We start from the raw sequence: 70785 nt of genomic DNA, 5'->3' as shown, positions 1-70785 counted from the left end.
CTGGTTAGCACACCTTCATTTAAAGGAGAAGTAGGATAGAAGTGGGCTGGAAGTGTGAGATGGGGACCAGATTGGGGAGGCCTTGAGTTCTAGAGTCTGCACATTTTCCCACAGGTAGCAGAGTGTCAGTGAAAGTTGTGGAACGAGATGGCAATGTGTACAACACGTGGTTGGGAGATGACTAGGGGCACCTCTCTGAGAAATAACATCTAATACAAGCTGAACACTGCAGGCCCAGCTGACATGTTTTCTTCAGTCGTCAGAGCTATTCTGCAAAGTGAATATTGTCCCTGTCAGAACAGGCTCAGAGAGCATGGGTCTCGCTGAAGGCCACGCTACTGGTAAATTGTGGAACTAAGATTTAAAACAGGTGTCTGATGTGGGAGCTGGCATTCTTCCTTCCACCACAGGCAGTGGCCATGAAGAAGCAGTTGCTGCAGCCAGAAATGTAGAAACCCTGCCTGCCATGGCAAGGGAGGGCACTGGCCTGGCACATGGGTTTCTCCTGTCTTTCCGGGGACATTGGCACAACCAGGGCATCCTCTGGGCTTACGTGTCCCTCTCCCCTCCCCATCCCTGCTGCTATGTGCGTGACCTTGGAAAAACCACCTTATCTTCTCTTTAGATGGCTAAAGACTTGGCAAAGGAATGAATTAACAGGGCACAGGATGTACACACCCTACGCAGAGTGGCAATTTCAGAGACGAGGTGTTCGGCTGTCACCCTCAAATGTGTCATTTCAACATTTTTCTACTCACTTCCTTCTTACCTACTTAAAACCATTATTGTTGCCAAAAGCAGGGATGGGACAGGTACACTCAAGGGGAAGAATTTGGAAGAGGAAATTTGAAGGGGCTCATGATGTTTTCTGAACTCAGAATGTAACTTGATTCTGAATATACAAAGAATATCACTTTAGAAGTTATCAAAGGAATGGAATTGGGGTTAGTGATTGTTTCAGGGTACAAGTGCAAAGTCACGTCTCCATTGTTTCTCAGATCTTAACGTGCACATGAAACACTGGAGGATCTTTTTGTAATAAAGCTTCTAGTTCAGCAGGTCTGGGGTGGAGCCCGGGAATCTGCATTTCTCACAAGCTCCCAGTTGCTGCTGGTCCCAAATCCACACTTTGAGTTGCAAGGAGCCAGATTTCTTTGCTGTTTTTTAAATTTTATATATATATATATATATATATATATATATATATATATATATAGAGAGAGAGAGAGAGAGAGAGAGAGAGAGAGAGAGAGTCTCAGTCTGTCACCCAGGCTGGAGTGCAGTGGTGCTATCTCAGCTCACTGCAACATCCACCTTCTGGGCTCAAGCGATTCTCCTGCCTCAGCCTCCCGAGTAGCTGGGATTACAGGCACCTGCCACCATGCCTGGCTAATTTTGTATTTTTAGTAAAGACAGGGTTTCGCCATATTGGCCAGGCTGGTCTCACACTCATGACGTCAGGTGATCCACCCACTTCGGCCTCCCGAAGTGCCTGGATTACAGGTATGAGCCACCGCACTTGGCTGAGCCAGACTTCTTTAAGGACAAATCTCTATAAAATGGTGGCAGAAGGTCTTGCTTGGTGTGGAGTAAATGTGAAGGAGTAAATAAAAGGCATTTGTACAAATGATGCACTTCAGTATTAATTGTTTAGCTCAACAGATATTCGGTGAGGATTCCCCAAATGCTTGGTGCATATGACAGAGGAAAAGGGACCTGTTCTTGCAAATGGCTCCAACTTTCAGAGAGTGGAATGAAAAGAACCAAAATGTTCTGCAACTAAGCAACCGAGTAAACTGGGTGCAGAGAGGAGATAAGCTGGGGCTGACGCCTCAGCAGGAATCTCTGGAATTCCTCTCGCCTGGTGACCTCAGTCACAGGGCTGCGGAGCCACGACCCCTTGGGTGGGCTCCGGGTGGGTCTCAGCCAGGATGAAGGGAGCAGAGCAGACAAACACTCCACTCCCTTCTCCCCAAGGGAGCCAGGCTTTTGCATCCCCAGGCAGCTTCCCAGGGTGAGTGGCCAACGCCTTGAGGTCCCCACCCTGTACCACCCCAGGTTCCAGGGTCCAACTCTGGGAAATCGTGGCATTCTCTGAACCCTTCCTGCTGGTGGGGTGAGGAGGGGGGTGGTTCCTGGCAATAGGATGAGGGAGGAAAAGCGTCCTGGGTCTCAGGCTCCGTTGGAGGCTGCACTGTGGAGAGAGCAGGGGTCCAGCTCCTGGAGGATCTGGGTTGGACCGGACTCTGCCACTTAGGGAAAGCAGTGAACGTTGAGCTAGTGTTGCTGTTGCAAAATGGGATGTGTAACACCCACCTCATCAAATTTCGTGAGAATGAATGAGATCATTAATCGTTTATGTAAACTATCTGGAACAGCGATGAAACCCAGAGGCTCCGTTAGTTCCTATTCTCCCTGCCCTGAGGATAAGGACCAAAGCCCTTGGCGTGGCTCACAGTGCCTCTCAGAGCTGGCCCCGCCTCCCTGTCTAGCCTAATCTCTGGCTTTCACCTCCCCCGACTCCTGCCACACTGATGGGCTGAGACTGCCATGGCCGCCACGATGCCATGCTGCAGGGCTTGGGTTCCCACCTATGCCCCCCTTTCCAGCAGTGCCCCTCGCCCCAGCCTGCTTGGCAAATACCTACTTCCCTTATTCAGGTCTGCACAGCAATGCCTGTCCTACAAAGCCTGTCCCATTCTAACCCCCTGCTCAATAAAAGTGACCAGTCCCTCCTTTGAGCTGCTTCTGTCCTGTGTGTCTCCTCTCTAGTGTAAGGTGGCAAACAACAGCCTACGGACTAAATCCAAATCACCACCCGATTTTGTAAATAACCTCTCACTCTGTCACCCAGGCTGGAATGCAGTGGCACGATCTCAGCTAACTGTAACCTCCGCCTCCCGGGTTTAAGTGATTCTCCTCCCTCAGCCTCCTGCATAGCTGGGATTACAGGCACGCGACAGCACTCCTGGCTAATTTTTGCATTTTTAGTAGAGATGGGGTTTCACCATGTTGGCCAGGCTGGTCTCCAACTTCTGACCTCAAGTGATCCACCTGCTTCAGCCTCCCAAAATGCTGGGATTACAGGCATGAGCCACTGTGTCTGGCCTAGAAATAACATTTTATTAGAACACAGCCACACTTATTGCATAGGGTCCCTGGCTGTTTTCACACTGCAAGGGCACAATTGTGTAGTTACGACAGAGACCATGCGGCCTGTAAAGCCTACACTATTCACCACCCGGCCCTTCCCAGAAAAGTGTTTTTACCCGCCAGCTTTAGTACTTCCCTGTCTCCTTTCCCTGGACTTCTGAGACATTTGTTCTGAGGGCCAAGAACAAATGTCACTAGCTTCTGCAGCACGCTACCTGGCCTAGCAGAACCCAGCACTGAGGAGGAGAAGGCTGAGCACATAATCAAATGCGTGTTTTCATCTTTGTCCTTCTCATTCCTAGGGGAGTGAGGGCCCCTCCTGTGCCTTGAATTAGAGGCATAGGTTCTGTTTGATGGAAGTGAGGCTTCCTGGGTCCTAATAAGTAGACCAGAGTGAAACTGTGATGTGAAGCAGCCTCTCTGGATCAGGAAAAGCTCCTTCAGGAGAGATTCCCCTCCTGGCACAGTGCTCCTGAGGACAGCTTCCAGGACGTCCCAGAACCAGAGAGAAGACTCTGGGGATAGGAGAACAGCAGGGAAACCTGGCAGAAGTTCTGTCCGAGGAAGTGTTATACAGTCAGATTTTATAAATGTCAGATCTTGACAAACGATCAAATCAGTTTCTTAGGAAGTGATGATGACATTAAACTGGCTGAGACTTTTTTTTTTTTTTTTTTTTTGTAGGGACGGGATCACCCTATGTTGCCCAGGCTGGCCTCAAACTCCTGAGCTCAAGCAATTCTCCTGCCTCACTCTCTCAAAGTGCTGGGATTACAGGAGTGAGCCACTGCGCCTCTCCCTACCCTTTTTCTTCAAGAGACATGGTCTTGTTCTGTCGCCCAGGCTGGAGTGCAGTGGAGCAATCATAGCTCAATGCGGCCTCAATCTTCCAGGCTCAAGCAATCCTACCTCAGCTTCCTGAGTAGCTGAGACTACAGGTGTATGCCACCATGCCTGGCTAATTTTTAAATTTTTTTTTTTTTTTAGAGATGGGGTCTTGCTATGTTGCCCAAGCTGGTCTGAAACTCCTAGCTTCAAGCAATCCTCCCACCTTGGCCTCCCAAAGCTCTGGGATTGTAGCCGGGAGTCACCACACCTGGCCTGTTTTTAAAATTATAGTCAGGTCAAGGGAACCCGTGGTGGTGAAATGTTTGAAACTTTGACAACAGGAGTGCCAGTGGTCACTGCTGGTTACAGCAAGAGGCAAGACCCCAGAGGCCTCCCCTGCATGCTGGATAATCTTGTTGGGGGCACAAGAGAGCCACACAGAATCACAGAGACATGCGTTTGCTAATGGCAGTCACTCTCAGGAACACAGCCTCTCCCAGGGACCTGAAACCACCAGGAAATAAGAATGCAGGTTCCTGGGTTCCCAAAATGTTCTCTGCAGTGGGCGTGCCAGCACACACCAACAGGGGAGCCATAGTCCTTTGATGTCTTCTGTCACAACTGAGGAAGTTTGGACCATCCACTGAAACACATTCTCCTTTCAGCTTGAGAGGGTAGGTGACTTAATATATCAATAAGCACTTGAGTTTGACTTTTTGTCCAACTCCTGGCTGCTGGATAGGAGCACTTCAGATGTATTTTTGTTTATTCCTTTACCTTGAATGGTTTATAGGAATTTGGCATTCGGGCACCGATTCCTTTTTAGGGGAGGCAGGAGTGCTTCAGGGAAATGGTGCCGTTCAGCCATTGGGTGCTTTGCTCCCTGCACTGTTGACCCCCTAAGCCCCCAGTGCTTCCACTAGCACAGCTGGAGGACCCCAGGGCGGCCTGAACAACATCCCATGCAGCTGGGCTCCCAGGCAGAGCTGCAGAGGTAGCTGCATTCCTTCCCACCTTCTCTGCTCCCGATCCTCCTTTCTGGTCTGTGCAGTTTACAAAGTTACTTATTAGGGAATAATAATTTAATGTATGCTTGATTATAGAAATGTTGCACAAAATCTCCTTTGATCCTCTAAACCCCCTTTAGGGTAGATAGTGTCAGGTGCATTCCCATTTTATTTAATTTTGTTTTATTTATTTATTTAAGAGACAGGGTCTTGCTCTGTCACCCAGCCTGGAGTGCAGTCACATGCACATGGCTTACTGCAGCCTCGACCTCCTGGACTCAAGCAAACAATCCTCCCACCTCACCCTCAGCCTCTCGAGTCACTGTTAGCACAGGCAGACACCAAGCCAGGCTAATTTTCTAAAATGTTTTGTAGAAATGAGATCTCACTGTGTTGCTCAGGCTGGTCTCAAACTCCTGAGCTCAAGTGATCCCTCTGCTTCAGCCTCTCAAAGTGCTGGGGTCATAGGCAGGAGCCACTGTGCCCCGCTCACATTCCCATTTTACAGATGAGGAAACTCGGTCCAAGATGCGGAGTGGCTTGCTCAGTGGCTCACGGCAGATGGTCTCGGGTGTGGTTTGACCTCTGGATCATGTTGATGTTAATGCGGAATGCCAGGGCCTTTGGGTAGATGTGTTCCACGTGTGGGCCTGTTCCCCCACTGGCCTCCTCCAGCCTCGTTCAGCTGGAAAATGGCTTCCCCTCCTGGCCCTGTGGCACAGCCAGGACAGCTCTGCCCTTCCGGTGCACAACCTCCTGCTGCTCCGACATCCTAGTGGCTGAGCGCAGGCCAGGAGGCCGCCAACATCTGCAGGGACAACTTAAAGACTCTGGCCAGGCAATGCCTTTGGCATCTGTGGGGATGGAAAATGGGCCACCTGTCCTGGACCCACAAGGTGGAGGCTGCTGTGAGGGCAAAGTGCCACCGCAGCTGCAGCTTCCCGGATTGGCACCTGCCCTCTGGCCAGGAGGCTGCAGCCACTGAGACCAATGGTTCCTGTGCTCAGCTGGGGGCTCCTAACTGGGAGATGGGCACAGAAGGCCCCAGAGGAGACGTGGGGCAGTTGTGGGACTCAGGAAGGGGTCTCTGTTCCCATAATGAGTGAGCAAGCAGGAGGAAATATCATGCAAAGTCTCAGGAATGTTCTGCGGAGACAGGAGCCCCACTTGCCCCCTCTGCCTTGGGGACCAGCCGCAGCATCTGCAGGGGTGGCCTGAGCTCCAGGAAGCCACAGGACATGCAACTGCCACCGCAATCCCTCCTGGCCAGCACGCTGTCATCGGTGTTTCTCCTCTGGTGTGGGCTCTGCGTGCAGCGCAGCAGACAAAACATCAACAAACTCCGTCCTCACTTGAGCTGCCTTCTGGGAGGCTGACAGGTGGCCCAAAGGCATGGAGTGTCTCTGCGCATGGCGCCCTGGCTGGAACCCAGATTCCACTGTGGTTGGCCTTGTTGGTTTCCCTTATGTACCGATGAGCAAACCTGTGGCCATAGGCAAGTCACCTGACCTCTCTGGGCTTTGGTTTCCTGTTCTGTGCATTGGGTATGACACCATCTCTGTCTGTTTCTCAGGATATGACGCTTGTGAAGAGCAGATGTGGTGGTGTGCATGAAGGAGTTTTGTGAAAGGCGATGCACTTACAAAGTTGGTCCTTAGGCCCACCTGGGGTCTGCAAGGCAGGCTCTTGGGGAATTCTCTTGCTTCTCCTTGTTCGATTCTCCTTCCTCTCTCCCTCTTCTCTCCAAATCCTTACCATCCCTGAGGTATCGTGGTGGTGGTATGATGACTTGGAGGGCCACGCCATGCAGAATCAGGAATCACTGTCACCTTCCTTGATGACTCAGAATACTTTCATTTCCCCACCGCTGCTTCCTTCTCTGCTCCATGTTAGAGTGACCCCCCTGGCTTATCTGTGGTTTCACTTTCCACAGGGTAACTACCCGTGGTATAGCACTCACTGCAGCCTTGACCTCCTGGGCTGCAGAGATCGTCTTACCTCAGCCTCCCAAGTAGCTGGACCACAGGCGCAAACCATCATGCCTGGCTAATTTTCTGTATTTTTTTGTAAAGATGAGGTCGGTCTCACTATGTTGCCCAGGCTGATCTTGAACTCCTGGCTTCAAGCGATCCCTCACCTTGACCTCCCAGAGTGCTGGGATTACAGGTGTGAGCCACACCGTGCCCAGTTCAGAAGTATAATAAGTTGAGAAAGAGGTATATATAGAGAGACCACAGTCACATAACTTTTATTATAGTACCTTGATATGATTGTTCTATTTTACTATTGGTTGTTGTTGTTAATCTGTTGCCGTGCCTAATTTATACATTAACCATGTTTTTTTTTTGTTTTTGTTTTTTGTTTTTTTTTGAGACACGGTCTCGGTCTGTCGCCCAGGCTGGAGTGCAATGGCACGATCTCGGCTCACTTCAGTCTTCGCCTCTTGGATTCAAGTTATTCTCATGCCTCAGTCTTCTGAGTAGCTGGGACTACAGGCACACGCCACCACACCCGGCTAAGTTTTTTATTTTTAGTAGAGACAGGGTTTCACCATGTTGCCCAGGCTGATCTCGAACTCCTGACCTCAAGTGATCCACTTGCCTTGGCCTCCAAAAGTGCTGGGATTACAGGCATGAGCCACCGCGCCCAGCCACATTAACCTTGATCCTAAGTATGGATGTATAGGGAAGAGCATTGTATATATAGTGCTTGGTACTACTCATGGATTCAGGCATCCACTGGGATCTTGGAACACATCCTTGTGGTTAAGGGGGACAGCTGTGTGTGATGGCCCTCCCAGCTCCCTGCCTCCTGCTCCTGGAGTCTCCACAGCTCCTCAGCGCCACTCCTCCCTATCTTTCAGCCCTTTGCCCTCTGTCAGCCTAGACTCGATGACCCATCGTGAACCATTACCACCGTGCCCATTGACATGCTGGAAACTCTTTCCTTCTTATTCTAAACCCAAATCCCTGTCAACACTCTCTACTGGGGAAGCACACCTACTGCTTTGGTTTCTAATATGATTTCAGAGCAATTGCCTTGCAAACCTTCAGCAACAACCTCTCCTGTGCTGTTAACCCTTTGAGGGAGTGTGCATTTTTAAAAAGTTGGCATTGGGCACAGTGGCTCAAGCCTGTATCCCAGCACTTTGGGAGGTCAAGGCGGGTGGATCACCTAAGGTCAGGAGTTCAAGACCAGCATGGCCAATATGGTGAAACCCCATATCTACTAAAAACACAAAAATTAGCTGGGCATGGTAGTGGGCACCTGTAATCCCAGCTACTCAGGAGGGTGAGGCAGGAGAATCGTTTGAACTCGGGAGGCGGAGGTTGCAGTGAGCCGAGATCACATCGTTGCACTCCAGCCAGGGTGACAGAGCAAGACTCTGTCTCAAAAAAAAAAAAAAAGTTGGCATCAATGTGTTTTTCCATCTGATTTATGTCTTCACATTATAGCATACTTTCTGCATGAACCCACACATATCAGATGGTAACTTTGGAATGGGTGGGTCTGTGCCATTGTCCCGGCACAGCTGTGAGAGTGGTGACAGGCAGGTCAGCAGGTGCGTACAGAGAGGCTTTCTTCTACATTGGAGTTCAGGTCGGATGATTCGGGTCCATAGTGTTCATTCAGGGCTCTGTGTTCTGGTGGCTTCCGTTGATTTCTAATAAAAGCTGCAGACTGAGCCAGTCCTGCACACACAGGGAGATAGGACAACGGACATTTGGAATGTGATTAAGCCCATCAATCCAATCGGTGACTAAAATCAGACAGGAAGCCGTGTGCCCCTAGATAAAGACAGGCTGGGGGGAAAATGATCTCAAGTTCATTTCGATTGGCGCAAACTCCTCACAGAGGAAAAAATGTACAGTTAGAATGAAGCAAAAGAACAGCTCTATAAAATATGTGTCACTTCCCCTGGCGAGGAGGAGAGAGGAGCTACGGAAAGCTGCACCAAAGCTGTATTCACTGGACAAAAATGCTTGACTCAGGAAGGAGGCCGGGGCGGCGAGTCCTGTGATGCCATGGCGGGAGGTGGGTCCCACGTAAACAGTGGTGTTCCTGTCACCCCGAGCACATGCAGTCTCCCGTGGGTGACCAGAACTGATGCAAGAGCCTCTGCTGCGGAAGTCACCATGCTCTCCTGGTACGCGCCTGCCCCCAGGTCTGAGTGATCTCATTACTGAGCTGAGTAGGGCTTTGGCCACTCTCCCAAAGGAGCCCACCCCAGACGCAGCCATGGCCTGGGACTCTGGAGTCACCCTGGGGTCAGAAGGAATTGAGTTATCCATATTCACTTGGTTTTGGTTATTTTCCATGTTATTTGTTTGTTTATTTATTTATTTTTTAGTTTTAGAGACAGGCTTTCACTCTGTCTCCCAGGCTGGAGTGCAGTGATGCGATCACAGCTCACTGCAACCTCAACTTTTCAGGCTCAAGGGATCCTTCCACCTCGGCCTCCTAAGTAGCTGGAACTACAGGCATGTGCCACCACACCTAATTTTTGAATTATTTGTAGAGGTGGGGTCTCGCCATGTTGCCCAAGCTGGTCTCAAACTTCGAGGCTCAAGGAATCCTCCCACCTTGGCCTCCCAAAGTGCTGGGATTACAGGAGTGAGCCACCTCGCCTGACCTGGTGTTGTTATTCTAAAACAAGAAAAGAAATGACCAGAAAGGCTGAAAGGAAACAAGCACCATCCTCCATAGGAGGCTGCAAAGGTTGGTGGCACCAGGTCCAGAAGAAGAAGGACCCATAGAGCAGAAACCAGAACTCCAGCACCAGCCAGGTGGCATTTGGAAGTGCCTCAGCACAGCCACTTTGCAGAGTTTGCACATTTAAAATAGGGAGTAGGCTGGGCACAGTTGCTCATGCCTGTAATCTCAGCACTTTAGGAGGCTGAGGCAGGCAGATAACTTGAGTTCAGGAGTTCGAGACCAGCCTGGCCGACATGGTGAAACCCTGTCTCTATCCAAAAAAAAAAAAAAAAAATTAGCCAGGCATGGCTAAGTAGTGCCTGTAGTCCCAGCTACTCAGGAGGATGAGGTGAGAGAATCACTTGAACCGGGGAGGTGGAGGTTGCAGTGAGCCAAGATCATGCCACTGCACTTCAGCCTGGGCAACAGAGTGAGACCCTGTCTCAAAAAAATTAATTAATTAAGTTAAATAAAGAGTAGCTCAATTTTACCAAACAGATTGACCATAGACACCCTTAAAATTATAAGACTGTGATAAAATTCCTATATTCGTTAGTTATGATATACTTGGATATGTAAATAAGCAGATGGCAGTGAATGTTCTCACAGACCAAATATTTCTGCAAATAAAATTAAATTCTTATGTATAATATGCATACATAAATATAGATATGATTTTATAATATCAGAAATGATAATATTTTTCATTTGCAAGTACTTTCTTTTTTTTATTTTTAGAGTTTGGGGTCTTGCTCTGTTGCCCAGGCTGTACTGCAGTGGCATGATCATAGCTCACTGCAGCCCTGGGATCCTGGGCTAAAGTGGTCTGCCTGCCTCAGCCTCCTAAATGGCTTCTTCTTTTTTTTTTTTTTTGAGACGGAGTTTCGCTCTTGTTGCCCAGCCTGGAGTGCAATGGCATGATCTCAGCTCACAGTAACCTCCACCTCCCAGATTCAAGCCCTGAATGACTTTTAAAAAATATTTTCTCAGAGTCAGGGTCTTGCTCTGTTGCCCAGACTGGTCTCAAACTTCTGGACTCAAGCGAACCCTCCTGTCTTGGCCTCCCAAAGTGCTTGGATTATAGATGTTAACCACTGCATCTTGTCAATATTTTTTAAATTAATAGACATTCCTTAGAGCAGTTTCAGGTTTACAGAAAAATAGAACAGGAAGCACAGAGTTCCCATATTATTATCCCTTCTCTTCCCTCCGCAGTTTCCCCTGTTATTATCTTGTACTTAGTGCAGTGATATTGTTTTTTGTTTAAACTACTATTGTTTTTCAGTTTTTAGACAGTCAAAACAAAGTTGTAGACCTATCATTATCTTGTATGGGAATTTTAAAAATGTATTTTACTCGGCTAATGTATTAGTCCTTTCTCATGCTGCTGTAAAGAAATACCCGAGACTGGGTAATTTATAAAGAAAAGAGGTTTAATGGACTCAGTTCCCCATGGCTGGCAGACCATCAGGAAACGTACAATCATGGAGGAAGGCACCTCTTCACAGGGCGGCAGAAGAGAGAATGAGCACAAGCAGGGGAAATGCCAGACAATAATAAAACCACTAGAACTCGTGAGACTCACTCATTATCACTAGAACAGCTTGGGGAAAACCGCCCCCATGATCCAATTACCTCCACCTGGTCCTGCCCTTGACACGTAGGGATTATGGGGATTACAGTTAAAGGTGAGATTTGGGTGGGGACACAGAGCCAAACCATATCAGCTAAATAGTAAAAAAAGAATTACTGCTCTGAGAGAATTCTCCAATTCTTAACTTTGTAGCCTTGGTTCTTTTTCGTGCGTGTGACCTATGTTGCTTAGGAGACAGTTGGAGAAAATTTCAGTCAGGGGCTCTTTAAAGTTCCTTTCTTCATCTTTGAGAAAAGAGTATGAGGCTTTCCCTTGCAAAGTTCTTTCCTTCTGAGGATGGATATAGCTAAAGAACAAAGCTACAAAAAATGTTTATAAAACAGTTTACTAAGTCACCAATAGCATGTCCCAAAGCGTTTTCCTTCCCATGGTATCCTGTTTGAGTCAAATAATAATCCTGTGAGTTTACTTCTCTTATCTGAAACGCAAGGAACCTATAGCTTAGCAAAGGCAAATGGACTTGCCCAGAGTCGCACAACTGACCTCAGAGGAGAGAAAGGAAACTTTTTGACTTCCAGGCGCAGACTCATTCCAGTAGCCTGCATAGTCACCAGCTCGGGGTAGGGTTTGGGGAGGGGGGGTTGTTTATTTGAAAATTGATAGCTGGGATGTGGGATGTGTTAGGAGGCTCAAAAGTGGTAGATTTAGGAGCAGAGAAAGTTCTGTGTTGAAGAATCAGCAAGCCAACCTAAGAAACTCAACTCACCCCACAAAAGGATTGATTGAAAATGAGATGTGTTCAAAAATAATTTGAATAAACTCGTGGATACTCCATCATAAGGAATAAGGAAAATTCCTATTCTTCTGACATGCTTCCATGAACAACCAGGCCCTTCCAGGGCCAGAGAGAGAGTGTTGGGCTGGTCACCCAGTGTGGAGCCAGTACGTCTACTTTTATGAAAGCCATTTAGAAGCATCACTAAAGGAACTGAAAAACAATTCACCAATAATGACAGTACTCCAACATCTAATTTTCTCTTCTAATCTCTATCCATACATCTATGTAGTGTTTACATTATTATTATTTTTTGAGATGGAGTCTCACTTTTGTTGCACAATCTTGGCTCACTGCAACCTCCACCTCCCAGGTTCAAGTGATTCTCTTGCCTCAGCTTCCCGAGTAGCTGGGATTACAGGTGCCCGCCACCACGACTGGCTAATTTTTGTATTTTTAGTAGAAATGGGGTTTCACCACGTTGGCCAGGCTTGTCTCGAACTCCTGACCTCAAGTGATCTGCCTGCCCCAGCCTCCCAAAGGGCTGGGATTATGGGCGTGACACACAATGCTTGACCTACATTATTTATATCACAGCTCATGTACAAATTTATTTTCTTCTTCTTTTGGGCAAGGCAATTTTATGACTGATTTTGATATGTCAGTATAATTATGTTACCAGTCATCCCAATGGTTACACAATATTGCACTATTCTAACATGTCCTAGTCTACCAGGCCCCTATTTTTTGACATCTAAGTTATTTTCAGTTTTTAGATAGTCAAAACAATGTTGAATACCTATCATTATCTTGTATGGGGATTTAAAAATGCATGTCAGCAGGCTAAATATTCAAAAAATTACTGCTCCAAGAGAATAATCCAATTTTTAACTTAATATTTTGGAACAATCTCAAACTTACCAAAGAGTTGCAAGAATAAAGATCTCTTGCTACAGTTTGGTGAACAGCTCTTAACAAGAATAAGATTTGTAAGAGTTCTTCCCATGCCTTCAGCTTGTCCTGTTTTATGTTTCTCGTTGTTTGTGTGGAATTCACACAACTGGTGCTCTTACCACCGTGGGAGTCTAGTCTAGATCAGTGGTCTTCAGCCTTTTTTGCACCAGGGACCAGTTTTGTAGAAGATAGTTTTTCCACGGACGGGGGAGGGGAGATAGTTTCCGGATGATTCAAGAGGATTACATTTATTGTGCACTTTATTTCTATTATTATTACATTGTAAAATATAATGAAATAATGGTATGACTCAGCATAATGTAGAATTAGTGGGAGCCCTGAGCTTGTTTTCTTACAACTAGACGGTCCCATCTGGGGGTGATAGAAGACAGTGACAGATAGATCATCAGGCATTAGATTCTTCTAAGAAGTGCACAACCTAGATCCCTCGCATGTGCAGTTCACAGTAGGGTTTGCACTCCTATGAGGCTCTAGTGCCATGCTGATCTCACCGGAGGCGCAGCCTAGGCAGTAATGCGAGCGATGGGGAGCGGCTGTAAACACAGATGACGCTTCACTGGCTCTCCGGCCACTCACCTGCTGTGCAGCCTGGTTCCTTACAGGCAATGGACAGATACCAGTCCACGGCCCGGGGGTCAGGGATTCCTGGTCTAGATAGAGACCCAGACAAGGCGTGCACAATAACACCGATTTCAGATCCATCATGACATTTACCCCATCCCCTGGAAAACCAGATGACTACCAAAATTAAATGTTAGTTTAGACACAAAATGTCTGTCTTCTGGTCCAAAACCACCTTGTCATAAGTTTCTTGCTCACTTTTCCTTTCTCTGAGTTTCCAGAGACATCACATCATTTCTTACCCAGCTGAGCAGAGTCTCAACATGGCTCTCTTTCGAATGCCCATCCTGCCACCTGCCCCAGTGAGAAGGGTCCGAGCAGCCCCCATTCTCTGCCCCTGCCACCTCCATGACTCATGCATTCCACGGAGGAGGCGCCCGCTGCAGAAACAGCCAGGCTGGGAAAAGCTCTGCAACGATTCCCCATCCAGTTTCCCTGTGCCCACTTTGTATCTGTGTTATCTAGGCCTGGATTTATTTCTCTGTTTTGAAAACGAAGGACTTTGACAAAATGTTCCCAGGATGTGAGGTCACCAAGATTTATTTCCCTTTTTTCTATTCTTTTCTTTTCCTCGAAGTGATCCCTTGACTAAAATCAAGCCTCCCACTGTCACCTTATCAGCCTGCCCACTCCTACTTCTGCATTCTCAGGCTTCCCCAGAATCTGTCCAAGAGAAACCGATCTCAATTCAGAAGGAACACAGATATCCCAGTTTCTAGGGCTGTAGGGTATTACTGGGTCTTAATCATTCGGGTATATTTCAGCAAAGCTCAGGGCCCCGGCTAATGATCTGCAAACCCTCTCCTCTCAGTCTCCTATTGTTTAGCCCCTATTTATAAGTGAATGCATGTGGTTGTTCACTTTCTGTTCCTGAGTTATTTCAGTTAGGATAATGGCCTCCAGTTTCATCCATGTTGCTCCAAAAGACAGACTTTATTGTTTTTCATGGCTTTGTCATATTCCTTGGTGTATATGTGCATTTTCTTTATCCAGTCCTCCATTGATGGACACTTAGGTTGATTCTGTGCCTTTGCTATTGTGAATTGTGCTGTTATGAATTGTGTGTGATAAACACATGAGTGCAGATGTCTTTTTGATGTAATGAATTCTTTTTTTTTTTTTTTTTTTAAATAGATACTCAGTAGTGGGATTGCTGGGTCAAATGGATGTCCTATTTTTAGTTACTTGGGAAATCTCCATGTTGTTTTCCATAGAGGTTCGGGTTCCGGTATTTAAGTGCAACCATTCAGTGGAAAACCATCCTCTCAAGAGTTCAAATGGGAGTCCTCCTGACCAGCACTCCCTGCTGAACCACAATGTCCCACCCCCCAAAAAGCCTCCCTCCTCACCCTCTTAGACCACCTCATCATCTTAGACCACCTCACCATCTTAGACCACCTCACCATCTTAGACCACCTCACCATCTTAGACCACATTGCAGCAAAGCAGCCCATGCCCACCAGACAGACCCACAGTTGCTGCAGCTCATGGGAGGTCTACCTCCCAAGCTCAGCAGGTGACCCACCCCCAGTGCCCCTTTTCTACAATGACCATCAGCAGGGCTGCAGCTTGATAAAAATGTGGAAAAGCAGTTTGAAAGCAATGTGAAAAGCAGTTAGGTGCCTTTCAACTTCAAACTCAGCACTCATGGTTTGACACATATGAGTATATTTAGGATCAGAATGTATGAAATCTGGCCTCTCCTGGATAGTCGGTCATCCCGCAATTTCCTCTGCCAAACTTCTCTTCCCTCCCTGCATTCTTTCTTTCACCTCTCTCTAATTTTTAAAAGGTCTGGTCTCAGCCAGACATGAACCAATGATGATAGATGCTCCTGCTGAGCCCCATGATGTGCCAGGGACCTGACATGCATGGCTTCTCTCTGATCCTCACGTGACCTGCAGATGCAAAAGCCAGAGCTCAGCATAGTTGAAAACCTTGACTGAGGTCATACCCCAGTTACTGGCACAGCCAGATTTAAACCTAAGACTTTCCCCTACACCACAGGGCTTTTATTTATCAGTCATCTGAAAAGGTGTCAGCAAGGGAAATGGCTTGTCTATTTCCAGGGGCATTTTACAAGCAAACACTGAAAGGCTTCTGTGGGCTTAAGGGCTAATGGCTTTGATAGAATTTCAGGCATGTTGGCCCCAAGGCCCTGTGTATATTCCCTGGGCCCACTCGAGGGGATGCTAGAGTCAGAAACTCCCCAGAGGCCACCTACTGCAGCCCTGCACTTTACAGGGAAGAGAAAGATTCTCCCTAAAATTACAGAGCTGGGCCTGAGATGCCTACTGGAGCAAATCCCCATGGGGGCACCTCCCACCGCAGGTGAGCCAGAGGCTAGTCCTGCCTTCTCAGTGGCTACCCCCCTAAGCTCCCGCCACCACACAAAGTGTTCCAATCCTGGTGCATCCTCCAGTCCTTTTAACCTCTCATGTCCTGAGAGGCCAGAGCTACAGCCACAGATTCCAGAAGACACCGCACTCCCAGCCCCAGCCTGGTGCCTTTAGAATTATAAACACTTCTTGTCATCACAGGGTCCTGAAAGTCCCTTTTAAGTCTTGGACACTAAGACTCTAAAGGAAGATGAATCTTAAGATTCCGTCCCACTTCCAAATTCCTGCGATTCGATGACATCAGGGCTGTGAATAATCAGCCTGGCCCGAAGCCAGGATGGGCTGTGCTGCTTCCACCGTGAACTTCCTCCCCCTGCTTTATAAAAACAGGCCCGCCCCAGCTCCCTCATGGCTCTGTCCACTGAGCATCCTCCCGCCACACAGAAACCCGCCCAGCCAGGGCCACCGACCCCACCCCCTGCCTGGAAACTTAAAGGAGGCTGGAGCTGTTCAGGGAGCTCAGAGCTGAGATCCTACAGGAGTCCAGGGCTGGAGAGAAAACCTCTGCGAGGAAAGGCAAGGAGCAAGCCGCGGTAGGTCAGGTTTCTGTGTTGGGGTCTGTCTCCTCTTCTGTCTCTTAAAAGTCTTTCCAGCAAGCTGAGCCAGTGAAGGAATGCTTTAACCAACGGACCAACTTTGTAATTCAGGCAACTAGAGGACCCGCTAGAATCCGCTCCAGAGGGGAGATGTCTGTTTGCGTTTGCATGTGATTGGGATAGGCTGGAGTGTTTTGGAGGTGAGAGGGAGTCAGGGGAAGGGAGACTAGGGAGTTTGCATTCATTGGAGAAGCCTCTGCTGGCAGAGTAAGGGGGAAGGTGAAAAGAACGATACAGAAATGCCCCAAATAGGCTGTGGGAGCACCTCAAGACGAGCAGGCAATAAAAGGAAAATCGACTGCCTTGGGACACGTGGCTGTGACAGCTGGGAGGACCCTCTGGGGTCCCCCAGTTTCCTCTCTCCCCCGATGAACCCCCAGGAAGGAACTGAGGCTGTGGATGGAGCAGAGGGGCCTTACTTCCAGAGCACTATTCGCTAGGTGCTGGGAGAGGGAAGCAGGTGGCTTTCGCGCCCCACATTACCCCGTGGGGTAGAGAAATGCCCCTGATCTCCTCCCTAGGTGCCACCCCCACAAGTCTCCACAGGTCAGTTTGGCCCTCTGGCTTTTCGCCCAGGGTGCATCAGTCAAGCGTGCAGTCCTCCTTAAAGGACATTTTAATTACAGGGGGAAAAACTAACATCAATGTCTTTTATTCCTAAAGCACTCTGCAGGAAGCTTGTGGGGTTCTCTAGATTTTCACTGTTATTATCTTTATTTTCTTAACCTCACAGGGAGGGAGAGAGGAAGGGAGGGAGGGAAGAGGAAAACATGCCTAGGTCCCAGGTAACTAATGACAAACTCAAGCTCAAAGAAGTGTGGTAACAAGGATGCATTTGGCGGCCAATTGGGAATAATATGGTGGTCTCCTGTAGCTGCTTGATGACAGAAAAAATGTCGTGTGTGTGTGTATGTGTGTGCATTGCAATCCCAGGAAGCGGTCCTGCAAATACCATTGTCAGGTGGAGTTCCCTCAAAGGTGACTTCCTAGCAGTACTTGCTGTGGCAAGAACACTCATTCTGGGATCTAGAATCAATCCACGACGGTCAGCTTGAGCTGCTGGGTGCGTGCTTCCTGTGCAGGCAGAGTCGGACTCCAGCACTGGCAGGGACACCGTGAGTATTGAGATATGAATAGCTCCATCCTGCCCACCCATTTATTCCACCTAAAATGTTCTCAAAGACACCAGCCTCCAAGCTCTGGATCAAATGATAAAGCCCAAGATCAAAATCTCAGGAGCAAATGAAAGCTGCCCTGTCTCCAAAGTGCTCCTTCTCTGCCCAACTCCCCAAGACCAGCTCGGTTTATTTCACGATGGCTTGCATCAGATTCTCCCAGTGTGTGTGGCTCCCCCTGCTTCATCACAGACCTGGGACAGTCCAGGCAGCCAGGGAGTAGCTGGGAATAGCAGTTCCCCTTTGTTGGTTTTTGAGTTCACTGAGGCTTTGATTTCCCCCAGGGCCTGACATTGCCGAGCAGAGTCAGTGGCCAGTAGATTTCAAAGGATTTCAACAAACAGCCCAGGCATTCCTTTATCAACCCAAAAGTAACTGAGACAGGTCTGTCAATTTAGAAAGTTTATTTTGCCAGTGTTAAGAACACACTTGTGACACAGCCTCCGGAGGTCCTGAGGACATGTGTCCAAGGTGGCCAAGGTGCGGCTTGGTTTCATACATTTCAGGGAGACATGAGACATCAATCAATGCGTGTAAAGTGTGTACCGGTTCGGTCTGGAAAGGCAGGACAACTGGAAGTAGGAGCTTCCAGGTCATAGGTAGAGAAGAGAAGATGTCATTCTTCTGCGTCTTTGTCAGCCTTTCACTGAATACACAATTTACATGTGAGCGGGGGCAGAGGAAGAGTCACTTATGCCTTAGTTGGCTCAGTGAATCTACTTTTTTTTTTCCGAGACGGAGTTTCACTCTTGTTGCCCAGGCTAGAGTGCAATGGCGTAATCCCGGCTAGTGCAACCTCCACTTCCCACGTTTAAGTGATTCTCCTGCCTCAGCCTCCTGAGTAGCTGGGATTACAGGCGCCTGCCACCACACCTGGCTAATTTTTGTATTTTTAGTAGAGACAGGGTTTCACCATGTTGGCCAGACTGGTCTTGAACTCCTGACCTCAGGTGATCCACCCACCTCGGCCTCCTGAAGTGCTGGGATTACAGGCATGAGCCACCATGCCTGGCCTGAATCTTCATTTTTACAAAAACAATAGGGCAGAGGAAGCAATCAGATATGTATTTGTCTCAGGTGAGCAGAGGGATGACTTTGAGTTCTGTCCTTTGTCCTGCACCCATTTGCATTGCCAAGGTGAAGTTCAGCAGAACTGTTTTAGGGTACAGATCTTGAAGTCCACAAGGAGTTTCCTTGTGGGTAAATTGTGAGGGAGGTATGTAGCTTTTTATCTTTGTAGCTGTCTTATGTAGGAATAAAATGGGAGGCAGGTTTGCCTCATGCAGTTCCCAGCTTGGCTTTTCCCTTTGGCTTAGTGATTTGGGGGTCTTGAGATTTATTTTCCTTTCATACCTTGGTAGTGTCACTTGAAGCCACCTTTACTATCTAAGGCTTTTCTTTTTTTCTTTCTTTCTTTATTTTTTGGTTTTTCTTTTTCTTCTTTTTGGTAAGTGAGTAGCCAGGACTAAAGCACATTTGGGAAAACTTACTGTGTAGCTCAGGCGAGGCCTATTACTCTTCTGCCAACAGGTGTTTTTTTGGTCACGGGGTTTTATAGCAGCCTAAGAGGGCCTTTTGCTGGGTTCCTCCATTTGGAAAAAGTAGTGCTGGCTTCAGGATTTCCAAAGAGTATGTAAAGGTTATTCTCAGTCCTACGGCTGAGGGGGCAACATGGCTGATAAACAATGGTGGTGAATGTAGCTCGCCTTGGAATTCAAAATCCTTCTACTTCTCTGTGATACTGAGTATCTGGTGGTGAGGACAACTTTAGGTTTTTAGTTGAAATGCCAAGTTTTCCTTTTATTTTTATTTATTTATTTATTTATTTTGAGACGGAGTCTTGCTCTGTCGCCCAGGTTGGAGTGCAGTGGCATGATCTCGGCTCACTGCAACCTCCACCTCCATGGTTCAAGCAATTTTCCTGCCTCAGCCTCCTGAGCAGCTGGGATTACAGGCATATGCCACCACGCCCGGCTAATTTTTGTATTTTTAGTAGAGATGAGTTTTCACCATGTTGATCAGGCTGGTCTCAAACTCCTGACCTTGTGATGCCCTCCTCCTCCAAAGTGCTGGGATTACAGGCATGAGCCACCGTGCCCGGCCAATGTTTCTTTTCTTTTTTTTTTGAGACAGAGTCTCACTTGGTCACCCAGGCTGGGGTGCAGTGGCACGATCTTGGCTCACCGCAGCCTCTGCCTCCTGGGTTCAAGCGATTCTCCCGCCTCTGCCTCCTGAATAGCTAGGATTGCAGGTGCCCGCCATCACACCGGGCTAAGTTTTCACCATGTTGGCCAGGCTGGTCTTGAACACCTGACCCTAAGTGATCTGCCTGCCTTGGTCTCCCAAAGTATTGGGATTACAGGCGTGAGCCACCACGCCCAGACAGGTTTTCCTTTGATTATTTGGCATTACTCCTCTGCAGTCTCAAAATACATTTTTTACTTTCTCTGAGTGACTTCCGCTTTTGCTTTGACGAGACTGTTGGGACGGACAATGAGGGACCAGTGCATTCTGCTCATTCTTCTTGGGGCCATTTCTTTCGTATATACGGGAGAAAATTTCTGTCCATAGTGTCAGGCTATAAACCTCATCCTAGTCAGCCAGCTCACAAAACCATATGGTGGGTCTCACATCAAACCAGGTAAAAGAGTGAGGATGATTTAGACTCAAAGAAAATTAGAGCTAGAAAGAAATTTAAAGCTCATCCCCTCTGCTCCAACCCTAAGTCAAGCCACATGGTCTTCTGATAGTGGCTGTTTTCTACTTACATATAAAGACAGCACATTCTCTTAGCAATATGTGTTTGTATATGTGTGTGTGTGTATATATATATTTAGAGACAAGGTCTGACTCCATCACCCAGGCTGGAGTGCAGCAGTGTGATCACAGGTCACTGAACCTTCAAACTCCTGGGCTCAAGTGATCCTCCATCTCAGCCTCCCAAGTAGCTAGGACTACAGGTGCATACTGCCACATCCAGCTAATTACAAAATTTTTTTGTAGAAGCAGGGTTTTGCTTTGTTGCCCAGGCTGGTCTCAAACTCCTGGCCTCAAGCAACCCTCTTGCCATGGCTTCACAAAGTGCTGGGATTGCAGGCAAGAGCCACTGTGCCCAGCCCCTCTTAGTGATATTTTGCATATTATATATTCAAAAAATATTTTCTATTTATGCCATTTGGGAAACTTCTGTAGAATGGGATAGAGGGACAGATAAACCCAATTCTTGATCCACTGAAAAATAACACCTGTGACAGAGTGAGGATGAAACAGGTGCTGGGCACACAGCAAGTGTTTTAGAAACATTTTTGAACTCAACTTTGCCTGAGTTGTGGTGCTGATCATGACTGCCAGGGAATGCTAGCCAGCTGTTCTTCCTATACAAGTTACACGACTGGGTGTCTGCAGCAGCTGCCCCACTGTGAATTGCACACACCAATGGCCAAGACCCAGCAACGACTTGGCCAACAGGCCCAGCCGACGCGCATGGGTGGCCACGTGATGCTCCTGACACACGCACCGGTGGCTGGGGGAAGTTTTTTGAGGATTGATCAGAAGATCTGATTCCACCTGGAGCCTCTGAAGTGATCACTTCCGGGCTAGGCTGAATCCGGATACCAGGAGACCTATGTATTGAGAGCCTTTTGTGTTTATTATGTAGTCACAAATATTCCATTAACATATAGTTAGGCATTAGAGAATCCATGCTGGATTCCTCCAAAGGCCCCTAGATCCTTAGAACACTCAGAGATTCCAAAGCACACGTCCTCCTAGGACACCCTGGCAGGAGAGCCCGTGAGCGACTCTCACCTTTGCCTGCTGTCGGGGCCTGTGCTGATGGGTAGGGGCTCTGTGCTTGCTGTGGCCCAGGCCTAAGCTGTGGGGATGTGCTCTGTCCGGAGCAGACCCCTTTGCTGTCTGCCTAACTCCTTCGTGTGTTCCCGGAACAGCTTCTGTGTTATGCATTCCAGAAAGCCTGCCTGACCACCCCTACCTCAGCAAGCCTGGGATGGATAACCTCCCCCACATTCCACTCCAAGCCTACCCCATCCCCCGCCTGCTGCGTGGTATGGCACTGCTCTGCTGTACCCTGAGTGTCTAGTTATTCATCAGGCCCCTTCCTAACTATGAGCTCTTTCAGGGTAAGAGCTGTGTCTTTGCATGGCCAGAGCCTGTGCCAGGGCACAGCTGGTGCCCCATACACATTGATGGTGAATAGATAGCACGGGTAGATCATTGTCTGTGAGTGCTTAACAGAGAAGCAGCTCACATGGGTGCTTGAGACCTGCTGGGGAGAGGTGGGGGTCTGGTAGGCGCTCGGAGGAGGACACCCCTGTAGCTTCTCCAGTCCCATAGATGGGACTCTTGATGTGGGCAGTTTTATTTTAGCTGAGTCTCCAGAAGGCAGGGGACAGGGACTGGTAGGGGATGCTAAACCTGGTAACCCAGTATGGATGAGCTAACAGAGGCCAGGTGCGCAGTTCCTGCCTGTAATCCCAGCACTTTGGGAGCCCAAGGTGGGCGGGTTGCTTGAGCCAAGGAGTTCGAGACCAACCTGGGTCCCAAACCTAGCGAGACTCTGTCTCTACAAAAAAATGAAAAAAAAAAAAATTAGCCGGACATGGTGGCATGCACCTGTAGTCCCAGTTACTTGAGAAGCTGAGGTGGGAGGATCACTTGAGTCCGGGAGGTTGAGACTGCAGTGAGTTGTGATCACGTCACTGCACTCCAGTCTGGGTGACAGGGCGAGACCCTGTCTCAAAATAAATAAATAAATAAATAAATAAGAAAGAGAGACTACTGGTCAACTTGATTTCTGCTGGTTATTCTCTTTCTGTCATGTTCACCGAAAAGAGAAAAGAGAAACTTGTTGTATTTTATCTTGTTGTAGCAAGAGCCAGTGTCTACCACCTGGGGTACTGAGAGAAAGGGAAGGGTTTTTTTCTGGGAAGCTCCAATTTACTTATTTCTCTCATGTGATGCCTCTGACTTTCATAGTGTGGCCTGGTCAGATGGGCCTTATCAATACATATGGCCTGATGTCCCAGCTGTCTCATCTCAGCGGCTAGTTCTGGCTTCTGCTGGGAGTCCACAGTGGCCTCTGCATGCATGGTGTGGGAAAGGCAAATAAAAGAGGAGATTAAAAACCAGATTAAAGACACCACCCTGTATTTAGGAAATAATGGTTCCTGTTGATACTGTTCTACGAACACAGATGAAGGCACAAAATTCTACATCAATTGCAGAGAATTGGTTATAGACTAACACAAGTGGTCAGATGATCTAGGAAGCAGGATTCAGGATTAACAGGGATCCCTGAGGACCCCATGGAGCATGGCATCTCCTCTGCATCAGCAGCTTCAAGTTGTTCCAGGGAGAAGCTGGAAGCCTCAGTGCTTTTGCTGAAGAAGGATGTTCATGACAGTAGGTGCAGGTTGTTCCTGCCGTGCACCCAGGTGTGGGGGAAGGACTTTGCTGCTGCTTCTCTAATTACCTTACAATTCAGCAAGACGGAAATGATTAGCCCATGACAAAAACCAGGAAACAGGCTCAGAGAGAGTGAGTTGCTCACACAGGACCTGTACTGTAAATGCAGTTAGATTTCCAGGTTGAGAATCCAGTGACCACGCCCCTTCTTTGTGGCATTCTGCTATTGTATACCACGTGGAACACATTAAGAACGTTATGGCCAGGTGTGGTGGCTCATGCCCATAATCCCAGCACTTTGGGAGGCTGAGGTGGGCGGATCACCTGAGGTTGGGAGTTTGAGACCAGCCTGGCCAGCATGCCGAAACCTTGTCTCTACTAAAAATACAAAAATTAGCTGGGCATGGTGGCATGCACTTGTAATCCAAGCTACTCGGGAGACTGAAGAAGGAGAATCGCTTGAACCCAGCAGGTAAAGTTTGCAGTGAGCTGAGATTGCTCCATTGCACTCCAGCCTGGGCGACAGAGTGAAACTCCATCTCAAAAAAAAAAAAAGAACGTTACAATTCGGTGTCACATAGACAGTGAAGAATAGTGGAAAGAGTGTTAGGTTTGGGGTAAGAGAACTATGTCTCCTGGGCTTGAGTCCTGATGCCAGCTCTCACAGGATGTGTCACCATACAGCACGACCCTTATCCTTTTTTTTTTTTTTTTTTTTTTTTGAGACAGGGTCTCGCTCTGTCACCCAAACTGGAGTGCAGTGGTATGATCACAGCTCACTGCCGCCTCAAACACCCAGGTTAAGGCCATCCTCCCACCTCAGCCTCCCAAGTAGCTGGGACTACAGGCATGCACCACCATGCCCAACTAATTTTTTGTATTTTTTGTTGAGATGGGGTTTTGCCATGTTGCCCAGGCAGGTCTCAAACTCCTGGATGCAAATGATCCACCCTCCTCAGCCTCCCAAAGTGTTGGGATTACAGACGTGAGCCACTGCTCTCAGCCCCTTACACTTTTTTGAAGTTCAGTTCTTCCGTCTGTAAAAAAGAGGTAATAATATTGCCTCAGATTACTTAATGGATGTGAAAGGGTTTTGTAAACTCTGTGCCTGGAAAGGTGGAAGCTACTCAAATACCTGTTGAGTGAGTGGCATTAATCCGTGTACATTTCTCAGGCAACAATAATGTTACTTTCATGTAAGGCCAGTAAAATGTGGGTAAAGTCATGTAACAATACAATGAAAGTTTCTGATCAGTATTTCCTAATTCAAGTGTGTTGAAATGTGGAGTTGGGCTGGAGAATTGTCAAATCATTGAGTATTTAATTACCTTGTGGTGATGTTTGCTTTAGGGAGTGGAAGGAACCCAAGGAACGAACCACCTCCATCACGGAAGATGACACTCATTTAGATTCACTTTAGATTTCAGGGCTTGTTTAGATGCAGACTTTGCGGTTAACATTTTATTGTACTGACTGATTTAGTTTTCACCAGGTGGACCTTGTGTTTGCTTCAGAAGGATCTAAGTTTATTAGGACAGGGTTTCTTCTGTTTTGATTGTGGGAGGAGGCAGGATAGACTTCTGTTTTCCTAGACCGGAAACCAACATTTCCCACTCCTCCAAATAACCAGGATTACCAGGCAGAGGGTGGGGCATCGAGGAGATGACAGCTGTGCATGCCTGCTCTAGGTTTTTCTGAGTTTAATTCCATATAGCTTAGACACAGGCCATATGCCTACATTTGGAAGATGCTTTGGAGAAAATTCTGCTCTGATGGGTAGGGGACAGGGTGTGCCAGGAAAAGATTCTATTCTTTTGAAGACACGGGGTCTTGCTATGTTGCCTAGGCTGGTCTTGAACTCCTCACCTCAAGTGATCCTCCTGCCTCAGCCTCCTGAGTAGCTAGGACTACAGATGCAAACCACCACACCCAGCTCTGAGATGATTCTATTCTCTTCACCTTATTGGAATTGGCGAAATTAGATAAGAAACAGACTCACAGACTCTTCCTCTCTTCTCCCCTGGATATAAATGTTCTGTTAAGAGAGGGAAAATAACCATTTAGCCTATAGCAAATCACCTTTTCAAAAAGTTAAGAATTACTTATGTGATGGTAGTTTTTGAAAGCGGTTTTTATTTTGCGATCATGGCCTCTGTAATACACAGGGCCTGGAGAAGTCAGATGAGAGCTACCAGGCTCAAAGCTCCTGTCCCGAACAAAGGGGTGCTTTCGTGGGAGCACGCCACCCTTTCCAAGGCTAGTTCCTCTCCCAGCATCACACTTCGGCTCTCGTCCTGCTCTAGAAACGTGCCTTTGCTAGTCCAAGGAATCCTGGTCGTTTCTTTTCTTAATTGTTGGCATCCATCTGGGCTATGGTGGTTGTGGCAGGGGTGGCAGTGGAGAGTGTGTTGTTTTAAACCCGTGAGTCATTTTAGGGTATTGGTACTCTTGGAGACTGACTTTCTCTTGCTCAGGTTTTCAGAGAGACCTTTTGCAAAGCAACAATAACCTAAGAATCTCCTTGACCAAAGACAAATGTAGCAAACTTTGCACGTGGTGCAACATTTGATAATGGTATCAATTTACATTTGTGTTTTCCTTGCAATTTCCCTCCTCCTCTAGCTTGCTCATGTTTCTGCCTTCTTCTTGCTGGCAAGAGTACAGACTATAATTCTCCAGTTCACTAACATCTGGAGTGACTGCACTGTTTGCAATTTGATTGATTGACTACATGTGTACAGTTCCTGTATTGCAAGTCACTTTTCTATATAATCTTTTTTGAGATGAAGTCCTGCTGTATCGCCCAGGCTGGAGTGCAGTAGCATGATCTTGGCTCACTGCAACCTCCGCCTCCCGGGTTCAAGCGATTCTCCTGCCTCAGCCTCCCGAGTGGCTGGGATTACAGTCATCTGCCACCATGCCCGGCTAATTTTTTTGTATTTTTAGGAGAGATGGGGTTTCACCATGTTGGCCAGGTTTGTTTTGAACCCCTGACCTCAAGAGATCCACCCGCCTCAGCCTCCCAAAGTGCTGGGATTACAGGCATGAGCCACCGCATCTGGCCATATAATCTATTTTTTAAAAAATGTTTTTGTATTAAAATAAATAGAGACAGAGTCTCACTGTGTTGCCCAGGCTGATCTCGAACTCCTGGGTTCAAGTGATCCTCCCACCCTGGCCTCTCGAAGTGCTGGGGTTACAGGCGTGAACCACCTCATGAGGCCTCACTTTCCTATATAATCGAAACAATAGATCTATAGCGCCATTTGTAAGAGTTTCCCAGTTTATACCGCATGTGACACTCCCTATATCACATGTCCTCACAACAGAACAGAAACCACAGGATGTCAGCCCCAGAGGCAACCTTGGAGCATCCAGCCCACTTGGTTTTGCATTGCTGGCAGGAGCTTTTATGTCTCAAAATATAGATACTTTTTCGAAGGTCAGCACGTTAATTTTTTTTTCAGTCATTTTTATCTTATGTGAATAAGCTGATTAGTTCCTTTCCTAGGAGCTGGTTTTTATGGAGGGAAGGTGGGGCTGGTAGAAGCAGATAGAGGGAGAAGTAATACACAGGCGCTGAGACAGCACCCCACCGACTTTCCCCTGTCCCTCTTCCAGTTGGCGTCCTCCTTTCCAGGGGCTGTGCCCAGTCGACCATCATTTCCCCATGTGGCCACCACAGAAATGAACACCACCTTTCTGGTTAGCATGATCATCAATTTCTCAGCCAAAACGGCACACATCCTTGGCTCTGGGAAACAGTACATCTCCCAGGAAAGGGAGCTTACAGCACAGTACCCCACTTCCTGGTTACCAGACTATTGTTCCTATTTTCCCCGAGAACAGTCATCATTCACAGGTTGTTCGGCGGGGCCCGGGAACAGAGTCACTCCGGTTGCTACAGCCAACAGACCAAACACGGCTTCCAGGCAGGAAGGTCAGAGCTGCTCTGCAGGACGCACACGCAGATTGGAAGCAGACAGGGCCGACCAAGCACGGATATGCTGACTGTGTCCTACACACAGGTGCCTGCACACACATGCTTCAGATCCAGGCTGCACTCTATTAGCCAACCCATGGACTCTGTTTTTTCTAATTTGCACAGATTCTTTGTCAACCTGCCATGACCTGAGACTGTTGAACTTCATCCAACAGAGAGGGAGCCTTTTGCAAATCTAAAAAAATCAACTTTGTGTGCTAGGGTGGCCTGACAGGGCTAGGCCTTGCGGTCTTGGGGACCAGCATTCCACCTCTCCTCTCATATAGTGATTCCAGATTCCAGCCCAGCAAAAGTCAGTCAACCTTGGGGCCTTCCTTTCTTTTATCATTTCTTTTTTTTCCCTTTTCTGTCTTTCTGTGAGTCCCTTCCTACCCCCTTCCTTCCTTCTTCTCATTTGCCTTTTTTTTTGTTTTTCTTTTTTTTCAGTTCTTTGATGATCCTGAGAAGCTACTAAATATAGCAAAAGGGAGATAACACATAATAAAATTAGAAGTCTTTCTATTTATAAAAATGAGCCTCTGAAGGCTTCTACCATCCCTTCCGCCAATGTCATCTCTCACCCGGGCCTCGCCAGAGCACTCGTGGACCTCCCTTCGGTGAGGCCCAAAGTCCATCCCAGCCGCGCCCTGCGGTCCCGAGTCTGAGTCCATGGTTCTGGCTTTCACTCTGCTCTGCATCCCGGCACTGCCCCCAGACCTCGACGCCCACCTCTTCAGCGAAGGCAAAACAAGGACACATTTTTCCTCCCTCTCCTCTCTCTTTCTTGTTTTCAGACTGCACTGTTTTTCTGCTGGCCGGATGACTCATTTCTTTGTCATCTCTTACCCCACTCGGCCTTTCCAGCTGCTCGAATCGCCTCTGCGTGATGCAGACAGAGCTATCGCCCTGCTGGGGTGAGATTCACTTGCACTGAATCAGCTCAAGGTGCAGGAAGGTCCAGGGAGGCCAAGGAAGAGAAGAAACAAGTCTCCAACTCTCTCAGGAGCAAAGACAAAAATATGTTCCTGCTCTCTTATCTCTTATTCAGATTGTTCAGTTGCAAAAGGGTTGAACATGATGCAGCCGGTGGTGTGTGTGGACCAGCCCTAGATCGTGCTCCTCCTCCATCTGGTCCCCCCACCCTTAGTTATCCAGAAAGGGGTATGTTCCCAGGCAATGCCAACATGTCCATACTGCACTCTTGACATTGCAGTTTCCCAGCATCTGGGATTGCATTCCGTTTAGAAGGACTTTGAGTTCTTGAAATAAAACAGTATCTTGGTGGGCATCTGGAAAAAACACCCAAATTGATATCCCAGGCTAGGGTGCAGGACCCTATCGAGAGGGCTGGGTGGTGTGGACAGCACAATGAAGAAGGTCAAGTTCCTTGTACTCACTCATTTGTTGTTTCATTCAGAATTCCTGTGAGGTGGGAGCTCTCACCATCCTTGGGTCTTACTTAAGAGTAAGGAGTAGGGTAACCTAGAAATACATGAACATCAGGGAGAAATAGGGAGGGAGTTTCACATGAGCTATTTTTACAAGATTAAGTAATGGGATAAAATTAAAAAGGGGAATTTAAGAGGAATTTTGGGAAGTTCTGAGAAACAGGACATTTGAGGAAAGCTGAGAAAGAGAAGATCTGGAGTAAGTCTCCGTGATGAGAAGATTCCACCCCACACTTCTGTTTTGGGTGGCCTTGGCTTCTGACCTGCACTCCTGTTTTGGGTGGCCTGGGCTCCTGACTCCCTTTCCTCTGAAACTGCCTGGAGCCAGGGAGTAGCACAGCTGCTTCCTCCCAGGCAGAAAGGGATCCCCGAAGAGCGCACTGCAGGGAGACCTCGGGCACTGCGGGCGCAAAGGCTGGAGACGGCACTTCTGTTCCCTTGTAATGGGATAGGTGCAGGGAGGCTGGGAGGGTGCCAGGCTCGTGAGCCTCCCTCTGGGCTACGTTTTCCCATTGGAATCACTGTACCCAGAGCCTCCTGCAGGCTTCCCTCTCCCTCTCCCTACACCCCTCTGCCTGACACAGCAGCCCAGGGAGAATTCGTCAGGCATGAAATGTAGCGAGGCGTGGAGGGTGATCAGCACCTCCCACGGGGGAGCTCTTTTGAAAGTAATGATCAAAGATCCAGAGCTGGACCCAGGCAAGGAGGCAAGGCCTGGAAGCCCCTGTGCATGCCTCCATGCCCTTAGGACGCTCGGGGAAGCGGGAGGGTGGGACCTAAAGTTGTTGTGACCAAAGGGAAATGAGTCAGGGAAAGAAATGCCATGCTTCAATTTTTGTGGATGAAGGAGGGAGCAGGCCGCCAGACCACAAAATAACACCCGACCGACTAACCTACTTTGAGCTGCCAAGGGCAGGATCACAGGGGAGAAGCAGATGGAAACTGGGGCTCTGGGGTCCAGGAAGATCTGAGTCTTCCGACCAAACACCAGATGCCTCCCCTCCTTCCTGCAAATATGCACATTGCCAGATCTGTTGCAGTCTATGGAAAAGGAGACAGATGTTCGGCAGAGTGGTGGGGAGGGGTGGAGGTTGGGCTGGGGGCCTCTGCTTTGTGGGGAGACCCTCAGGCAGGGGAGTCGGCTCCATCCCGCATGGAGGAACCTGGGCAGTCTAAGGCAGGCTGGCTGTATGATGTGCTGGCAATAAAATCCTGACGGCTTCCGCTGCAGAAGTCCAGGAGGACATGACTGCGGCTCCATCTAGCCAGGCCCAGGGCAGGAATGCCCATCCAGGAAACCAAGCCAGAGTGCTGTGGTCTCTGGGCTGCCAAAGAAGTCGCAGAAATGGTCTAGCCCTTCAGCCCACAGAAATCTCTGGGCAAAATTATCTCCCAGCATTGACAGATGAATGGATAAACAAAATGTGTTCTATCCCACAGTAGAGTATTATTCAACCTTAAAAAGGAAGGAAAAACACTGGGCGCGGTGGCTCAAGCCTGATCCCAGCACTTTGAAAGGCTGAGGAAGGAGGATCATTTGAGCCTAGGAGTTTGAGACTAGCCTGGACAACATTGAGAAACCTTGTCTCTACATACACACACACACACACACACACACACACACACACACACTCTCTCTCTCTCTCTCTCTCTCTCTCTCTCTCTCTCTCTCTCTCTCTCTCTCAGCCAGGCACGGTGGCATATTCCTGAAGTCCCAGCTCTTTGGGAAGCTGAGACAGGAGGATCTCTTGAGCCTGGTGGGTCAAGGCTGCAGTGAACCGTGTTCGTGCCACTGCACTCCAGTCTGGATGACAGAGCGAGACCCTGTCTCAAAAAAAAGAAAGAAAGAAAAAAGAAAAAAAAAAAAAAGGACATGCTACAGCATGGATACACCTTGAAGACATTCGCAAAGTGAAATAAACCAGCCACAAAAGAAGAAACACTGTCTGATTCCAATTCTAGGATGTATGTAGAGCAGTCAGATTCCTATAGACAGAAAGTAGCAGGGTGGCTGCTGGGGGGAAATGGGGAATGGGGAGTTACTCTCTGGTGGCTACAGAGTTTCAGTTGGGGGTGATGGAGAAGTTCTGGAGATCGGTGGTCACAATGTGACATGCTTAATTCCACTGAACTGTGCACTTAACATCGTTAAGGTGGTAAATTTTGTGTTATGTGTATTTTACAACAATACAAAATACGTAGTTTCTAGAATCCTCTTCTAGATGTATGTCTGGCGTTTCTCCCACGGGGCTGGTGCTGGAGGAAGCCAGCCAGGACAACATTGCAACTTCTCCTCCTCTGTTGCCATCATGGACTTCTTGCACCACGTGATCAAGCTCTTTTTTTCTCTTCTTCCAGGATTTAAGGGACGCTGTGAAGCAATCATGAATGCAATGAAGAGAGGGCTCTGCTGTGTGCTGCTGCTGTGTGGAGCAGTCTTTGCTTCGCCCAGCCAGGTGGGTGTCCAGGATCCCTATGTCCTGCCCCTCAAGGCTGCGATGCTTCCGGAGGCTCCAGGAGTCTGCATCCATCCGGGCCACGGGGGTGGGAATACTGTCAGGGAGCAGAGAGGCACAGGGACCAAGGGCTGCATTGCTGCAGAGCACACAGCACACACTCCCTTCTGTACAGCAGACTCTGTATTTGGGCCCCAGTGCAGAGCCCAGGCACTTATTTTGACCTGAGTAAGCAGTTAATTCCACTCCCTGCCTGTGCCTGCCTTTTTTTGCCGCTGTTTTTAAAGAATGTATTTGAATTAATGCATAAAATACAGTTGTCCCTCATATCTGTGGAGTATTTGTTCCAGGACCCCCAAGGATACCAAAATCCAGGAATACACAAGTTCCTCATATAAAATGGTGCAGAGTTTGCATATCCTATACACACCCTCCTGTATACTTTAAATCGTCTCTAAATTACTTATAATACCTAGTATAATGTTAATGCTATGTAAATAGTTGTTATAATGTATTTTTTAATTTGTGTTATTTTTATTGTTGTATTATTTATATATTTTTTGGAGACAGGGTCTCACTCTGTCACCCAGGCTGGAGTGCAATGGCACAATCATAGCTCACGCAGCATCAAACTCTAGGCTTAAGGCTTGGCCTCCCAAAGCTCTGGGGTTACAGGTGTGAGCCACAAGCCTGGCTTATATTATTATTTTTAATTTTTCGAATATTTTACATCTGTTTTGGTTGAATACACAGACATGGAACCTGCAGATATACTGTATACAGATATAAGGTGGACTGTATTTATAAAAGACAATGCAGGGCAAGGCACAGTGGCTCACACCTGTAATCCCAGCACTTTGGGAGGCCGAGGTGGGAGGATCACTTGAGCCCAGGAGTTCGAGACCAGGCTGGGCAATATAGTGAGACCCTATCTCTACAAAAAATTTAAAAATTAGTCAGGTGTGTAGTGGTATGCACTTGTGATCCCAGCTACTCGGGAGGCTGAGGCGGGAGGATCGCTTAAGCCCAGGAGGTTGGGATTTCGGTGAGCTATGATTGCGCTAATGCACTCTAGCCTGGGTGACAAACTGAGATCCTGTCTCAAAAAAAAAAAAGGCAATGCAAGTGCCAATAGCCACAGCAGAGGCGAGCTGCCCTCATGGTGTCTACTCTCTAGCTGAGATGAAAGTGCTACACACACTCTCTGAAAATGCCTAGCAATAAAGGGCCTCATGGAAGTCCAAACTAGCCACACCTCTTCCCTAGAGTGGGGAGAGCCCAGGTGACCGCGTGGAGTAGACAGGCAGCTGCAACTCCACTGCCCAATACGGTGGCCACTAACCATGTGTAGTAGTTTAAATTTAAAAGAATTAAAGTTACACATTGTTTCTTAGTCCCACTGGCCACATTCAAAGCCCTCGGTGGCCCTGTATCGCTTCTGTCATGGACAGCACAGACAGAAAATATTTTCACCATGCAGAAAGCTCTTCCGGACAGTGCCAGTCAGAAAGGAGAGGAAAAATTGGACTAGAAGGCAGGAGATGGACTTTCACTTGGGCCAGTTACCCGAGGGGGTCTCTGAGCAGGGGCATCTGGCCGGCAGGTTCCTGTGGGCTTCTGGGTTGGCCACCTTTACTCTTAGTACACCTGGCGTGTGCTGATCCTTCCTCCACCTCTGGTTTCTTGGCAGGAAATCCACGCCCGATTCAGAAGAGGAGCCAGATCTTACCAAGGTCGGGTGAAGCTGAGGGGTACATGGGGTCATGGGAGTGGGAGGCAGGGCGGGGTGTGGGGTGCATCAGGCCCTATGAGGCCTTCTTCCACCTGCCACCTGCCTACGGTGTGACAGTGCCATTGCAGCATGATTCTACAGAGATGCCTGTGTCGGCACCATTCTCCCATCAGCTGCGGCCACAGGGCGGGTTCTGATTCTGAGGGAAGCAGAAACAGGTGTCCCCCCAAGGAGCCAGGCTGTCAGGGATCACAACCTGGTGGGGGGCGGGGGGCAGCCACTAGCCCAAGATCCTGGTTATACAGATCAGAAGGCGGAGCCCAGGAGAGAGCAAGTGGCTTGCCCAGGGCCACACAGCTGCCAGCAGCAGGGTGAGGGCAGTCACGGCGGAGGCCAGCCCCATGCTCTGGGTCTCATCCTAGGCTGTGATCCCACCACAGGGCGCCAGCGGCTTTGGTAACAACATCCCTGTGTATCCATTTCCCTCTGGTGATCTAACTGGGATGTCCCAACCGGAATGTCCCACCCAGGCAACCCCCAGACATGGTGGGGTCTCTAAGTCCACGCCTAGAGTTGACTCTAGAAGGCTGAGGAATGCGAGGCCCAGCTTCAGGTCCAAAACTACTAACCCAGGCCCTCAATTTCCCTCCTTCACGACCCAGTTCCTTTGAGTCTGGAAGACTCCGCAATACCCTTTGTAAAGGTGTTAAAAAAGGAGTGAGTCACACCTCGACTCTTAATGCCTTCACTGTTGGATGGCCTCCTGCTTCCTACGAGGGTATCCTGGCATCAGCGACCTCAAAAGCAGCAAGGGTCTGACTTACAGTGGGCACGTGCTACTTCTTTAATTAACTGAAAGTAAAGTTGTTGTTTTTTAAGTTGGCATTCTGACTTGAAAACAGAAAGATGGCGTGAGAATATTAATGGGAGTACTTCAACTACTTTCAGTATGCCAAAAATACTTGGAGAAGTAGCACATTTTCTGCAAAAACTAAAATGTCAATTTTCTTTGGGGCCAAAAATGCATCATTTCTGTGCGGTAATACTTATGTGGATCAAAAACTCTGGTAGACAGTTATGCATATATATATTTGTTGATTAATTACAATGAGAAAAAGTCCAGGTGCAATGGCTCACATCTGTAACTCCAGCACTTTGGGAGGCTGATCCAGGAGGATGGCTTGAGCCCAGGAGTTCAAGACCAGCCTGGGCAACATAGTGAGACACTCCCCCCGCCGCCTCTCCCACCCTACCCTGCCTCTACAAAAAATTTTAAAAATTAGCTGGGTGTGGTGGTGTGCACTTGTACTCCCAGCTACTTGGGAGGTTGACGCAGGAGGATTGCTTGAGCCTGGGAGGCAGAGGTTGCAGTGAGCCAAGATAGCACTGCTGCACTCCAGCCTGGGTAACAGAGACCCTAAAAAAGGAAAAAAAGAAAAAGAAAAGAAAAAATTAGGCTGAGTGCAATGGCTCACGCCTGTAATCCCAGCACTTTGGGAAGCCAAGGCAGGCAGATTACTTGAGATCAGGAGTTCAAGACCAGCCTGACCAATATGGTGAAACCCCATCTCTACCAAAAATACAAAAATTAGCCAGGCATGGTGGCGGGCACCTGTAATCCCAGCTACTCAGGAGGCTGAGGCAGGAGAATCACTTGAACCCGGGAGGTGGAGGTTGCAGTGAGCCAAGATCGTGCCACTGCACTCCAGCCTGGGCGACAGAGTAAGACTTTGTCTCTAAATAAATAAATAAATAAATAAATCATATGAGAAGGTACTCAATGGCGCTCAGAAAAGAAATGCAAATTTATTTTATTTTATTTTGAGATGGAGTCTTGCTTTGTCGCCCAGGCTGGAGTGCAGTGGTGCAATCTCAGCTCACTGCAACCTCCACTTCCTGCATTCAAGCGATTCTCCTGCCTCAGCCTCCTGAGTAGCTGGGATTACAGGCACCTGCCACCATGCCTGGCTAATTTTTGTATTTTTAGTAGAGACAGGGTTTCACCATGTTGGCCAGGCTAGTCTCCAAACTCCTGACCTCAAGTGATCCGCCCACCTCAGCCTCCCAAAGTGCTGGGATTACAGGTGTGAGCCACCATGTCTGGCCAGTATTCGTTATCTTGTTGTCTTCCAGTTGTGCCTCTTCAATAAGGGAGTATGCAATGGAGTCTATAGAAAGCAAGTGAGGGAGTCTTCTCAGTAGGTCCAAGGGTGGTAAGTCGTTTCATCTTGAGTCATACTCTAATGAGGCTGGCCTGTCTTTTCTCATAGTGATCTGCAGAGATGAGAAAACGCAGATGATATACCAGCAACATCAGTCATGGCTGCGCCCCGTGCTCAGAAGCAACCGGGTGGAATACTGCTGGTGCAACAGTGGCAGGGCACAGTGCCACTCAGTGCCTGTCAAAAGTACGTACTGAGGCTGCGAGGTGGCGCATGCCTGTGATCCCAGCACTTTAGGAGGCCAAAGTGGGAGGATCACTGGAGCTCGGGAGTTCAAGACCAATCTGGGCAACATAGCAAGTCCCCTCTCTCTACAAAAAATAAAATTAGCCAGACCTGGTATGTTGTCCCAACTACTTGGGAGGCTGAGGTAAAAGGATCACTTGAGCCCAGGAGTTGGAGGCTGCAGTTATCTATGATTGTGCCACTGCACTTCAGCCTCGGTGACAGGGCAAGCCCCCATCTCTAAAACAAAACAAAACAACACAACATAAACAAAAACAAAAACACAGAAAAGCCCAGTACAAATCGACTTTAAGCTGAGGCTTCAAGTTCAGGGGTCCGGTCTCATGAGCTCTGTCCTTCATGGTCCCCAGCAAGTTCAAATCTTCAAAAGGAGCCTCCAGGCCTGTTCGGCCTTAGGCAAAGGTGAAGGTATAAGCAGAAAAGGGAGCAAGACCAAGTGACCTTGGGCAAATGCCCAATTGCCTCAGTTTCCTCAGCTGTAAAGAGGCAGGAATAACAGTACACACTTCATGGTTTGCTGTGAGGATTAAATTAGCTAATTTTTGTAGACTGTACAACAGTGCCTGGCACGTAGAGCACATTCTTAATATTTTAACTCACATCATCCTTGGAGCTGCTTTGAAAGTACAGGGGACCCTTGAACAACACTTGTCTGACCTGCAGGGTCCACTTATGCATGGATTTTTTTCAACCCAAAGGCAGGATGAAAACAGTATTTGTAGGCTGTGGAACAGTATTTGTAGCGTGTTGCCCACTGCGGGACTTGAGTGTGTGTGGATTGTGGTAGACAGCGCTCCTGGAACCAAGGCGCGAGCACACAGAGGGAGGCTGTCATTAGGGGCTTCCTTGTTTATACTCAACAGGTTGCAGCGAGCCAAGGTGTTTCAATGGCGGCACCTGCCAGCAGGCCCTGTACTTCTCAGATTTCGTGTGCCAGTGCCCTGAAGGATTTGCTGGGAAGCACTGTGAAATAGGTGAGTAGGTGGGAGCATGTGAGAGGAGCTGAAATCCCACCTCCCCAGTTCTCCCCCACAGGAAGGAAAGGTAGGGTGCGGATGGCAGGGCCAAGGGTGGGGGCCAGGGACAGCAAAGGCGCTTCTGCCATGGGTCAGGAAGCACAGTGCCAGGCAGCAGGCAGAGCCCAGGTGTGAACCTGGATCCAGGCTGGCACCCTCACCGCCCAGCCTATGGCTTCCCAGCCAGCCTGCGTCAGGCCTGGGGGATGACAGGGCAGAGAGGGGAGCCTCCTGAGGGCTGAATGAAAGGGGATTCCCATGTGAGGCATCCGTGCCCTGCTTTCCATCAGATACCAGGGCCACATGCTACGAGGACCAGGGCATCAGCTACAGAGGCACATGGAGCACAGCAGAGAGCGGCGCCGAGTGCACCAACTGGAACAGCAGTGCGCTGGCCCAGAAGCCCTACAGTGGGCGGAGGCCTGACGCCATCAGGCTGGGCTTGGGGAACCACAACTACTGCAGGTGAGGGCACATCCCCCAGGAGGGTTTCCCCCGTAAGAAGCTGCTATGGCTGGGGAAGGATTCTGTCAGATCTGTCAGGGTTCTCCCAAGAAACATAACCAATATAGGATGGATGGATCGATGGATGGATGGATCGATGGATGGATGGATGGATGGATGGATGGATGGATGGATGGACAGATGATAAATAGATGATAGATGGATAGATGATAGATGATAGACAGATGATAGGTGATACATTGATAGATAATAGATGATTGATAGATGATAGATTAGATAGATGATAGATACATAGATGATAGATAGTAGATGTAAGATGATAGATGATAGATAGATGACGGACAGATAGATGATAGAGAGATAGGAGAGAGAGAAAAAGAGAGAGAGTGTGTGTGAACCCAAAGTATCTGAGACAGGTCTCAATCAATTTAGAAAGTTGATTTTGCCAAGGTTAAGGACACCCCTGTGACACAGCCTCAGGAGGTCCTGAGGACATGTGCCCAAGGTGGTCAGGGCACAACTTGCCTTTAGACATTTTAGGGAGTCATGAGACATCAATCAGCATGTGTGAGGTGTACATCCGTTTGGTCTGGAAAGGTGGGATAACTTGAAGCAAGGGCTTCCAGGCCATAGGTAGGTAAGAGACAAAAGGCTGTATTCTGAGTCCTTGATCAGTTTTTCACTGAACACACAATTGAGTCTGGCTCAGTTGATCTGCATTTTTACATAAACAATAGGGCAGAGGAAGCAATCAAATATGCATTTGTCTCAGGTAAGCAGAGGGATGACTTTCTGTCCTGCACCTGGGAAGATCAGCTATCCATTGACAATGCCAAGGTGAAAGTCAACAGAACTGTTTTAGGGTAAAGATCTTCAGGCCCACAAGGAATTTCCTTGTAGGGAATTAAAACAAAAACAAAAAAACAAAAAAACACCTTTGCAACTACCTTATTGAGGAATAAAATGAGAGGCAGGTTAGCCATAGTTCCTGGCTTGACATTTCCCTTGGCTCACTGACGCTGGGGTCCCCAGATTTGTTTTCCTTTCACACCAGATAGAAAGACATTTATGTTAAGGAACTGGCTGACAGGATCGTGGGGGCTGGCAAGTCTGAAACATGTAGGTAAGCCAGGCTGGAAATGCAGGCAGGAGCTGAGGCTGCTGTCTTAAGGCAGAATTTCTTATTCAGGAAACCTCATATTTGCTCTTAAGGCCTTTAAGTAATTGGATGAGGCCCAACTACATTATCTAGGACAATTTCCTTTTCTAAAGTCAGCCGGCTGTAGGTATTAACCACATCTATAAAACACTTTCACAACTCCTAGATGAATGTTTGATTAACTGACTGGGTGCCACAGCCTGGCCAAGTTGACACATAAGACTATTCCAGTCCACGCCTTGTCATCTTGGCACCCACATGCAACTCCTTAAACCATACTTCACCGCCAAGTAAACACAGGAACGAAATCATACTCCTGCCTAACATGATACAACTACCAGTGTATAACCAAAACTGCACTCCTGGCTGGGCGCAGTGGCTCATGCCTGTAATCCCAGCACTTTGGGAGGCCGAGGCAGGTGGATCGCCTGAGGTCAGGAGTTCAAGACCAGCCTGGCCAACACGGCGAAACCTCGTCTCTACTAAAAATATAAAAATTAGCCAGGCATAGTGGTGGGTGCCTGTAATCCCAGCTACTCAGGAAGCTGAGGCTGGAGAAATGCCCAAACCCAGGAAGCAGAAGTTGCGGTGAGCAGAGATGCGCTGCTGCACTCCAGCCTGGGAGAAAGAGCGAGACTCTGTCTCAAAAAAAAAAAAAAAGCACTCCCCATTCCTCCAGAAAAGGATACTAAACCTTGGGTCCTAGAGGAGAGGCTTCACCTTTGACCTACCCTGGCCCTTCCCTTGGCTGATTTTTCAGAAACCCAGACCGAGACTCAAAGCCCTGGTGCTACGTCTTTAAGGCGGGGAAGTACAGTTCAGAGTTCTGCAGCACCCCCGCCTGCTCTGAGGGTAAGTGGCAACCATCCCGCCTTTCCCTGAGTGTCCCTGGGGGAGGAGAGTCTGGGAGGACAGGCCGACAGCCCTCCTGCACCTGAGGGGGGAAAGGGGAGGCCAGGAGTGAGTCATTTTGGTTGCAGAGGGAAGAAAGACAGGACTTAGGTCTGTGCCTGGGCTTGGCCTCTGACTGGCTATTTGTCTGACCTGGAGCTGATCTCCTCACACTCTGACCCTCAGTTTCCTCCACTATGGAGGAGAGGATGGGGCTGAATCAGTGGTTTTCAGTCCTTTTGAGAATGAATGAAGATTCTCCCTTTTTTGATTAATGGGTGAATGGGCCTTTCTCTCTCTTTTGCTCCCTCTCAAACCTTTTAATGCAAAAACAAACAAACAAACAAAAAAACCAAACTTCCAAAATTGAACAAAGAAAATATTAAGTTACAAGGCCAGGCACAGTGGCTTATGCCTGTAATCCCAGCACTTTGGAAGGCTGAGGCGGGTGGATAACCTGAGGTCAGGAGTTTGAGACCAGCCTGGCCAACATGATGAAACTGTGTGCCTACTAAAAATACAAAAATTAGCTGGGTGTGGTGGCAGGCACCTGTAGTCCCAGCTACTCAGGAGGCTGAGGCAGGAGAATTGCTTGAACCTGGGAGGTGGAGGTTTCAGTGAGCCAAGATGATGTCACTGCACTCCAACCTGGGCGATGGAATAAAAAAACTGTTTCAAATAAAAAAAAAAGAAAGAAAAAAACCCTAAGTTACAGAAAGGTACTTTGAATTCAGTAGTGCTTTTACAAATCATTACATTATTTATCACAGCACTATCAAAGATATTTTTTTAAGTTCTAAATATTTTTAGGGCAGGCACAGTGGCTCATGTCTATAATCCCAGCACTTTGGGAGGCTGAGGCGGGAGAACTGCTTGAGCCCAGGAGTTTGAGACCAGCCTGGGCAACAAAGTGAGACTCCATCTCTACAAAAAATACAAAAATTAGTAAGGTGTGGTGGCACATGCCGATAGTCCCAGCTGCTTGGGAGCCTGAGGTGGGAGGATCGTTTGAGCCCGGGAGATTGAGGCCGTGGTGAGCAATGATTGTGCCACTGCACTCCAGCCTGGGTGACAGTGTGATCCTGTCTCAAAATAAATACATAAATATGTGTGTGTGTGTGTGTGTGTGTATATAAAAAACACACACATATATTAAATTTGTACATGATATATATAAACACGCATCAGCTATGTGCATTCAGCACCCAAGTCCACAGGTGATGCCTGTGACTCTGAAGACTATATGGTGACTCTAAAGCATCCTCCCCATCCCCCATGATCTGGTCTAAATGAGGACTTGCAGATCTAGATAATCTTGAAAATCCCTTCCATTTATGGTATTTATGTATAGAAGTACGCTTTGTCAGTTTCAGGTGGGGAGAAAAAAATGGAAAAATGGGGGAAATAGATGAAAACAGGCAGCACTCTACGGCTCATCCCCTCCTCCTTCCCAAGCCCATCATCAGATCCTCAGGACACTGGCAGACACAGTCTGAGAAATAACTCCCACCCCAGCCCTACTGAAGCACCTTGGTTCACCACAGCCTGTTAAGTGTATACAAGGAAACCCCTACCAGCTTTCAAAGCAGCTCCAGAAACAGTCCCCACTCATGGAACTCAGCAGCCTTCCTGCTGAACCTGAAGATGCCCCCAGTCTCTCTCTCAACACAGCAATCTAGGGAGCCACTTCTGGTGGAGATGAAACCCCCCCTGCCATCTCTAAGTAAAAGGACTCAAAGAAGGGGAAAAAGGCTCAGGCCGGGCGCGGTGGCTCACACCTGTAATCATAGCACTTTGGGAGGCTGAGGCAGGTGGATCACCTGAGGTCAGGAGTTCAAGACCAGCCTGACCAACATGGTGAAACCCCATCTCAACTAAAAATACAAAATTAGCCTAGCATGGTGGCGCATGCCTGTAACCCCACCTACTTGGGAGGCTGAATTAGGAGAATCGCTTGAACCCAGGAGGTGGCAGTTGCAGTGAGCTGAGATCGCACATTACACTCCAGCCTGGGCAACAAAAGGGGAAGTGTGAGGTGTTACACTCTTCTCAGTGCCAGGCTAGTGGCCTCCAGCTTCCCCGGCCGGCAGCTCTTCTTCAAGCCCCAGCCCTGACTTGCATGCTTCAGAATTTGTTTTTGTTTCAGTTTGAGAATTCTTTTCTTCTAGGAAACAGTGACTGCTACTTTGGGAATGGGTTAGCCTACCGTGGCACCCACAGCCTCACCGCATCGGGTGCCTCCTGCCTCCCGTGGAATTCCATGATCCTGATAGGCAAGGTTTACACAGCACAGAACTCCAATGCCCAGGCACTGGGCCTGGGCAAACATAATTACTGCCGGTAGGTAGCACAGGGGCGGGGGGTTCAGGTTTTGGCAGAACGTGGGATTAGGGTGTGAGATGGGGGAAGATTCAATGCCTCAAGTTACATGACAGACCCAGTATGTGGGAAACACCCATCGATACTATCTAGTCCAACCTCTTCACTTGCTAGAATAACACTTATTGTGAAAAGGAAGGTCTGCCAGTTTTCCAACCCAAATCCCAAGGGTCCTGGCCTGTAACCATTTAGTCCTCAGTTGTTCTCATGACATCTTTATTCCAACGATTTGTAAGAGTTCCATAACAGGACAGCTCACACAGTTCTGCCCAACAACCCTATGAGATTAGAACACTGCATTACTGATTGCATAACAAAGTTAAAGAGAAGTTCTCCTAGGGTGGGGGTGTGCCACAAAGTCAAGATGAACTCGGCGTCCTCCCTCCCAGCTCAGTGGTTTTCATCGGTTTACTGAGTCTCCTACTCTTACATGGCCTGTGATGTGACTGAAAATGGGATTGAAAACCTTAAACTCCTGACCTGGTCTGGTGGTGTACGCCTGTAATCCCAGCACTTTGGGAGGTTGAGGCAGGAGAATCACTTGAGCCCACGAGTTCAAGACCAACCTGGGCAACATGGCAAGACCCTATCTCTGTAAAAATTAAAAAAGAAGAAGATAAAAAGGAAACGTTAAACTCTCTTATCATTTAGGAATCCTGATGGGGACGCCAAGCCCTGGTGCCACGTGCTGAAGAACCGCAGGCTGACATGGGAGTACTGTGACGTGCCCTCCTGCTGTAAGGACTGGGCCCCAGCCACCTCCCTGCACCTGGTTTCCCTTCTTCATCATCTCCTCGCCACTTTCTAGGCCTCCATGGCTGTCCGGTGCAGACTGCGTGCCTACCAGACTTCCAGGCTGGGTGGGGAGGGGGCTTCCATGACTGAAGCCATGGTGGGTGGACAGGTGTCCATGTCCCATGCATGGGGGTGGTGGGGAGTGGCGAGAAGAAAGAAAAGAACACAGCAACCTCTCTGAGAAGTCAGTAGGCTCTACCCCACTCTCTCTAGACGCCTCTATTGGTGATGCTGAGAGTAATGGGGAATGAGGAGGAGGCCTCGCATGCATGGCTCCTTAGATAATAAAGTGCCTTCACCACATTCGTCCAATAGCGTGGTGGAGGTGGTCTTCCCACCTCCAGTTCACTGAGTAGGAAGCAGTCTCCCAGACGCCAGGTGGCCTGCCCAAGCTTGCTGGGCGCCAGGAGGTAAAGCCAGGGCCTGCCCTCATGCCCTCTGACCCCAAGGCATGTACTTCCACTGTGAGCTCTCCCACGTTTCCTGCTGACCTAGTTCACACAGGGGAGCTGGCTCACGACGTGGGTGAGAGATACGAGATTCAAGTTGGTGCATATTGCTACAAAATGAAACTTTAGTTTGGAAATGGCTGGAGAGTAGGTTATTAATCAGCTCCTGTGAACACACAGATCAACCATGTTCCCCAAGGAACACAAGTCTAATTGGGACGATGAGACACAGACCACCAGCTAACTCACACCCAAGGACATTAGTGTGAGTCCACAGTGGTCCGTGTCCCTAAGCTCCTCAGAGCTGAGCGGGGGGGGACGTCAGGAAAGCTTTGTGAGGAGGCAGGATTGCACATGGGCCTTGAAGCATGCGTAAGGTTGGGCAGATGGAAAAGAAATGAGCAGACATTCCTCAGAAGGAAGCTGCAATCCTTTATTTCTTAGGCCAGGAAATGGCTGTAGGAAAACATTAGAAGAAATGAAGGATGACAGATCCCCAGTTTTGGAGTCAAACATACTTGGGAACTAATCCGGGTGCCACTGCAACCTTGGGCCAAAAAAAGGAGTCTCCGCCTCCTGAAACTCATTGCTGTGAGAACTAAAGAGAATGTATGGACAACACTTGGCATGCTGATCCCACCAAGTGAAAGTTGTGGTTTTACAGCCACGCAGATGGCCCCCTCCCTCAACCTACACACATGCAGGAGGCCTGTGGGTCTGACAGCTTCCTCATCCTTTCCTCCGAAGCCACCTGCGGCCTGAGACAGTACAGCCAGCCTCAGTTTCGCATCAAAGGAGGGCTCTTCGCCGACATCGCCTCCCACCCCTGGCAGGCTGCCATCTTTGTCAAGCACAGGAGGTCGCCGGGAGAGCGGTTCCTGTGCGGGGGCATACTCATCAGCTCCTGCTGGATTCTCTCCGCCGCCCACTGCTTCCAGGAGAGGTAGGGGCTCGGAAACCTAGCTGGTTTTTCCACCCTCTAAGGCCTAGAAACCAAGCCCTTTAGGGGAAATCCCACAGCAAAAATAGCATTCTAAGGCTGTTTCTCCACCAGGTTTCCACCCCACCACCTGACGGTGATCTTGGGCAGAACATACCGGGTGGTCCCTGGTGAGGAAGAGCAGAAGTTTGAAGTAGAAAAATACATTGTCCATAAGGAATTCGATGATGACACATACGACAATGACATTGGTAAGAGCTCGTCATTCCCGGCTCCAGTTCACACTCAGATCACACAACACACCCACATGCACTCACCTGTGTTTACACGCACGGGCCTCCTCCTCCAGCCCCTGCCCCTCCTGCGTGTTCCTCCCCTCCCAGGGACGTGGCCCTCACGCCCGCTCACTCCTCCTTTCTCTCTCCCAGCGCTACTGCAGCTGAAATCAGATTCGTCCCACTGTGCACAGGAGAGCAGCGTGGTCCGCACTGTGTGCCTCCCCCCAGCGGACCTGCAGCTGCCGGACTGGACTGAGTGTGAGCTCTCCGGCTACGGCAAGCATGAGGCCTGTAAGTGGAAGGATGTCTCGGCCCCATCCTGTCTGCAGGACAGCAGGGGAGGCTGCGGTCCACCAGAGGAAAATGGGGTCAGGAGAGTGAGGTTCCAGCCCAGGTCAGGCACTGACACCAGTCCCCTGTCTCCCTGTGAAGTGGGGGTCTGTCTCTGCTGTCCCTGCCTCACAGGGACACTGCAGGCCAGGAAAGAACACAACAGTATGAAGACCTCAAAGTGCTGCAGGTGTTGGGAAGGTTCTGAGTAGGAAGTGGAGTACAGTAGCTAAGCATGTGGGTTCTGGGAAGCTGGAGTTGCATAGACCCAATTTCAAATCCCACTTGCTGAACTATGTGACCGTGGACATGGACTTTTATTTTGAACTGTTCCCAGCCTCAGTTTCCTCATTGGTAAAGTGGAGACAGAACTATCTCCCTAATTAGATTAGGAGGGTTAAATGAGATACCATTGAACAAATGGTTGTCAGCTGGGGTGATTCTGTCCCCCAGGAAACGTTTGGCGAGGTCTGGAGACATTTTTGGTTGTTACAGTTCAGGGTGAGGGTTAACACCAGCCTTCAGTGAGTGCAGCCAGGGACGCTGCACACTGCAGGGCTCAGGACTGTCCCCGTCCCCCACAACAGGGACCTGCCTGGTCCGAAGCATCAGCAGTGCCACTAGGGAGAGGCTGGGGGTTCAGTCCCGGAATCCTGTTGTTTTTGTGGGTCAAAACGATAAAATACCAGCAGTGTCATAGGATTCGACCTAATATATGTTGAATCTAGATCAATGTTAGCTATTGGAAAATTTGGCTTTCTCTTTCTAAAAGGTTTAGAAATAACTTTCCCTAAAACCATATGACGGTTCTCCCCTTTCAGTGTCTCCTGTCTATTCGGAGCGGCTGAAGGAGGCTCATGTCAGACTGTACCCATCCAGCCGCTGCACATCACAACACTTACTTAACAGAACGGTCACCGACAACATGCTGTGTGCTGGAGACACTCGGAGCGGCGGGCCCCAGGCGAACCTGCACGACGCCTGCCAGGTAAACAGGAGTGGTGCGCCCATGCTGGGCACAACCCAGGGGAAAATGCCCCTGGGACAACAGGTTCTTCACCAAGGAAAAAAGTTATCACCAGAGTGATTGCCTCTTAGCGATACCCCTGGGGATTCTAGATGAGGGCCTCAGAGAATAAAGCAACTGGAGGAAGATCAAAGTCCCCTAAACCTAAGAACTTTAAACTGCAGGAAATTTCCCCAGGATCTGTACAAGAAACTCCACCTGTACAGGATTTCCTTTCAGCCCAGGCAATTGACTGACTGTTGAAGTGATGGTGAGAGCCACACAATTAAGAAATGTTTGCCACGGCCTGGTGTGGTGGCTCACGCCTGTAATCCCAGCACTTTGGGAGGCTAAGGCGGGCGGATCACCTGAGGTCAGGAGTTCGAGACCAGCCTGACCAACATGGAGAAACCCCATCTCTAATAAAAATACAAAATTAGCCTGGCGTGGTGGCACATGCCTGTATTCCCAGCTACTCGAGAGGCTGAGGCAGGAGAATCGCTTGAATCCAGGAGGCAGAGGTTGCAGTGAGCCGAGATTGCGCCATTGCACTCCAGCCTAGGCAACAAGAGCGAAACTCGGTCTCAAAAAAAAAAAAAAAAAGAAAGAAAGAAGTGTTTGCCTCTGTTGGTGCTAGAGAATTGGAGTCTGCTTTGTAGAAGGAGAAGGTAGGAAGGCAACTTATTGGGAAGCAGGATCTACATGATGCGAGAAAGAAGTTTTCAAAACTCACATTCAGCCCTAATACTCTGGGAAAGCACACTATTTGGAGTCCTTTGTGTGGGCATCCTTATCAGAATTAGTACTTATATTTCATGATTAGCCAGATACTGGGGTGCGGGAGGACAGGCCAGTCTGCTGGTATTAAGACCTACACATAGCCAAGGAATTGATCTTCCTCAGACATTTCAGTGTCTGCAGTGTGCCAAGCTCTTCTTCAGGGGCTGGGGGTAGAAGAGATACAAAGAGAAGTGAGGCCAGGCTCTGGCACTGAAGGATGTGTGGGCTTTGTTTTTGCAAGGCAGTCATATCAGCGGTTTCCCCTCTGATTCCCTGACAGTACTTAGTTTCTTTTTGAATGGTTACTTCAGAAACCTCAGCTGTACCACCCAGCTTACACTCCAAAAACAAAAAGGTTGTACCAAAGTGAAACCATTATCTATCTGCATGCTTAAAAGCAAAACCAAATCATTTTAATTTAAGAACAGCTAACAATTACCAAGACTTTTACTAGATGTCTTCCATTGCTTTTCACGCATTTTTCTACTGAATGCCATAACCACCCTATGGTTAGTATTAATATTATCTCTATGGTACCGATAAGAACACCATGATTAGTCTAAGGCCGCTCAGCTAGTAGGTGGTGGAGCCAAGTCAGGGTTTTTGAGGCCTGAAACGTTTGAGTAATTAACTCTACTTTACCAGAATAGATACAGCCTAATCCTCCAGAGGACCAAGACAACTGAGATACCATTTTCCCACTCTTCAGTAAGTCTCCACTTAACAGCATGCCAGGAAAAACAGGTTCTTAGAAACTGCAACTGTTAAGTGAAATGACGTATAACAAAACCAATTTTACCATCAGCTAATTCCAAAACCAATTTTACCATCAGCTAATCGATATAAATAAGAGTTGGTCAGGTGCGGTGACTCATCCCTATAATCCCAGCACTTTGAGAGGCTGAGGCAGGCAGATCACCTGACCAAGGAGACCAGCCTGACCAACATGGTGAAACCCTGTCTCCACTAAAAACACAAAAATTAGCCAGGTGTGGTGGTGCATGCCCATAAGCACGAGAATTGCTTGAACCCCGGAGGCGGAGGCCACAATGAGCTGAGATTGCGCCACTGCACCCTAGCCTGGGTGGGTGACAGAGTGAGACTCCATCTCAAAAAAAAAAAAAAAAAAAAAAGACAAAAAGAGTGAAGCTCTTGTGGCAATATTTCTAGTCATAAAAATATCATCAAACTTCTAAAGATCCAAAACACTTCTAACATTCAATATTGAAATAAATACAACATTTAAGAAAGGTTAATAAAAACAAATGGTATTTATTCACCCAATTTTTGGAGAATAAGTGAGTGATGGCAGTCGAAATAGTGGTGGGTTAATTCAGGGAATAAATGTTTGCAAAGCAAAAATGGTAAGGAACACCTTACTACCATGAAGTTCAAAAACAATCACAAATAGGGCAGGCTCCCTGACTGCCTCCACACCTCACAGTTTATCATCATTCATTCGTGTATTTATCATAGACCAGACAGATTTTTACTTTATAACACTTTGTATTCATTCATTCATTTTCCAACCTGCTTATTTGAATTCAGGGTCTCAGGTGGGGGTGGCCAGAGCCACCTGGCAGCTCAGGGTACCAGGCAGGACCAGCCCTGGACAGATGCCACCAACCTATTGCAGAGCCACTGACACCCACACTCACTCAGACTGGGCCCATGTAGACACATCCTCAGTTGGCCTAACGTGCAAGCTTTGGGATGTGGAAGAAAACCAGGATACCTGGACAAAACCCAGGCAGACAGTGTCCCCAGACAGGAATTGATTTTTTTTTCTTGTCAATGTTATAATGAAATGACATTGAATGGAATATTATTGAAGGGCTTGCTGTATTTTGAAGAATACAATGTTCATGCTGCACATACTTTCTCCAGATAGTCTGCTTTTTTTTGCAAACACTAAACCTGCTATCTCCTTTGCAGGGTGATTCGGGAGGCCCCCTGGTGTGTCTGAATGGTGGCCACATGACTTTGGTGGGCATCATCAGCTGGGGCCTGGGCTGTGGACAGAAGGATGTCCCGGGTGTGTACACCAAGGTCACCAACTACCTAGACTGGATTCAAGACAACATGCAACCGTGACCAGGAACAACCGACTCCTCAAAAGCAAATGAGACCCCGCCTCTTCCTCTTCAGAAGACACTGCAAAGGCAGAGTGCTTCTCTATACAGACATCTCCAGACCCACCACACTGCAGGAGCGGGAGGAGACCCTATAGGAGAGGGAAGAGTGCATTTTCCCAGATACTTCCCATTTTGGAAGTTTTCAGGAGTTGGTCTGATTGCAGGATGCTCTGTCAGATGGGAAGACATGAATGCACACTAGCCTTTCCAGGAATGCCTCCTCCCAGGGCAGAAAGTGGCCATGCCACCCTGTTTTCAGCTAAAGCTCAACCTCCTGACCTGTCACCGTGAGCAGCTTTGGAAACAGGACCACAAAGATAAAAGTATGTCTCAATAGTAAAAGATAACAAGATCTTTCAGGAAAGACAGATTGCATTAGAAACAGACAGTATATTTATAGACACAAGAGCCCAGCAGGGCCTCAACGTTGGGGCAGGCTGGCCAGCCCGTCATGTTCCTCAAAAGCACCCTTGACATCAAGTCTCCTTCCCCTTTACCCACTCCCCGGCTCTCGGAAGGTATTCCTTTTGTGTACAGTGTAAAGTGTAAATCCTTTTTCTTTATAAACTTGAGAGTAGCATGAAAGAATTGTATCATTTGAACAACTACGCTTTAGCATATTTATAGCAATCCATGTTAATTTTTACTGTTGCCACAACCCTGTTTTATACTATACTTAATAAATTCAGATATATTTTTCACGGTTTTTCCAAAATCAGAGTGGAATGGTTTTGATATAGATGCTGTATCCCGTTTTTTCATGTTCACATTTTAAAATCATTTGGAATTCTGCTTCACTCGTTCAACATGTACACAACACCTGTAACATACAAGGCTAGGTGCTCCAGAACAGGAAAAGGAGGAACAGGGATGCTTGGTCTGATGGGATGATCGGCATTTCGAGAAGTACTGAGGTACAATGGAGCTGGCCACAAAAGGGCAGACTTGTAGTGGAACTCAGTTGCAAGAGGGTTTGGGGAATCTTAAGGAAAAGAATAACTGGGTGAGATGTGGACTGTGGACAGGTGTGGAAAAGGCACTCTCCATGGAGATGTGAGTATCTAGAGGACCAAGAGAGGGGAATACAGGGAGAAATGAGGAGTTGAGCTTGTCTGAAGTGAACTTCAGGGAGAGGAACATAGGCTGGAATTTAGATTATGGGGGCTCTGAACACCAAACTGATTTTGGACTTAATTGACTTAATTCTGTAGGCAACCAGCAGCCATGGAGATTTCTGCTCAGGGAAGTGAGGAACTAAGCATGCCCTAGGAAAATTAACCAGAGGGTGGCTGGCCAGCGAGCAGACAGCAGGAGAGGAATGTTATGGGGATAGGGAGGAAGAACCTCGCACGACCTTGCTAACACAGCAACATCCCAACTGTTGGTTCGGCCTAGAAGCTGGTATTTGGGCCATCTGTTTCCCATTCTGTCTTAATTTTCTGCTCATTAGCAAGAACCCCTAGACCAGTCCACACAAGTATGTTATCTAAGTAAGGTTGCATTCTGCTTCTCTTAGATTACTTTCTACTCGTGAGATGCAACCCCTATTCCTGGCTGCTGCCTGGCAGCTTTTGTTCTCGCTGACATCCTAGTTCCAAGAATAAATCAGATGCTGCAATGCTGCTGTTGGGGATATGCTGACACAGCTCCTCAGAGAGGAGAAAGGTGGTCTCTCTGGTGGAGTTGTCAGAACTGCTCAGTTTAGAGGTTCTTGGAAAAGACGTTTAAACTCACAAAAGAAAGAGATTCTTTAACACCCAAGAGCTTGATTGGGGTGGGGGGAGGCAGTGGGGGACATCCCTGAAGTGCTGAAGTCCCTAGGCCAGTAAGTAAATGCAGGTCACAGAGACTTAAGTCACATATTTCTTGACTTCCGACTGCTCACTTGCATGTTCTACAATTTTTAGACAGATGTGTATCTCAGTCATTTCAGAAAAACATTGTCTGAGGCCAGGAACGGTGGCTCATGCCTATAATTCCAACACTTTAGGAGGTTGAGGTGGGCCGATCACTCGAGGCCAGGAGTTCGAGACCAGCCTGGCCAACATGGCGAAACCCCAATTCTACTAAAAATACAAAAGTTAGCCAGGTGCGGTGGTGCATGCCTGTGGCTCCAGCTACTTGGAACAGAGGCAGGAGAATCACTTGAGCCTGGGAGGCAGAGGTTGCAGTGAGCCAAAATTGTGTCACTACACTAAGGCCTGGGCAACTCTGTCTAAAAAAAAAAAAAAAAAAAGAAAGAAAAAAAAAAAAGAAAAACACTGAGGATCAGTACAAAGGAACCCCCAGCCACTGAATCTCTGGCAGAAATTCAGCTGATTTCATCCCCTCCCCCTTTGCAGGACAAGCTCTTCTTCAGGATTAATGAAATGAACTGAGGCAATGAGGCCCCTGGGGATGGAAAAGGGAGGTTAAAAGGCCCCAGCATTCCTCCCACACAGTCTTGGAACCACAGACTAGATAGAGACAATTGCTCAGAAGAGGCCCCTGACTGAGGGACGGGGCCCCAGCCCAGCGAGGCAAATTCTAAAACACAAAGAGCAACACACCATTACTGGGAACGGGTGTCAGGGGAAATTAAATATCATCTCCTCATTATTCCCAGCTAGTTAATAAAACAAATAGATGGTAACAGCCCAGGAGAACAAGATCTCCACGTACCTGTGCAACTCTTCCTACTGGGTGAAGACCTAGAGGAACTCGGATGGTGACACTGTACCCTCCCAGAGCCCCAGTCATGTCTGTTTATCAAAAAGTGCATAAACTTTTGGTTACACTTAACTTCAAAAGCCAAAGACTCATGCAATCCTCAGTACTCAGGATCTTGGAGGAAGTTTGAATTTGAAATTCAATTTCCTTTTATTTATTTTGTTTTATTTTGAGATGGGGTCTCACTCTTTTTGCCCAGGCTGGAGTGCAGTGGCGCGATCTCGGCTTACTGCAACCTCCACCTCACGGGTTCAAGCGATTCTCCTGCCTCAGCCTCCCGAGTAGCTGGGATTACAGGTGCCCGCCACCAGGCCCGGCTAATTTTTGTATTTTTCAGTAGAGATGGGTTTTGTCATGTTGGCCAGGCTGGTCAAATTTCCTTTTAAAAATTCTAACAGTTTGCCAGGCACGGGGGCTCATGCCTGTAATCCCAGCACTTTGGGAGGCCGAGGCGGGCAGATCATGAGTTCAGGAGTTCAAGACCAGCCTGGCCAACATAGTGAAACCCTGTCTCTACTAAAAATACAAAAAAAAAAAAAAAATTTAGCTGGGCATGGTGGTAGGCGCCTGTAAACCTAGCTACTCAGGAGTGTGAGGCAGGAGAAAAGCTTGAACTCAGGAGGTGGAGATTGCACTGAGCCGAGATCACTCCACTGCACACCAGCCCAGGCAACAGTGCGAGACTCCATCTCAAAAAAAAAAAAAAAAAAATTCTAACTATTAACATAATGAGTATTGATGGCATAGAGTCCCCACCTACCGGCCATAGAGAAAAGTACATGTATACAACCAACTTCCTCTGCCACCACCAGGATCAGAGCACCAGGAGCACAGGCAAAGAGGCAGTCAACGCTGGCTGAGAGGGAGAAGGGGTGGAGCACTAGCTGGCACTGAACACTCACAGCGACTACACACAAGTTTTAAGGTCTTTTCACGGCCATGAGATGTTTACAGAAAATCGTTACAGGTGTGGTGTAACAATCGGCTCCCAGTGCCTTATCTTGTAAGAAGGCTGTCCTGGAATAAAGATGCCAAGTACTGTGACACCCTGTTTCAAGCCTAAATTAACAAGACACGAGAAGCAGGTCAAGAGAATGGGGAAAGTGCTAGACTAAATGCCTGCAGCTTCAACGGTTTCGTCTTTTAAAACCCTGGTGAAAAATAACTAGCACAACCCTAAAAATGATGTTAATATCAGTATCCGCTATCTTCCAGATGCGACCAGAGAACTGATCGAAACACATGCTTTAGGTCTGCTGGCTGGAGAGGACAGAAGCGGTAAGATCCTCCCAAGTTGATGAGTTCCTTACTCACTGCTTCCACTGAGGTGTGAGTGGCATAGCATTATTGTTAGTTCTGGTAACAAACCACTTAGGACACAGAGGACTAGTGAAACTCAACTTTATTAAACTTAAACAGAGAAGCTACTTCTGCACATGTTAAACACACACGGAACCGAACAGCTTGATGGAGACACCCTACACTGCTTATGCTGACACTGCAGGGATGGTGGTGGCGACGCCTGCTTCACTCCATGGTCTGCACCATATGTGACAGGACAGTTATTTCATCTATGCTTACACCTGCAGGTCCTTTACCCTAGAAACACTCTATATCTTCTTAGGTGCTTCCCTTGAAACAGGATGAGTTCTAGAGGAAATAAAACAGCTGCACTTACAAACCTAGAAATATTCAGGAACCAAGATTAGTTGTTCTGTGACCTAGGAAACCTTAGGATCCTGTAGGTCCCTCAGGAGAAGTGCTTCCAAGTACTCGGGAATTGTGGGGCAGAGATGATTCCCTTTCCGTGGTGGATGTGTATGTCACTCCAGGACAAATTGCGGAGTGATGGAATGTGGAACACATCCGGTTGTGTCCAGTACACTTTATCCCAGAGGAAAATCACAAAGCAACACAACTCTGCAGCAAAAACTAGTCCCAAAGTCGGAAGATAAAACTAGCAAAAACTTTGCACAATATTTAGAGAAAAGCTCTAGGGTGTGGAGAGTATGGGTCTTCCTTTTTCTCCATGCACAAAGCAGAGCACAGTATCATTCCTTAAGCTATACTTAAACGAAAAACCTTTTGTATACATATTTAAATAGTAATAGACACACTGAACTAGGACAAAAATGAGCCACTGGGAAAGAAAGCCCAAGGTATCCTTTTAGTTGCCATGTTTCTTAAACTGGGTTGCTTACACCCATGATCAACACAGTCCATCTTCCTATAGCACTGATTTTATTCAGAGATTTAGGGGAAATGTTTTGTCTTAGAATGAAAAGGGACTGGTAGATATTAATGAATACATGATAGAGTACAAAAGAAAAGACTGTGAGGAAATAACTTTACCAAGCAGCTTCAAGGATCAACCACACCCTCGATGGTAAGCTTTCTCTTTTCCTAGGGCAACAGATGGAAAAGTTTCCAACCAACGGGAAGGTTAGGATCTGGTACCAGTCCAGCACTGACAAATGGAGATACGAGCTCACTCACTCACTCACAGCCGTGCCCACCTTCATGGGAAGAGTTGGCCCTCTCTACTCCAGTACGATGACACACAATCCCTGGCTGCACCGGGGATTATGAGATTGGCTTCTCTGAAACTCTCCTACTTTTAAAAAATCCTGTGGAAGGATCAGGTAACAGGAAAATGGCTGGTGAATTCTGTAAAAGGAATTGAGTAGAACTGTTTTGGGTTAGAAAAGAAGCATTTTAGGCAGCCACCATGGGAAGAAGGCGGGTCACCTTCTCACTGAAGACAAGAGACCAAGTGCTGATGGACAGCAACAGGCAGGCAGTGTCTGAAAACTAGTCCGATACCATCATCATGGTCTTCGAGGGAAAATCTGATTTCACCGGGGTTTCCATGGCAATAGTGGACTCAAATTTAAAAAGCCTCCAGTCCATTTCCAGAAGTGCAAGTGTTTTCTACATGAGTAGAGGAATGAGAAAGAAACCAACTCAACTCTTTCCTTCCCAGCCCTCCTTAAAGTAGAGTCTGACCACTTTTCTTGCCAATCTTTCATTTCAGTGTCTCCTCCTAACTCCTTTACTTCTTTTTCCTCTTTCTTCTCCTTCATAGATCAGATCCTTAACTGGTCTTTCCTTGACTAACATTCATTTTCTTTCCATCTTTCTTTCTTTCTAATCTTTCTACCTTAAAAATCAACAAAGAAGTATTTCATTGGCTTTAGATAATTAAAGCCAAGCAAGCTAAACAATGCTGGTCTTTCCTATAGAAACCATGTTTAAAATGGTTACATAAGCACCAAGCTTCCTACCCCTATCACACACCTCATCCTTGAGAACTGGTGTTGCTGTGTTTCAGTTCCATCCAGTTCTCCCTGGTGACCTTTTCCTCCCTTGATTAGTTCCATGGCACTGAAGGCTAAGGAAAAAAGGGAGCGGGTGGGTCCAGGAGGGGACTGACCTAGGAGACAGGCTGATTTTTTTTTTTACTTTTAGACAAGTAAGAAATGAAAAAGTGTGCAATACTATTCCCTCTGCAAATGCTCCCTTCAGGTTCGAACTTGGAACTTTCCAGCTTTGGTCATGTATTTTATGCCCTTAAAGGGTTTGTACTTTTCTCCATACATATCCAGACGATTCACCTTGAGTCCTAGAAAGGAGGGAGAGAGGGAAAATACACATGAGGATTATTCAAAAGGAGCAGGTCACCTGTTTCTGTTCACTTCAATACACTGAGGTCAGTGGGACCGAAGTCGCTGTGACAGGGAACCACTTATGCAGAGCAGATGGATTCTCCAGTCTCAGGACAGATACAGCAAAAAAAGGCTCCAACAGACAAGCTACCTATGAGAAGACCTGTCCCTAAAGTGGAAAGGGCACAAAGTGATGTGCAGACTGAAATGAGGATAAGGAAAAAATTAGACTACTGCATGATTTTTCTCAAATTATTGGAATGAATAAATGAATTAATAACAAAACAAATGAATAGTGAAGTAAATTATAACTAAAGGAATTAACAATGAAAGTGATAATAAATGAATGCTTCCTAAGTATTCTCACTAGACTAAGCCAAAAATATTTTATACTGTATAGACCTTTAGAGTTTATCGTTTTAAGATGGAAGAGCTTATATGTTAAATGAATTCCAATCACTTAAATTGTATAAGGCCCATTTGTACAGAAAAACAGAAACTTCATATAAAGCTAAAATCATCTCCTTTCCACATCACAGAGTTATTCTAAGGATTAAAAGAGAAAACACATGAGAAGAGCTTAAAACAGTGCCTGGAACATAGTAAATGCCCCCAAAGTGGGAACTGATTACTATCGTGTTAAGGTCGGCACAGACTATAGTGAACTGACCTGGAAAGGCCCAGTCATTCCAAAATAGAAATAAGAGCAAACATGAAAGTCTTCTGAAATCAGGAGAAAGGAGTGGAAATTACTCTTCAGTTATAGCTGAGAATGCACATGCATTCTCATACTGAAAACCTTGGGAACCTGAAATGAACAACCCTAAGATGATCCAAAAATGGCTGGTGAACACTTTCTTCTACCAATACTGTTTCTTTCTCAGTGTGTCTCAGGCACTTTTATTCAGGTCACTTATGCCAACTTCAAAGGAAGGATTGTAAATTTTCCCAAGAAATGTGCCACAAAAGATATTACTAAAGATTGCATATCAGGTAATGAAACTAAACCTTGTAAACAGGAAGCCCAGAAAAGTCTCCTGGTGCCTGCGCCATGTGGCAGAAAGCCATTTTTGTTCCTTTTGGAGCCTCTCGAGCTCTGGGTCACTTACCAGAAATGGCCAATTGCTGGATCTTAAACTGCAGGTTAATTGTGGGATTTTCATCTGGTTTGGAAGCTCCAGCCTGAAGACTCATGGTCCCCTTCAAATTTGGTGGCTTTTGTGGATTTATTTTTCCTACATCCCAAGACAGCATCTTCAAAGAAAATAAAAATGGAGAAGCGGTCTTTCCAAAAAATAGTTACAGCAGAATCCTGCATTTGAGGTGGCTGAGATCTAAACTCAGGGCACCTGTCCACAACATTATAAGCTGCCTCTGGGTATCTTTCCATTGAGAATCCTATGTGTTACTGTTAAGTTATCTCGCAGTTTAGAAAACAAGGTCCCTTTGATTCATCTCACCTTCCAAACAAGGTCTAGAGTCTACGCAGAGAGCCTGCAGACTGGTTTCTGCTTAAGTTAACATCAGCAATTCAAGATGTCCTGCTCATCCCTACCTTTGTGACTGGGTCGAATGTGTGCGTCCCCTGTGATGGAGTAAGGCTCATGTTCAGGACCCCCTTGGGCATCTGGCTGGTGACAGTCACTCCCTCGATGGTCTTCCCCATCGTCTGCTTGGGTCCCACCGTTATTTCAAAGCGTCCAAGGGAACTACTGTCCCGGAAACTGATGTTATGTTTGACATACACTGGGATTGCAACCAGACTGGAAATGAGAGACAAAGAGCCATTTCATTTGTGCACTGGGAAAATGGTAGTTCTCTCTCCTTTCTGTCTGTGGGTAGCTTCTTCTCCCTTAACTGTGTCCTAACTTTTTATCTCAAAAAATAAACAGAAAAAAACCCCAGTAATCTATTTTTTTCTTTTTGAAAAGCTAAAATACTGTCTAGTAAGTAAACTAATTTTTCTAATGACTCTGAATAATATAAACAAAATCAAAGAGTATACTACTATGAGAAAGGCATAATGTACAGAAATGTATTGTCATTATGACTCTATGTTTTTAATTTGTAACATGTGACCAATCATCATTTGCACTGGGGAGAATAATATTCATAACTCATGGGCCTTTTATAATTTTTTTTCTTTTTTTTTTTTTGAGACAGGGTCTGGCTCGGTCACCCTGGTTGGAGTGCAGTGGCATGATCATATCTCACTGCGGCCTCGACCTACCAGGCTCAAGTGATCCTCCCACCTCTGCCTCCTGAGTAGCTGGGACTACAGGCACACAACATCGCACCCCGCTAATTTTTACTCTTTTTTTTTTTTGTAGAGGCAGGATTTGGCCATGCTGCCCATGCCTGGTCTCAAACTCTTGGGCTCAAGTGATCCTCTTGTCTCTACAATTTTTTTAGGATGCTTTCATCTGACCTCATCTGGTCCTTACAAAAACCCCACAAGGTAGGGTAGGCTGTCATGATTTGACAGAAGAAAAGGATTCAGAGAAGTCACGGAATAATCCTGAAGTAATAACGGTTCCTAACATTTATTGAGTACTTCTTGTTTGCCAGTCACTATGCTAAATGGTTTATATCCAGTTAACCCCTACCGTGTTTAATCCTCCCAGTAAGTATGAAATAGATATTGCTACTGTAACTATGCAGTAGGTACTGATTTTATAGGTCAATACTGATGTCCTTATACTTGAGATTAAGTAACTTGCCCAAGGTTCTAAGTACTGAAGATAGAGTTTAAGTCCAGGGAGTCTGATTTCAGAGGCTGCAGCCTCAAGCACTCAGATATTTTCCCAAATGATTCACTCCACATCACACGGGAAGCGACTGGTGGCTCTGAGGCCTCCTGACTCTTTTCTGTCTGCATACCTTATACTATTCAAAACTGCTTCCAAAAGCCTTTAGATTCCAAATTAAAGAGAATGTTCAAGACCAAAAATCACTGCATTTTATGCTTTTTCATAGCATAACTTCATGCTTCTTTTAGATCAGGGACATTGAACACAGTATGCCCAGATTCTGATTTGAGAAAATAATGTTCTTGTTTAGACACATAACAACAACAAAAATAACAGCAAACTTAATGAGCACTTCTTTGTGTTAAGCACTATTCAGATTCTCTTATTCAATCTTCAGAACTTTTACTATTTTCAATTTACAGATGAGAAAAGAGATACATAGAGGTTAAGCAACTCACCTGAGATTACCCAATTAGTAACCACAGAAGCTGGAATGTGAACCCAGGTAACTCTAGAGCCTGAGTTCTTAATCACTACAGATATGGTTTCCACATACACGTACATACACAGATTCCATTCTTAATTATAAGAGCTGCTTACTTCTGTGCACTGACATGGTAAGACAGCAGGCGGAAGTTTCCATCAGGAGGGATGAAGGAGAGGATGCGCTCAGATTCCCAGCGCTTGAAACGAACACAAGGATGGAAGCTGACATCATCCAACAACCTAGGGTTCTACAGTCACCAGGAAAGGAGAAGCAAGAAGTGGGCATTAAACACCCGCTGTGCTTTCAGGAAAGCAATTTAAATGCCGTTTTTTATTAAAACACACACCACACACACAGAAATCATGTGGTAACTTCTAGAAAATTCAAGCCTGAGACAAGCTTCGTGGCTGTCCTAATTATTTTTTCTTGTTCTATTCCATTCCCACTGCTCTGTCTTTCCAGCAGCATTTAATTTCTCATCCCAAGAACTCAATCTCTGGCCCAGGATTTTACCATGAATGAAAGTGTAAGATCCGGCATGCCAGTCAGCTTGACACAGGCATCAATCACCCCTTGGATCTCGGCAGTAATTGTGGAGCCTGAGACAGCAATAAGACAAAAAGAACAGATTACTGAAACCTTCTCTGTCCTTCTCAACAAACTTACCTCCTCCCTCCTTCTTTTCCTCTCTCCCTCCCCCCCTTCCTCTCTCTCCCTTTCTTTCCTTCTGTCTAGCCATCCAATTCATTTATACAATCCATCTATCCATCATTCTGAACACTTATCAACTGCATATCAAGAATGACACTATGGTGAGGAGATGGTGATAAAAAGATTAATGAGGTAGTTATTAGCCTAAAGGAGTTTTCAGTCTAGTATCAGAATTAAACAGAGCACCATTATTTTAGTCAACAGTTCAGAAAACTTCCTATCAGAAACTGTTCTCCCTAAGGTCGCCAGTGAGCTCTGCTGCTATAGTGAGTGGCCACTCCCAGTCTCTATCCTACAGGTCCTCTCTGTGGCATGTGTCACTGTCGATCACTTCTGCCTTCTCAAACATCCCTTCCTCCTAACCTTTCCTGGTGTCCTCCTATTTTCCCAGCTCCTCTTCCTCAGTGTCTTCGGCAGGTTCTCTTTCTTTGCACATCTCTTAAATGCTTTTTCAGTTCTGAACTTCTATTTTCTTTCACTTTACAAACTCTCCTGGGTTATTCTGCCTACTTCCCAAGGCTTCAATGTTCATTTACAGCCTATTATTACCTATTCTTTTTTCAAGTTCAGCCCCAATCCTGCCTAATGGACATCTCCACTTGGATGTCACTGAGGCACATGTCAGAAGTGAGTCCATTCTCTCACGCCCTGAACCTGGTGCTCCTATTTCCCCACCTGTGTGATGGCACCATCTATCCTGCTGCCTAAGCCAGAAACACAGACACATCCCTGACGACATCCACTTCCTCTGCCCACATCCAGCCAATGATCAGCTCCTCTCTTTTCGAGGACTCACCTCTCTCTGGTCTGTGCATTCTTCTCTGTCCTCATTGCACTATGGACGTCTATGCTTTGGGCCTGGATTTCAGCCTCCTAGCTGCTCCCTGCCTTCAGGCCCACCCCACTTTAGACCATTCTTCACACAGCAGCCAGACTCATCGCTCTAAACTACAAGTCTCATCAAGTCACTCCCCAACTTAAAACTCTTCAATCACTCACATCTGCCCTCCTTAAACTGGCAGGCAAGGTTCTTCAAGATCTGGCCATATATATTTTACATTTTCGTTGAGGTAAAACAGTAAAATGTAAAAATCTTAAAGTGTACAGCTCAATGAATTTTTAAATATATATACATTTATGCAAATACTAGCTACAGCAAGATACGGAACATTTTCAGCATCCAAGAGCTCCCTCTTACCCATCCCAGGTAATCCACATCCCCAAAATTCTGACTTCTATTACCTTAGACTAAATTGCATCTGTTTTCAAACTTCATATACATGTAATCCCACTGTCTATAATCTTATGCATCTGATTTTTTGCTCAATATTGTGATGTTTGCGCATACTTTGCTCCCAAATCCACACATCTTAATAACTTCATTTCATTCCACCGATGAAGCATAAACACCTCCACCTCCTCTGTTGTGTTTTGCTCGGGGTGGGTACCTCTCATATGCTCCACCTTTTTACCTTCCTCTTTCCCTCACTAGACTAAACTAAGCTTTCTGCAGCTGCAGACTATGTCTTATTCATCATCAAGTGCCCACTCTCTAGCACTGTGCTATGATGCAAGTTTTCAATAAACATCTGTTGAACGAATAAGTTCACTAATGTGAAGAGGTTTCTTTTTAATTAAAAACAGGGTCTCACTATGTTGCCCAGGCTAGAGTGCAGCTGTTATTCACAGGCATAATCATAGCTCATTGCAGTCTCCAACTATCAGGCTTAAGTAATCCTCTCGCCTCAGCCTCCCAACAGTTGGGACTACAGGCACATTACCACCATGACTTGCTTCTACAAATTCTGAAGCTCTAGGACTTCTAGTCATATTTACCTAATTCAGAATACACAGAAAAGGCGGCACCCTGAATTTTGTGATTACAACTTTAGTTCTGCCATCAAAACTGGAAGCCACTTTCAAGAAGGAAATTTAATCAATAAGAAAGGTAATTTGTTACTTCTTTTTTTTTTTTTTTTTTTGAACAGGGTCTTGCTGTTGACCAGGCTGGAGTGCAGTGTCATGATCAGGCCTTACTGCAACCTCAACTTCCCAGGCACAAGCAATCCTCCCACCTCAGCCCCTCACAAAGCTAGGAATACAGGCATGAACCACTACACTCAGCTAATTTTTTTCACTTCTTATAGACATGGGGTCTTACTATGTTGCTCAGGGTCTCACTATATTGCTCAGGCTGGTCTTAAACTCCAGGGCTCAAGCAATCCTCCCGCCTCGGCTTCCCAAAGTGCTGGGATTACAGGCATGAGTCACTGCATCTGGCCTGTTACTTCTCTTTTTTATTCAAGAGGAAGACCAATAAAGCAAGTCAAAGTATGAAATAAATCCTGGTCTGCATCATAATACTAACGTCCATTCCCAGTACCCAGCACAGTGCCTGGCACAAAGTAGGCACTAAATTAAAGTGCATGACCTTGAATGGGGGTTAATTCTGAAACTATAAGCATTATATGAAAGAGGCCCCTTTCTATTTTCATATTTCTGAGAACATATTAAAAGCACCTACCTGATTTATCAATAATTGCATCAATCTCTTCAATCACATCAAAATAGGCCTCATTGTTGGTGTATTTCACCCCAGTCCGTCGCCAAGGCACCACTGACAGCTGCCCAGTGGGAAGTTGGTCACCCACATTGGTACTTCCTGAGACAATTAATATTACTGTATTTTAAGACCATTTTGACTCTAGAAACCACAGAACACCTCCCTAGAAGTTTCTATGCTCCCATTATTCATGCACTCAATTGAATAATTTTTCAAACATAAGATGAGAAATTTCCCAACTTCCATATAGGGTAACTTTGTCTATTTTTAAAACCCCTTGTTGCCATCTGGTCTGCCTCTTCAAACAGAATAAAGGTTTAAGAAAAAGTTACCTGAGAAACAGATATCATATTTTGGTTTTGAAAGTAACCTGAACTTAGTATCTCAGATTCCACAATAGCTTACAGTTTAAATAATGTATTGGCTTTCAGTAGAGTTGGTAATCTACATATAGATATAAAAATTTCATGGGTAAAAATAGTATTTGAGCCTGAGGTAGGTTCTTAGGTACATTTATGGTAGGTACTAAAATGTACATATCAACATGATCTGTCTCATTCCTAAGTTCCAACACTGAAACTTAGGAAAAGAATACAATTTGATCTCTCCCTGTCTTTAAGAATTGTAGATCAATTCCTTCACTAGTTTTTTCCTTTACAGGCATAATTTTTTTTTAATTCAAAAGGTTTTATACCGACACAATAAAATACATTAATTTAAATTCTATTTCCTTCTTCCATTACCTGGATCCATTTATTTTCTGTCTTTAAAAAAAATTTTTTTGAGATAGAGTCTTGCTCTATTGCCCAGGCTAGAGTGCAGTGGTATAATCTTGGCTCACTGCAACCTCTGCCTTCTGGGTTCAAGCAATTCTCCTAACTCAGCCTCCCGAGTAGCTGTGACTACAGGCACGCACCACCACGCCCAGCTAATTTTTGTATTTTTAGTAGAGACGGGGTTTCACTATGTTGGCCAGGCTGGTCTTGAACTCCTGACCTTGTGATCCACCCGCCTCGGCCTCCCAAAGTGCTGGGATTACAGGTGTGAGCCACCGTGACCAGCCAAACAAAATTTTTTAAGAGATAGGGTCTTCCTATGCTGCCCATGCTGGAGTGCAGTGGCTATTCGCAGACACAATCATAACTCACTGCAGCCTTGACCTCCTGGAAGCAAGTGATCCTCCCACCTTAGCCTCCAGAGCAGCTGGGACCACAGGCATGCGCCACCATGCCTGGCTAATTTTTGTATTTTTTTGTAAAGACAGGGTTTCGAAACCATCTTGGCCAGGCTGGTTTCGAACTCCTGTACTCGAGTGATCCTCCCACCTCGGCCTCCTAAAGTATTGGATACAGGCGTGAGCGAAAGTGTCAGGCCCATTTCAACTTTTCAAAAGTGGTTCTTAGATACCCTTTTCTAGATTAAAGTGAGATACAGGCTTAACTAACTTCATAATATTCGTAAATGATTTAGGCACTCACAAAGCTTTCAAGGCTTAAAATGAACTCAGAATACTGAAGAAACCACCAACTTTGTTTCCTTAAAAAGAGGAACTATGTATTAAAATGTATCTTCAAGATATAATAATCAAAGCAGTCTAAGGAAAAGGCAAGAAAGCCTGAAAACAGACCAAGAATCCACAATGAGAGGACAAGATAGAAATGTCATTCTAAAACAGGGGAAAAGGATAAATTACACAATGGTGCTAGGACAACTATTTTGAAGAAACATTATCGTACACCAAGATAATTTTCAAATGGATTAAATAATTAAATCCAAAAATAAAATCACAAACTAACTAGAATAGACATTTGAAAAAGATCTTCCCTTCTCTGAGATCAAAAAGACATTCTCCTGCTTTTGTCTAATAATTATAAAGTTTGTGTTTAGCTCCTTAACCTAGCTGGAATTTATTTTGTGTATAGTGTGAAGTGGAGGGACTTAATTTTTTCCATATTGAAGCTGACTGTCCTAACACAATATAGTTAACAACTGGCCCCTGGTCCACTGATTTGATAAATGACCACATCTATCTACACCAAATTCCTATAAAAGCAAGAGTCTGTTTCTGGACTCTTTTATCCCAGTCAGTGATCTATCTGTCTGTTACTGGACAAATACCAAATTTTAAAAACTACCCAAACTTCATACAGATTGAGTAATCTTTATCTGAAATGTTCGGGACCAGAAATATTTCAAATTTTGGATTTTTTAAAATGTTGGAATATCTGGATTATACCAGTTGAGCATCCCAAATTCAAAAACCTGAAATCCTCCAACGAGCATTTCCTTTGAGTGTCACGTCAGTGTCCAAAAAGTTTTGGATTGTAGAGCATTCTGGATTTTGGATTTGGGATGTTCAACCTGTAATATATCTTACATTACATTTTATAGGACACATTTTATCTTTCCGCTTTTTAAAAATATTATTTTCAAAACTCTGTTGGGTCTTGTAGGATGTCTACTATATGAATATTTGTCTTGTGTACTATACAAACTTAACCTGTAGTGATATTTAACAGGGCAAATCTTCCCAACAACCCCTTTGTAATTCTTTTTCAAAACTGTCCTGGCTATTCTTGCAATATTTATGCTTTTAAAATGCATTTTTCAATCAGTTTGTAAAATTCCATGAATATGCTCGTTTATGCATTAAACAAGACCCAAAATGTAAAACCTTAATGAAACAGAATGATTAATTTGATTAAATCAAAACATTTAGAATGTGGCTAAACTACACCAGAACAAAGCTAAATCACAAGTGACAGATTGTAAAAAATTATCTGTAATGCAGTAATCAAAAGACATAAAGATCTCCCATAAAAGAGATTATTTTAAATCCATATGAAAAAAGAAAAACATTTCAACAACAAAAAAATGAACAAAGGACATGAAAAGGTAATTCACAACAGAGGGAAAACAGTCAATAAATACTTGAAAAGATTTTAGTCTCCTTAATAACAAAAAATGACTGTGTAAATACAAGATATCAATAAACTATCAAATTGCCAATGTTTCTAAAAAATTATTAATGACAATTTGACTATAGCACTTTGAAATTGTTACTGAAAGTATAAATTGACCTAACTTTTCTGGAGGGCTACACATTATGGTACTTAAAATGTATACGCCCCTTGACACAGCATTGCTACCTCTACTACTTAAAAGAAATCATCCAGATGTGCACACCAAGGTTCAAGTATAAGAATGGTAATCTTTATTATTTAAAAGAACAAAAATATCAGTAACATCATAATTAGGGATTCAGTAAAAACTGAAAAACTTTGGGTCCACACATGAAAGAAAACTGTAAGTTATTAAAAATGAAGGCCAGGCGTGGTAGCTCCCCACCTGTAAGCCCAGAACTTTGGGAGGCGGAGGTGGGTGGATCACTTGAGGTCAGGTGTTCGAGACCAGCATAGTCCACATGATGAAACCACATCTCTACTAAAGAATACAAAAATTAGCTGGGCATGGTGGCGTGTGCCTGTAATCCCAGCTACTAGGGAGGCTGAGGCAGGAGAATCACTTGAGCCTGGGAGGCAGAGGTTGTAGGGAGTTGAGATCGCACCACTGCACTCCAGCCTGGGCGACACAGCAAGACGCCATCTCAAAAAAAAAAAAAAAAAAGAAAAAAAGAAAAAGAAAAAGAAAAAAAAAGAACAAGAACCACGTACAAGACATCATCATGGGATAATGTTTATAAAATATCATATGTTAAAAGTGTAGTGGGATTAAGAGTGATTTTTACATTCTTTGTGCTTTTCTGTATTTCTGAGGTTTCTACAATAATCATGTGTTTCTTCTGTAATCAGAAAAAAATATTTTTAAAGAACATTTCATTTTGTCATCAAAATCAGGGTATTTTCCACAAAGCAAAAATATTATTTCAGGTTGTACTCAGTTTACAAGAGTGGCCAGGTGCGGTGGCTCACGCCTGTAATCCCAGGACTTTGGGAGGCCAAGGCAGGTGGATCCCCTGAGGTCAGGAGTTTAAGACCAGCCTGGTCAACATAGTGAAACACCATCTCTACTAAAAATACAAAAATTAGCTGGGTGTGGTGGTGCATGCCTGTAATCCTAGCTACTCAGGAGGCTGAGGCAGGAGAATCACTACGACCCAGGAGGCAGAGGTTGCAGGGAGCCAAGATCACACCACTGCACTCCAGCTTGGGTGACAGAGGGAGACTCTGCCTCAAAAAAAAAAAAAAAAAAAAAAAAAAATCTACAAAGCGCAAAATTAAAACACTGGGACACCTGAGATCCCCAAAGACAAACACTCAAAACAATGTGTGACACTGGACTAAGTCACTCAGGCTGCAGGATGGCCACTCTCTATCGGTTTCCCCCTCTGCCATACCTGTGATGGTGTTGACAACCGTTCGAAGGATAGTGGGAGGCTTTATGAGTTCTTTAAGAATGTTCGACTCGGTAGCCAATGGAAAACCATTGTCAAGCATCTCTTCCAATACCTCATAAACCACAACCACATTGTCTTTGATCACTGGCTCTGAACAGACTCCAAAATAATCCTGATGGAGATAGAATACATGCATTGATCACTCAGATACTGTAAAATAAATAAATAAATAAATAAAAAGAATGTGCCTACAGAGAATAAGGATCTGGCTTGTCCATGTGTTACTGTGCTACTCTTCTACAATGAGGGAATGCAGCATAACTATAGTTCTCCTAGGCAGTCTGTTTGGTAGAGAGCACTAGACTGGCTTATGGTACTACTGTGATTACTAGCTTCCTCTACAAACAAGAGGAACTTAAATCTTTAATTTCCTCAACTTGATAAAATACACAGCATACAAAATTGAATCTTGATTATATATGCTTATGAACAAGAATTTGAAAGATTACACAAAATAATACTTGATATAACAAAGAACAGTACATGAAAATCTTTACCCCTACTGTTGTGCTATTTCTTAATATTCATGCAGTGAATAAGAGTTGAGAGGGGAAAAAAATGAAATGAGGGGGACAAGCTAGCACACCTGAAAATCCCTCTGGATCATCTTTAAGATGCTAAGATTCTAAGAACTCTTTGTCCTTTTATTTAAAAGGCTACCATTAGATGCTAAATTATCTGGATTGTGGGAAAGTACTGGATTTCAAACCCGAAAACCTAGATTATAATTTTGTCATTTGTAGATTAAGTCATGTTAACTAATTTTGATCTTGATTCTTTAATGGTATAATCAGGATAACACCATTGGAGGCACAGGGCTGTAACAACTAGGCATGACTAATTAAGCACTAACGCTCAAGAATGTACTTTGTAAACTATAAAGCACTACAAAATGGAATGTGTGATCTTTAGCAAGAAATGTTCATGGCCATTCAATGTTCCCTTCTAGCAATGTCAGTATGTCTTTTACAGGACCTCTGAGAGGGTCACGAAACCCTCCTGAACTCATAGAATGAAGGAAAATTTACCCCTTTTGAGAAAGTCCATTCTATTCATGAACAGCTCTGATCATTCCAAAGTTCTTTCTTTTGCTAAACTGAAATTTGCCTCCTAGCTCTGTTTTACAGAGCAAGTGTACGTAACAGCCCTGCAATTATTTGAAAACTATGAGTTTTCACTTCAGGTTTTTTCTTCTCAGAGCCACACTTTCAAGATACTTGCGCAGTTCATGATAAGGTATGGTTTCCAGGTTGTTTCACCATCTTTCCATTTCTTTGATATCCAAAACTGAACAGACTCTACTAGAGTCTAAATTACATTAGATAACGTCAATTATCCACAAGATTCCAATACCTGGGTCACCTAAGAGTCAGGAATATATTCCTAAAACAAAAAGATTTCCTCTTTTTAAGAGAAAAATTCTCATTTTGAATGAGAATTCAAAAGAAAAAAAAGTCACATATTTCCTTCCCAAGAGTGACTTATTTTAAAAAAATAAAACACCACTAGGTTTTATAAACCAGGCATCATGTGAACTAAGCAGCTGGAAAGGAGCCTCGCAATACGGCCAAGTGCTGCAGCCAGCCAGCAAGCCTGCAATTCTATTGCCAGGCTGCTCCTGACACATTCCGGTCCTGGAAAAATCATGTTGCCGGAAAGGACGCACATCAGAGAAGACCTGATAATCAGGATGTCCACTGACTTTTAACAAGTGCTTCAAAAATGACAAGCTCTGAAGTCTCAGACTTCCAAATTAGCACCTTTACTCTGCTTTCCCAAATTCCTCTGTGGTTTCAACTAGATCAAACAACTCTTCTCACTTCCTGTCTTGTAATAAGTTACATTAGTATGGCCATATCAAGCGGCTGTCAGTTCCACCAGTGGAACTGTTCATCTTAGAATGGGTAAAGTATCACATGTAGAAATCATAACAAGGCCTAGTTACAGTGGTTTAAGATCACAACTCCTGGGTTCTTCTAGTTCTTCCACATACTGGGCTTATCATACTCAGGTTTTCACTGCGCAAAGGGGCTGGTATGCTGCATGAGAATTGAAATTCCAGAATAGTAGTACTATCAGAGAGTATTTGCAGGGGAAAACACAAAACGTATTTTAATTTTCTTGGGAAGGGAAGTTGTTCTAGACGTTGAGTACAAGAGAAATCACTCTTTGACTTGCTTTTTAACTTTTATCATAGTATGTGAGTCCTCATTCTCTTCTCCAATTCCACAATTCCAGTGTTCATATGACTCATTCCAGACCTCATATGACACAGAACTTAAACCAAAGGGCCCTTGCTTCTCATTCGAGTTATGCATATAACCACAACAGTTAGAAGCTGAGTGGTTGTGTTGGGAGAAGGTTCCTGTGTGTGAATCCAGGGCCAGTGCAGTCTAAACTCCTGTGCTGCAAGTGGCATTGTGTCCTGCTATCACTGACCTCCCTTAGACACCACTCCCTAAGTTCTTAAAATCTATTCCTGAAGAAAAAGCTTAAAATGAAAACTGCCTCATAAAATGGCTCACTTAAATTCTTACAGGCACATGAGATTTCCCAATCTCATCTTTGCAAGCAGAGCTCATCAGTAGCACTCTCTTGTTAAAAAGAAACACCCCAAACCTGAGAACTAGTACAGGTTCGTGAATTACGCGACTGGGACAGTTAAATTAAGCATTGCTTAGCTTGTTCTACTTTTTCTTTTCTAAAACTTTACGCAATCACTTTCTGATGCAACTCAAAGCAATGCAAATAGGATCAAGACCACCAGGCAAAAACAACCTAAACTCTAATTTGTGAGCAAAAAGTAGAATCAGAGCTAGAAAGGCTATATACAGTCATCACAAATAGGTTGGCTTTCCCACGCAAGCGGTTCAAAAGTATTCCATTTGTCATTTTGTATGCAGCCAATTCAATAAATAGAAACCAGAAACTAATCAGATGGGAAAGGAAGTGAGTAATACCAGAGTTTTGATTTTTTTTTTTAAGTTTCTTAATGGAGGTTTTATACAATGGAAACAGGACTATAAAGACACTTCACGGTTTACATATATGAACTTTCCCACATTCACGAACCTGAAATGTGTCCACCACTCGGTGAAGAAACTCAATGACAAACAGAGGGGGGACCTCCGTCTGGATCACAGCCACAAAAAAGATCTTGTGGCGGTAAACACTTAAGAGATAGTGGTGAGGGGTAGGGATAACTGGAGGCACATTTTCTGCCTCAGTAGCTCTCTCTTGCGCCTCAAAAAAGTAATCACAAACAGAACGGCTGACCACACTTTTCCAGTGTTTCTCCAGGAAAATGTCTCCAGAGGAGTTGATCAAGAAAAGACTATGAATCATGGTGGCGATTGTCAGTGACAGAAGAAAGCCTTTTTCAGTCTGAAAGCCTCAGGACTCTGTAAATTTTCAACTCTAAAAACAAAAGCAGCGATATTCAGTTCCATTCAACCAAAACGTCCTCCCCATCTTTTCCCAACAGTCCAAGACTTACCCATCTTTCAAGACCAGGCCCAATCTTCCCCTCCTGCATGAGCCTGAAGATAGCCCTCCCTTGAATTCCAAAGGATAATGATCAGCCATCTGACTGTCAATCATATACTCCCAGTTATCTTTACTATCGCCCGAATTAGGCTGAGGCAGGAGAATGGCGTAAACCCGGGAGGCGGAGCTTGCGGTGAGCAGAGATCCGGCCACTGCACTCCAGCCTGGGTGACAGAGCCAGACTCCGTCCCAAAAAAAAAAAAAAAAAAAAAATAGTACTTAATCTGTGGGTGTCTATTTTCTCAACCAAACTGCAAGCTCCTTGAAGAAAAGGACTGTGCCTCATGTTTTGTGTTGCCTGACTGCAACACAATCAGAGTTCTTTGAAGAGGGCTTCGAAGAACACTGAATTTGATGTCATGTTCTGGCAACAGCTCACGCATATACAAGAAATGTGCAGCTTAACAATACGATAGCCACTGTGGGACCAGCGAGCACTTGAAAGGTAACTGGTGCGAACTGAGATGTGCTGTAAGTGTAAGACACACGACAAATTTGGAAGGCTTTGTATGAAAAAAAAATTTCAAATCTTACCAATAATTTAATATTGATTATATATTGTAATAATATTTTGGATATCCTGGGTTAATTCAAATATATTAAAATTAATTTAACCTGTTTTATTATTTTAAGGTGGTTACCAGAACACGTACAATTAGATATGTGGTTGGCTTTCCATTTCTGCCCGCCAGAATAGGTGGGAGGAATGGAAAGCTGCTCTTGGGGGTCTTTATCCATCCAATCAGATCTGTTCTCTGAGCACTCCTTAGGCACTTGTTAATGCAGTAAGACATTGGAGGCCTTTAAAAAGATCCCTTGGGGCTCCCACCTGTGATCCCAGCACTTAGGGAGGCCTCCGCGGGCAGATCGCTGGAGCTCAAGTCGAGACCAGCCTGGGCAACAGAGCGAGACCCCGCCTCCAAAAAAAAAAAAAAAAAAATTCCCCTGGGGGACAGACACCCCAAGGCCCTCAGGCGGTTGCATCTCTCCGGCACCAGTCCCCAGGATGTGGCCATTCCGCGGACCGGCGCAGGTGGTCAAAACGCAGAGGCCTGCGGTGCCCAGCGCTGCCGGACGAGACGGCGGGAGAGAGGGACAGCCGGACAGCCGGACAGCCGGGCATGCAAGGGAGAGGCGGCGGCCCAGGCGGGCGGTCCCTGGGCTGGCCCCGGCCCAGAGCCGGCGGCGACTGAGGCCGCGGGGCTGCGGGCGGGCAGGGGCCGGGCTAAAGGGGCACGCCCGTTCCCGGGTGAAGAGCGCAGGGACGCCGGGCCGCGCCAGCTAGCGCACGTGCGCTGCCATGGCAACAGTGTCCCCTCCGCCCGCCGCCGCAGCCGCGGCGCCGGAGCGGACCCCTCCCCGAGCCCTGAACCCGGCCCCTCACCTCTCCCTGCCGCCTCCCGCAGCCCTGAGAGGTCGCCCGGCGGCATCCTGAGATCCCGCCCCCGCGCCGCGCATCCCGGCCCCGACCCTCACGCGCCCCCTTCCGCCCCCGCCCCAGGCCCGGGGTCGTCACTACTCCTCACCCTGCCTAGCTGCTCACAGAGCCCACCGCTCCTAGGCGCGGACAGGCCCTGCCCCGCCCACCGCGCGCGCTGGGGCAGTCGCTCGCCCGCTGATTGGCCGACCCGGGAGCCTCGCGACCGCTCCGCCCACGATCTGCGCCTGAAGGCCGCTGATTGGGCATCTGGGAGCCGCTCCTCCCCTCTGATTGATCGCTGTTGGCGGCTTGCCCTGTTGTCGGGCTCGAGTACCCCGATTGGCCCTGTTGAGGCCCCGGCTATCTCCGATTGGTGCAGCTCTGTAGCCCCGAGCTCTGATTGGAGGTCGAAGACAGTGCGGGCCGCTCGGCCCCAATCATCCTGTCACAAAGGGCTGGGGCGGCCGCTGCGCTCGGGTGATTGCGGAGTGCTCCTGGAGGGGGCGCTGGAGTATGTGTGTGCCGGGGCGGGGTGGCTTCCGGGCACGAGTTGCTGAGAGCACCTC

General features: G+C 46.5%; 2 protein-coding genes across 4 annotated transcripts; one reads left to right on the top strand and one right to left on the bottom strand.

Annotated features, from left to right (window-relative positions):
* Nucleotides 1-16423: 16423 nt before the first annotated feature.
* On the top strand, nt 16424-48666 carry PLAT (plasminogen activator, tissue type). Its single transcript, XM_007962322.3, has 14 exons — nt 16424-16580; nt 31031-31128; nt 32819-32861; nt 35131-35268; nt 36192-36302; nt 36635-36809; nt 38729-38820; nt 41028-41199; nt 41890-41975; nt 43230-43425; nt 43537-43673; nt 43851-43991; nt 44852-45018; nt 47752-48666. Exons 2-14 carry the CDS (start codon nt 31057-31059, stop codon nt 47908-47910), a joined length of 1689 nt encoding a protein of 562 aa, XP_007960513.2. The 5' UTR covers nt 16424-16580; nt 31031-31056; the 3' UTR covers nt 47911-48666.
* A 3381-nt stretch (nt 48667-52047) lies between these two features.
* Nucleotides 52048-70441, bottom strand: AP3M2 (adaptor related protein complex 3 subunit mu 2). 3 transcript variants are annotated; one of them, XM_007962317.3, is made up of 10 exons: nt 70326-70369; nt 68750-68808; nt 68326-68670; nt 65194-65365; nt 60798-60935; nt 58076-58161; nt 57676-57809; nt 55881-56088; nt 55435-55579; nt 52048-54282 (listed from the first exon to the last, which is right to left on the bottom strand). In XM_007962317.3, exons 3-10 carry the CDS (start codon nt 68596-68598, stop codon nt 54182-54184), a joined length of 1257 nt encoding a protein of 418 aa, XP_007960508.1. In that variant the 5' UTR covers nt 68599-68670; nt 68750-68808; nt 70326-70369; the 3' UTR covers nt 52048-54181. The 3 variants fall into 3 exon arrangements, with proteins under 3 accessions (XP_007960508.1, XP_007960507.1, XP_072874155.1); XM_007962316.3 differs by lacking the exon at nt 68750-68808 and having other exon boundaries at nt 70326-70441; XM_073018054.1 differs by lacking the exon at nt 68326-68670 and having other exon boundaries at nt 70326-70348.
* Between the last annotated feature and the right edge of the window lie 344 nt (nt 70442-70785).

This window comes from Chlorocebus sabaeus, chromosome 8, assembly GCF_047675955.1.
Source record: "Chlorocebus sabaeus isolate Y175 chromosome 8, mChlSab1.0.hap1, whole genome shotgun sequence".
NCBI lineage: Eukaryota > Metazoa > Chordata > Mammalia > Primates > Cercopithecidae > Chlorocebus > Chlorocebus sabaeus.
The sequence above is the reverse complement of the archived record's forward strand: the minus strand, read 5'-3'. Positions and strand labels throughout refer to the sequence as shown.

Bases quoted from the DNA above. Each gene is read 5' to 3' on its own strand.
- PLAT (XM_007962322.3), top strand. From the start codon at position 31,057: ATGAATGCAATGAAGAGAGGGCTCTGCTGTGTGCTGCTGCTGTGTGGA. The intron at 31,129-32,818 runs GTGGGTGTCCAG...GTTTCTTGGCAG, and splicing joins TCTTTGCTTCGCCCAGCCAG to GAAATCCACGCCCGATTCAG. The intron at 32,862-35,130 runs GTCGGGTGAAGC...CTTTTCTCATAG, and splicing joins AGGAGCCAGATCTTACCAAG to TGATCTGCAGAGATGAGAAA.
- AP3M2 (XM_007962316.3), bottom strand. From the start codon at position 68,598: ATGATTCATAGTCTTTTCTTGATCAACTCCTCTGGAGACATTTTCCTG. The intron at 60,936-65,193 runs GTATGGCAGAGG...TAATTGTCTCAG, and splicing joins GGTTGTCAACACCATCACAG to GAAGTACCAATGTGGGTGAC. The intron at 55,580-55,880 runs GTAGGGATGAGC...TTTTCTTTGAAG, and splicing joins CATTCGACCCAGTCACAAAG to ATGCTGTCTTGGGATGTAGG.